Raw genomic sequence first — 72089 nt, 5'->3', positions numbered from 1 at the left:
GAAACTGTTGATATGAGATTGTTAAGGAAAGAGTAAACGATATGATGATACTGCAACGTAACTTTTTTTTATTTTTTATCGAGTATCGCGGAAAAGTTATTACTATTTACCTACATTTTTTAAAATAGCTAAAAATGGTCATAGACAATAAATCCCATCGGTTTCTTACGAAATCATTTTTTATTAAATAATTATATTGCCAATGAATTATATACTACATTGCCTGTAATAAGATCAAGATATAAGAATCATAATATCTCAAAACTTTGCCTTAGGTGAAGTTTTCGTTTCATGAATACTTGATTATTATACAGTATAATCATGATAAACGAGATACGTTAGATATATTTTCTGAAGTATTTATTATTTATTACTTAATAATTTTTACATTAAATTGCATGAATCATAATGCTATGTTTTTGATTACAAAAATATTTTACTAGAATTTGCAATTAAGAATATTTTGATAATATGCTAGGCTATGGATTAAAAAATTTAGAGAACAAGTAACTATGTCGAAATCATAGAAATAGTAAAAAAGTATCAACAGAATGTGATCTAATACTTTTGAAAGGGTTGTTATGAACTACATTACAATTACAAGAACCAAATCACAAACTGCAACGTTATAAAATGTTTCCTCCAAAGGCAAAGGTATTGCAATGAGTGTCATGGCGATCAAAAATATTCGGTAGTCAGCATTATTGTCGCTAATCTCTAAAGTGTGGCATTTTAAAGTAGAATTTTAGCCAAAGGATATGAATATTTTATTAAATATGTTAATGTGCATCCTAAAAGACAGACAGTTTTTAATTCCTTATGCCACAAATAAAGGGATTAAATGCAATATATATTATTTAAGTTATCCTTTATTTTTCTAAATTTCCACGCAATATCTTCAAGCAACGAATATGACTACAGCTAAAATTTTACTTTGATTTGATGAGAAAATTAAATAATAGGTGGAAAAGAAATCACAATAGGCATACTGATGTTATATTCGAAATATTTACGGGTTTTTTTCCAGACATTATTAATCCAGACTTATTGTGTACTCAGATTTGATAAGCAATTATAAATGAAGCATGTCGTATGCACATCGATTTTTATCGATTAAAGCATTTTAGTTACTATAAAATATCTCGGTCAATTAATCATCATTTTATTACATATTCCCATACAACTTAAAGATTTATGAGGAATCAAGCAAATTTATCCAAATACATAAATCAGTCAAAGCTTATGAACAATAACCTCAAAAACTGGAAAACCACATCTACCAATCATTTTGTTTTTAATACAAATAATGGTTGCCTAATGGGACGCTACTCTGAAGAAAACCTTACAAATTAGCATTAAAAAAAATAAAATATTTGTCAATTTTAACCTCACAAAGAGAATCAGAACAGGTGCAAGTAATTTAAATTGAATGCATTTCCACAGTATTGGAATAAACGAATGTATAAATATCTTAATGAACAGGATAAATCGGAACAATTCCTAAGCTTACAATCTTCAAATAAATCGTACAATTCACGTAATAGACGACTGATCAATTTATACTAAGGTTAGATTTTATTAAATCTTTTTTAAATCTTGATATTCAACTTTTTAAAAGTCATCATTAAGAGCAAAATCTTATTGGATAGTATGGATCAAATAAATGCAACAGCGACCAAAGACTTATACTTTAAACAAGCTCTAAAGGGAATTATATTTTCCACCCTTGGTTTATGTGGTTTAATTTTTAATATTATTGCGGTATGGACACTGATATTGCATGCAACACGAAAAAGTTCAATTCCTCATTTAATAGTACTAAAGGATTTTGAGTCTAAAATAACTTTACTCTATCTTCTAATTAATCTCTCCATATCAGATATTTTAAATTGCTTCATTTTAACGGCGAATTACATCTACCAAACGATATCTGTCTTTCATGGTCCAAAGAGTATTAGCTATTCCTCGCCTTCGGGTAATATTATATGCAAAATTCGACTGTTTTGTATAAGTTTGGCAATAACAAGTTCAGCTATAACATTAGCACTAATTAGCTTACAGCGTTTTCACGAAGTTATTCACTTATTAAATGAATCTAAAACGCGAAAAAGAAATATTTTAATAGCTATAGCTACGTGGCTAATACCTATGATAACATCTACTTTATTAGCAGTTATTTATGGCGTTACTGATCCATTCCCATATTACTGTATCATTAACACCGGCAGTAACTTCTTTATTGCTATCACTTCCATCGCATTTATGTGCTTTACAGTTGTTATTCCATTCACTGTCATCACTATCAGTTATACCGGCAATTATATTGTCCGCTATACCATGACTCGTTCAATGCAACTTAATAACATAAAAGGTAAGCATTCAAAATTAGCATGGAAAGGTAAAGATACCGTATTACCGCTAATTATTATAACTTTCTTAACTTTCGCCAGCTTTACCCCTTTAGTTATTAGCTTTATGCTTTCATCCTTAAGCAAAATATTTTATAATGAATTTGATAAAAACCCCAAAAGTGATCTTTGGAAATTTTTCCAAATTTCTAGAATATTAACTATCATTCCAGGTATTATCAATCCATTTATCTATAGAATTATTATCAAAGCTCTGCATCAATAAATCTTATATTTGTTTATTGTAATAATTAACTTCATACTATCTACTATAATCATTTGAAAATATTACTTAGAAAGGTAAACTTCCGATACTAGACAGTTACAGAAGGAATTACTTTAGCTGATCTATATTAGTTTGATACGAAATGAATTTGATTATGGGCCATTTCATTTCGATAAATATATACAACTTTTTATAGCAATAAATAAATTCAATTCTACGTAGCATATGTACTGCAGATTTGTTTCTTTAACTGTAGGGATAGTTTTAGCTCAACTATAGCATTTCCATGAAAATACATGTAATTTCTTTACGACTTTGCACAAATTATTTCTGAATATCACATAATTTGCAAATAAATCGCTTATTAGTAAGCATTTATAACCTGTCATTTGCAATTTTTTGAGCTATGATCAATTTACTTCATAGAAACATGTTTCTATCATAATAAAGTAAGTTGTGTTTTTTTAATTCTAAATAAAGTCCGTACAAATGTAATATGTTACATACACGTTTACGTTGTCGTCGGTGTCACATTATCTATCACTATCTGTAATGGTCTGCATAAAATGAAGTATCTCGGAGGGCTGCTATTGATGATGGAACGGTAAAGTACGATATTTACTCTTGTACCAAGTACTGAGAAATGGGCTGACAGTTTATAGACGGTACCCAAACATGCCGGCATCGTGATAAAGATAACGTAAAACAAATCTCTAAAACTACTATAGTCTCCGGGATTCAGTATCACTTAACTACCTCACAAGAATTTAGACGCCTATGCTTCTACGTTAAAACAACTATAAAGCTCTTCTTTTATTCAATTATCTGCCGAGCTTAACCAGGGTTAAATACCCTTCGGCAGTAGCTATCATGTATGAGTCATAACAGTTCATGAAATTTAGCTCATATAGGATAGCTAAATCAATACAGACAATATCCATGTGTAGTAAAGGACTAAAAGTAGAGTCCTTTATAACCTTCAGTATGTAACTAGTACTATTTTACTGTACAAAATACCTAGAAAGTGATAGTGTCTTTAAGTTTAACCCTGCCAAATCATCACGTCGTAAACTTTTCTTCTTCATTATTTTACAAGGTATTATATAGATTACTATAGAAGTAGCCCTAGAGCAATAGCCTAATCTAAAGAAAGGGCGTTTGATCGTCTATTCAAATTGTAAATGAATTTGATTTAGTAACAAAACCCTATCCTTAGAGAAAGGGGATTTATAACATGACGATAAAGTACTATAATGTAGTCTATAATCGTACAGTTACCGTACAATCTGACCCTAAAACATCAACTATCAATACTCAGCGCTACTAACGTCAGAAAAGTATTCGTGATAGTCATATAAAATTTTATGATTAGCGAAATAGCGATTACTATAATCTTTATAAAATTCGGATTTTGGGGGGATTCGGATTCCGGAACCGGTCGGATTTATATCCAATATAATTTTCCTGTTTTAATTTTTGGATTTTTGTTCATGAAAATATCGTAAGAGTTGATTTTTGAAATTTGGACTGTTTGTTATGAATTTGAAACTTTGCAATTTTATGACGTGACTTGAAGTCACAATAGGAAAGTTAGTTAGGAAAATAGAAAATAAGATGGAAATTGGCAGAGGTTATGTTGATTGTTAAGTAGTTGAACTGTAGTTTTTATGACTAAATTTTGATGTTTAAAGGTTGATTTTTATACTTTTATAGAGTATTAATGATAGAAATTAAGTTAGAAGTGAAGTTTGATGTATTTTCATAGTTAACTTGTTAGTTTTATAGTGTTTTGTAAGGGAATCGTAGGGTAAATTGTGTCTGAACTTTGAATGATTTTTGTTTTCTTAAATGGTGCAGAGTAGTTTTCTAAAACGGATCGTAAGGGCGATTGGTTAGCAAATGTTTAGTTTTAAATACCTCTGACGACTCTAAGAAGCCTATAAATGATAGTGAAATTAGAAAATTTAGACAGAGAGTAGAAGAAGATTTTATTTGAAGAACTTGTTGAATTTAAAAGGCCTTCGGGGTCGAATTGTCGCAAGTTAAATCGTTTTCGTTTTTGAAAGGTTGTTTGGTCGTTGACAGTTTTTAAGTCTGTGACTTATTTTATTAATACTTAAAGCTAAGTATTTGTAAGGTCGTTCGGTTTATACTTTTCTTCATTTCTGTTTTGTAATAAGTTGTTGTTTGGTTATTTCCCAAAATTTTATTTGGTGTCAAAATATTAGCGTTAAGTCGACCGGAGTGCAACGAAAGTAGAATGAAAGTTTGTTAAAGTTTTGTAGCTTGATCTCTACACTTTTCATTTCATTACACATGATTATGGACAAATACTGAATGATTCTAGCTAATTAGACTACAGTACGCCCTTACACAGAATTATTTATAGTGTCATCTATAATTAAATATCTTCAGGATATTCATCACAAGCGTTACAAGACATAACACTATAATCAATTAATATTAGTTGCCTTATGAGAAATCTTACAGCAACACAGCATAACTTACTGTAACAAAATAATAACTACCGTAGTTCTTACTGCAAGTCATTATTAGTTATCGCCATATATAAATGTTAAACACTAAATTTGATCATTTGCTCTTCACGGTGGTTCGTACCATGACATCATTGTAAGATATTCTATAGCTATAAATCGAAATACTCGTATATCTCTAATCCTATACGTCAAATTTGTTTGAATTTAGGTTAAGATATTCTTTAAATAAATCATGATCAAGAAAGCAACTGTCTAAAATTGAGTTTGCAATAATGGTAAATATAATAAAGCTATAAATAAAACTACTGACCTAAGTGATCATTCATTAAACGTAAAATACGCAACAAAGTAATTTATAGACAAAGCTTTTACTAATACAGACACCATTGCAACCTTACCTCACTTACATTATTCCAATTTACGAATTAACTATCTTGCAGTAAAACAACTTTAGTCCAACTAATTATTATACCTAGCTGTGAAAAGCATCTCGAACTGAAATAGCCCTATCATGCTTTATCTATAAATGAATATTTTTTACGTTATTTCTGACACATAATCTTGATCTAGTAATGATCACTGTCTAGTTTCATTACTGTGAGGAAGAATTTTAATTATCTTACTACAATCTATACATACAATAACAATCAATACCAAGTATACATTAGCCTATCATAAGTAATATTCGAGTTAAAACATTACGTATCTAATCTACCACTACTATTATATTTTTAACCATATTAAATACTTTCTTAAGATTTAGCTATTTTATAGGTAAGTGCCACAAAACAGCTTTGCAACAAGATAATGTAATGTACGATCAATAAGTCAATTCCTTTAACAACGTATCAAGGAACGATATCTGCACTATCACAAACACTTTTGCTCTACTAGCTGACTACACGAAGACTTAGACGCCTCGTATTTTACGTTAAACGCTTTGTTTAAGAATCCACTTTATTACACGATATACTTCATTTATATGCTCTTTCTCAATAGTTCATTAGTCATAGTTAGTACGATTTACTTAGGAAGCATTCACTGAATTAGGTATTAATTTTAGCTACTGCTCCCTTAATGCAGATAACAGCATTTATGAACGTAGACGTCTAATGACTAATACGGAATAGTCAGATTACGATATGCCCTATCACGGAACATTTCCACGATAATTTACAATCTACCGCAAGTAAGTTATAATCACAATGATTTCACCTATAAGTAGATGATTTTAGAAGTTAAATAAATAAGGATAGGCTAACAGAATTATCCTAACATAGATATTTCTACGCTTATTCAGCATATAACATTGTCACAGTAACGTATTATTATAACAACTGCAAACTGTAATTCTTTATAGTGATAGAAATTTTTTATTTCGTTGATTATAATTATTTATTATAATCATCGAAGGCCAAATAAAGGATGGAATTTATCGCTAGATATGTTACAGACTTAGAATTGTATTACCTAAGCTAAAACATGTAAGTAAAATCTTAATAATTATACACATTGAACTGTCTCAGATGATATTTTGATTCGAAGATCTGGTATCAAGATGTTTTTCGTAACACTAGCCAATTTTTAAGCTTTCGTAATTCCATACAAAACCATGCAAAATAAAACTACATTCTATATATGTGTCACGGTACGAACTACCGTGAAGAAATAGCTATCTAAATTTTGTGAATATATTATAGTGATAATATATTTCAACTAGTTACTTACAATAGGAATTACTCTAATTATAAATGTGTTACAGTAAATTTAATGCTGTGCTGTAATGTGTACTGAAATGATTCTGTGAATGGACATGTTGTAGTCCGAATATGAAAAATTATTTAGTAGATATTCTCACCTAAGTATTTTTATAAGATTAGTCATGAATGTTAGCTGCTGTAGAAGGGTATATAAGCCCGTCAGATAGTTGAATAAAGTAGTTCTCAATTGTCTAGTTGAGTTTAAAGTAGAAGCAAAGGCGTCTAAATTCTTGTGAGATAGTAAAGGGATACTGAATCCCGGAGACTATAGTAATTTAGAGATTTGTTTTACGTTATTTTTGTCACGAAGCTGGTTTGTGACAATATGGTAAGTTCTTTATCAGAAGATCATTCGAAGCTGGAAATGACCATCGGCTAGGATAAACCGGATAATTCTTCTCGATACATAAGACTGTAAAATATCTATACAAATTCCAATATTATTCACCAGTATCAAATACTTCTATCTATAGAATTATTTTACTAATAATCACTGAAGAAATCTACTGCCGAGGCGCTACAATGCCATAACGGTTATATGTAACCAATAAGTCTTCGAGCAAGAATTGCAGTTCATTGTCTGATCTATATTTCCAACAAAGTTAACAGTCTATATGCATTGAAAATTTCATTGCTAGCTGAATTAGTTTTAGAGCTGCAATTACGTCAATAAATCAAGATTTATTGATACATTTTAATCTCGCTAGAAAATAAGGTACATAATTTGAATATGAGACAGACAATTATTTAGAACTGTTAGGAAATTTAAAAATTAATATTACGATGAATTTCTGATCATCTTATTCTTACTATTAAAACGAATGGAAACTGTCCACTGATCCTGTAATAACGATAAAATCAGCCAGAAATTTAAGAATCAAAGGTTATTACTACTATAATTTATTTGTGAATCTAAACCTGAAATTTTAATTAATTAAATGCATACATTACTTAGAGACTAATTACAGTAGAGCGATATATCAATTAAAATAAAATTATTGATACAGTTAAGTAAGACTTGTTGTAGCATGTTGTAGCGAGAATCGATTACGAACCATGAACATGGTACGAAGCAGTTTATAGAAATATGATTAAGGAATCTAGAGTAATTAAAAATAGTAATTAGTCATTTTTGTGGGTTTTACGATTACACTGACAATATGATATTTGAAATTTAATTGTAATCTAAATTATCATACCATAAAAGGATAATCTGAAATAAATTAACTTCCAAATTAAGTAAATAAGGCAATTACCATAAAGCAACATTGATAATATTCATTTCTTATTAGTCATTCTCAGCCATTCAATAGCATAAATAGATACCTGCATAAAGATCGAAATTTTACAGCGTACACACATATGTAATACGAGTATACCTTATTTAGAAATTTAAGTAATTAATTAATAAATTACGAACTCATGTGATATAATAGATGGACTTTTAAATATGCGTAAGTAGAAGCTAAATGGTAACAGAAATGTTACCTTTGGCTTTTGCTGATATGCTCGTACATCAAAATACAGATTTACTTCATATATATTATCAGGAAATACTACAATTACATTATTTACTGCATATATTAGGAACAAAATGCCACAGTTCCATTCGAACTACTTCTAATTCTTATCTATTTTACTTCCATAAGCAATGCTGACTAGCAAATTATAACACAGGTACCTTGTAACAACAATATCGTTCTAAATTCATGAAATTTTTCTGGGTAAATGTAGACATTAAAGGTTTTGACATGAATTAAAAAACACATACGAGGCGTAAATTGGCTAACTATTTCCTTCCTGAGTAGCATTTTAACAATGCTTATACTTATTATACTTTATCATGAATAATGAAAGCAAATTTTAAGAGCTGTAAAAATGGCTATTGCAGGCATTTGCATTCCATAACATGAAATTTTTAATCGCACTAGATAACAATCGATCTAGGAGGTAGGTCTAGTATACAGTAAATTCCTTCCGCAATATTATGATATTTATTACAGAATTTTAATTTTTTATCCCATTTGTGTTTTAAAGCTAATTTTATTGCTGTATAAATACAAATTAAGGGTAGCGTTATGTCATAGCAGATATTTCGTGATTCAGATAATATTACTAAGACGCCAAGGATATACTGAACCATAAAATATTTTCTAAAGGCCTATTTCTACGAATATTAAAATTAGGCTTTAAATAAAATATAATGCAAGCATTACCCATAGCCACGCGATAGTCAAATTCCTAGATATATTTAATAATTTTTGATCATGATTATCACTTAAAGCCAACAATTTCCGTTGTACCCACTTTTGATGAGCCAGTTGGATGAATTTGAGCCTTAGGTTTTGGACTGCAAGGATTGAAAGTGTCCTTAAACGACTTTCGGAAATTTAGTCTAATAAAATTATACAATATAGGATCATACAAACAAGAGCATGTATAGAGTAATTTAGCAGTTACGTACATAATCCAAAAAATTCGACTTTCATGATATATATTAATGCCATCTAGGCTATATATTGGAACGATTAGTAATAATACAAAGTAAGGGAGAGATGACAGCATAAAAGCCATACTCATAAAGAATAAAATGATAATTTGGCGGCGCTTGCTTTTTTCACGAGTAGTCATAACACGAATAGCAGATTCACCAGGACGCTTATTACTATATATTCTCATAGCAATTTTGTAATATGCATAAAGCATGGACATAAATGGCAATAAAAACAACCCTATAAAACCAGCTGAATAATAAATGGTATTAAACGTAGAATTTTCTGGTAATAAAACGCATCTAGAGTAATTTGTAACTTTATCTTCGATAATAACATTGATTCCAAAAACAAATACAAGAGGAGTAGCAACAACTGCTCCATAAATCCAAATTAAACCAACCATGATCTTTGCAGTTCTAATTTGGAAGCCTTTACTCTTAGTACGTACGATTACATTATATCTTTCAGTACTAAGGCCCGACAGACTTGCACTTAAAGTAATATAGGATAGACCGCATAGGAAGTTACTAAATTTGCAAAGCGAATCAACGTATTGGGTGTTCATAGGCATCTTCAAGAGTATATAATTCGTTATAGAATCAAGAATTAACGATAATGCACAAACTAAATCAGTTACTGTTAAGTTAGCCAAAAATAACGAAGCCGGAGTATTCAGTCGCTTGCCTTTAATAAATGCTACGCCTACAATAAGATTTAAAACCATCGCAAGGAGACCAACAATCATTGTTGTATTTGCTTCAGCATAAAATATTCCAATATCGAACACAGTAATTTTAGAATTTATCATCTTCGACACAAAAACTTCAATAATTAAACTTGGATGCAAAAACAAGCAGATATGAATTACAGATTTTGGAAGAGAATTTTGGATCTTGAATTAGTGAATAACTGTTTTAAGAGATGCAAAAATTTTAGAAATATATGTACATGAGTTTCACTTGAATAACTTTTGTAGCGAAAACTTAATAAACTGGCTCTTTAATCTTGATTCAGCATCGAATTTTCTAGCTTTCGAATATCTTTCAAAATATCGGCTATTAAAATCGCATCAATCCTAATTTAAGAAATAAAGAAAGTACATTAGCTATCTAAGAATATGTTAATTATGGTATTGATCAAAGAAAGGAGCTAAGGCCCGAATTAATTTTATTGCTCTATTTTGAAAGTAATTAATCATTACCACATCAAAAATGAAAATCTATTCATACAGTTTTATTGTCATAAAGTTGTTGTTATACCTCTGTTTATTTCAAATTTGTAGTTTTAAATTTAGTTAAAACAAGTATTTTATTTTTTGCCTCTACGCAATACTTATTATTTTTAAATTATTATACTAATTATATCAAGCAAGATTAACATTTTGTATATTCGATTCACAGACCATTATAATCGAAATAATTAATGTCAGGTGTTAATGAGGTCAAAGAGATAACGAACAGATGCAAACGCTAGCACAGATTCATATGACAATTTGGTGCAGTATTTAACAAATCAAATCATTTCTAGTCAATAGTTTATTGCTTTAATTAGTATCATTTTGCATCCTCTTACCAATTTTTTTATTCAAGTTCTTAATAGATGAGATCCAACTAAATATTCTTTATAAAAAATGAAGGAAATAAACAAGTTTCAGTAAGATAGCTTGTAAACGGTAACTAAATTAATCGACATTTCCTGAATTCTAACTGAACATAAACTAAATTTAAGATGAAATTGCACTATTTCTACGGATAAAATTTTGAATAGACACCAATGAAGCTGCCAATTGTCATTGTCAACTCAATTTGTCATACCGCTTGACTTTGAAACGTCACATTCCAATAAAATCAAAACTAATAATTTTTATAGGCCGCATGTTCTCTTCGACCAAATTAAATTAAATACAGATATTTATTCTTCATCACTTGCACTTGATAGTTTAGTTCATTAATTATCAGTATTTTGCAGTTGTTATAAAATTATTGGGCATTCATTCTTAAATTTTGGACAACTAGAATTACTCATCGCTGAACGTAAAATAAAGAAGGCTTGTAGATCTTAAAATTGAATGATACAAAAAAGTGATGACGTTAAAATTTCTACCAAATATTAAGATGCCTAAGTGATAATCAAAAAAATTCAGTCTCTATTTGGCCTACTGCATATAAAAATCTAAATTAATTGCGAGCATGAATCGAAAAATAGAAATCAAATGAAACTGATTTGTATAAAAATTAATTCAATTGATTAATTTAAATAGACTTCAAATTAAATTAAATTTCAAGCCATCAGTCAGCTAAAAAATATTATAACAAATTAGTTTATTAATTGTTTTGATCAATAATGTACAGCCAGATGAAGATAATTGTAATCAAAACATTATCTGATGGCTAATAAATATAATTAAATGCAAAGTTTTTTGAATACTAACTAAAAATGAGAAATCCTTAGTTACTTCAGTTTAAATATAAACCTGATTCAGAAGGGAAAATATTCGATGAAATGCTTCCTTTTAGTAATAAATTAGCTGACGTCACCCTAAGGTGCAAATTGTTCCAGTAATAGTCACGGCTGATTTAGCCATAGCAACATTATATTCAATACTTTATAAGTACCCCGCGGCTTAGAGGGTTAGATGCTAATAGTTTCCTCTATATGAACCAGATTTTCTTACCATATGAAATGATAAATATATTTTACAGCAATAAGCTTTCCATGTATCGATAAATTTACGGTATATCAGTCATTCGACATTGTAAATACTGGTGCATCAAAGCTTTTAGTAGCTCATATGTTTATTAGTATGTTACCACTATCGTGTAATGGTACTCACCAGTAAAGAAAATGGCCTAAGTAGTTTTCGAACAAGGTCACCACTACGTAAATTACATGGTATACAGAAAATTAATTTTTAATTTGTAATTGTCCAATAACATGATATTTCAATATATGGTAATTTAATCAAAAAAAATCACTTAATTAGGAGCCAAATTATTATAAAACTTAAAATTTAAAATAAGTTACTATGCTAATCTTCTATGCCCTGTTCATTTTTCATTAGCCTTAGTTTAAAAAACTCAAAAAAAGATTATAATTTTTGGATAAACAATGCAGTACTGATTCGTTATATTAGTTAGTGAACTAAAATTTTTATTCAATTTAGTCGTTGTTGCATAGATAGGATTATCCTATCAATTTTAAGCAAAACTAAGTCATTTTTTATAATAGTCGAAGTCTTGCATTACATACTATTTCTACCAAGTAATATAATAAAATTCAGGCCTTTGTCTGCTAATTAATTCATCGATATTTATTCGATAATTCTATCAAGAGCTACACAACAATTCAAGTTTATCAATAACCGGAAAATTCGGAAGTAAGTAACGTGCAGACAGTTTAGAAATTCCTTCGGTTTTCGAATTCATCGAAGAATAAAGTTAGTCTTATATTTTCATTTAGTTATAAATAAAGAGTACAAAGGAGGTAGAAAGTAAAATAGGAATCTAATTTGTAGACAGGTAAACGGCATATAGAGATGAAATCGGGAGAATTGAGACGTCTAATCTGATTTTTTGATTAATCTCTTCTTAAATTATTCAGTAACGTTATCATCTATTTACAGGTTTCAGATTTTTTGATATATCAATACTTAAATCATATAACGCTCGAACTAGTAATGAAAAGTCGACGTAATCATAGAATACGTGAGAAAATATGTTTTAATACAAAAGAGAGAACCGAAATAAAATACCTAATCTACAGATGCAATTGAGTCATTCTTTTCTTTCTCATAACGTGAGGCATTGTATTAATATTTCAAGCTTATTTAATCTAAACTTTAAATTAAAACCCAAATTCTGATAACTGGTCTAGATGCCATTGCCTTGTACTTTTATAGAACTATCAATATCGTCAAACATAAATCCTATAATTTATTAATCGATATGTACTGAAGTATATTCGTCCTAACGTAGAATATTCTACTTAGAAATCGTATATGAAGTTGATTAAGTAACTTATTGTTGCAAAAGTTAATGAAGCTATCATTATCATGTTTGGATAGCGTAGTTTTAAAAACGTACGCAATGCTACGACAACGAAGCATTGTTTTAGACAAGAGAATTAGAAAATATTGGATAAAATAGAGAAACGTTTGTATTTGTTTACTAGTATTATAAACTCTGAGTTGGAAAAAGAAATAAATACAAAAGCTTGTTCTGGTAGGCAATATTTCTTTTGTAACTAGAGTCTTTTCATATAACAAAAGATTGATAAAACATACCAGTCTTGTCTTGGCTGTGATTTTAATTCGGTATTTATATTATCAGTAGCTCAATTCTTGTTACAACGTTTGTTTATGACATACACAGAGAATACATTCCTGTCAGCTTTTTAAATGTTTCAGCATTTTAAGTGTAGTCATACAATAAAGTCTGAATTACAATTTTCTTTATTAAATATCTATTTGTATTGATGTTAATCAAATATGCGGCCATTTTGCAGATGTAATAACGTTTTATCTTTTTCTATTTCTAATTTATTTAGTAACATGCTTTATTGATTGTAACGTTTCGCTAACTCTTCATAAACGACTAAAAATATACCAAGACTGCACTTGCAATGAGAATGCATCAGTTAGCACCGTCCACTTTAATCATAGAGTTGTAACTTAATTAATAAATACTTCTTTAAAAACCATTTATATTCAAATCAATATGCAGTCTATGATTAAAGGCACACATGAAAAACATCAAACAAGAGATATTTCAAGCATAACTATTTATCTAATGCTTATTTTATTAATAACATATGATAAACTCATTTATTTGACGAACCAATTTAATTGGTGAAGACATATTTGCCGTAAGTATAATACTTTTAATATGCTTTTTGCTGAGTAAATATCAGATTCTTGTATGCACATATAGCTGTACCTGATAAAAGATGCTATAGCGAGCGATGAACAATGAAATTCGGGTACTGAAGTCCTGAAATCTAGAATTGACTGATCTTTAAAGTAGCTAAAATGTAAAGGTAGTCATATACACATATATATATATAGAATAAACTTTTCATTCATTGTTTCATTATATGGTAATAAATATGCTGTATATTATTATCGATACAAAAATAATGAAAAATTCAAGGTGCTCCTCTTTTACTTACAAGTATAACATAGAAATCACGTTGTAGATATCATGAATTTATTATAAATTATTATAGAATAAATAAGTAAATTTTAAAAAAATAATCGTATAATGTAGCTGAGATAATAAACATTTTATATTGAATTCAATATCAAGATCTAATATTAGTAATACCTTAATTTAATTAATTATTATTTATTATTGTGATATATATCGATCATGAAATTCCAAATTTTAGAAAAATAAAGGCTTTATTGAATTTTATGCAAAGATTTACTACACACAGTTCTACTCTAGCCGAATACTACTACTAAAGACTTCTACAACGAACTAACTGAATAATCTAAAGTTGCATGCTTTTATACTTTTCGTAGCATTCCCAGCTACAATCCGCATGACAACCTTTTACCTTATTTTACACATAGTTAAATTATTCTTAGTAACACTATTCTACTGCGGACTATCATTAATCTGATATGAATACGACTACAGTATTTAAGTAGACATTATTCAAACCAGCCAAGGTGCAATGAATTAACCATATCCTAATATATGATTTACAGTTCTATTTTTACCTATAACCTTATTAGTAACTCAACACCTTACTGTATATAGTCATGTGTACTCTAGCATAGAGTCTATACCACTACAGTCTATAGTTATGACTGGCAAATATCTCTTAGGATAAGTATCTACCGTACATTATACTAAACAAGGCTAACAGTCTACAATCACAATACTAGTTACATTACAATTATCAAGAACAGGAATTTCTTTAAAAATTAGTATGACAGCTACCAATCTTTTCAACATCTTGTTTTGTGCCTATGGATTTTAAATTTTTCTATAGGATAAAGTTACCATAATTGGTTAATTTAATTACCATTCTATTTACAAAGTTAATTAACGCGATGTGATCATTATGGGGGCTTTTAATAAATTTTCTTTAGAAAGAAGCAGTGTGGATCTTAGAGTCAATTCCCTCCATCAGGATATCAGAGAATCTATTAATTAATTAAATTAATACTATTATCTTTTAACCGGTAGTATTTTATTTACAAATTTGATCACGGTTCCGAATACTTTATTTTATATTTCCGAACATTCTACCTTTTCTTTAAAGATAACATATTATAATAAGGCGTTACATCAGTTCTACGCCTACTACGAAATGGTCTAGTCTACGGTAACAAAGGAACTACTTAACACAATGTGCTAAGGATACACTAATAACTTACTTATTATGAAAATCACAAGTTTAAGTTGAAAATTTTAATAATAAAACTAAAATTAACATATCTCAAAAGCATTATCAAAATGTCATCAATGGAAATTAATGTTATATTAAAACCGGTATATTACAATTGAATGTGAATATTTTCAGGAAGATGATACAGGATTAAACTTACTATAATAGTGATACTGTGACAAGAAATGCACACTTAATAACTTAACTTATAAGCGACTTGATATAATCGTATCAACATTTTTTCAATCTATGAGTTCAGTATTTTTCTGAGCGAATAATATATTTTTATACCTGTGTTTTATTAAAAGGTACAAATTACTATCTTTTTAACAATACTAATATAGTTAATTCTTCCAGGAAAATGGACGCGTAGTAGTTTAAAAGCAATAGAAAATTATTAGTCTATTGTTACTCAGACATTTGATCTTGTTAGCAATTTAGAAACTCATAAGCAAGGGCTCTTATTTCAATAGCTGGTCTTCGAAACTTTCCAATGAATGTTACATTTGAAATTGGAGTAGCATTCCATAAAAATTTGTTAATAACTAACCCAGTTAAATTTTGTTTAGTAGCAATAGAAATTCAATTTCATGGCTGACTATGTCGATAAAACTACGTAAGTAAATCTCTAGTTAACAAATAATCAATTTAAAGTACAGTTTGTATCCCTATTATCCATCTTAGATTAAAAATTTGTTCCATAACAGTGAGACGGTTTGCATGGAATAAGATACGCTAAAAGGCCATGGCTGACGATGGTACGGTGATGTAAAGTATTCAATCTTATTCCAAGTATTGCCAGCCGAGACTAACAGCTGATAGACTGTGCCCAAATGTATTATTACAATAATACCGCTTTACTAATACAGGAATCTAAGTCGGTTTAAGACCGTAAGATCAATAGACTATGAACCAAATGTGATAGCAGTGAGGATATTGCAATTGACAAAGAGTAATTACGAATATGTACGATATTTATAGACCTTTAAAGATACATAATCAACATATCTTAATTAAGAGCTATTTTAATGAAGTGACAATGCTTTGATTTACATCTATCTCCGGGGTCCAAATTAAACATTTCCCTGAATAGATGCAACTCTGAAATCGTCCGAAATTACAAATTATAATATAATAATCATTTATCAAATTACAAACGCAATTAATACTAACTAGGGGCCTATAAAATGCTCATTATAAATAAAAAAGTTAGAACTAACAGCAGATTTCTATCGTTATCCTAACTAATGTCTCATTTTCAACTTAAATTAATATTTTAAATGCATATTTGTGGCCTACTGGTGACTAAATTTTTACATTATATCTTCTAAGTTGTTAATATCAAATTTCACAGGAACTTTTACTACTCTACATAAATAAGAGGACTATAAATTCATCTGCTTTTGATACAGGCAATTAATTTGATGAGCAGCCAGGTTAATATTGATAGATTGAATATTTTCATAAATGTAACCAGTTATTCAAACAAACATGTAAAGCATGGTCGATGCACCTAGAAAAAGATTTCGTATTGATGAATTACGTAATAGCTACATAGAGACTATTCAATTTAAGTTTAAGAAGAAGCAGATCAAATGGTTTATTTCAAGAAAAAGCACTACTTTTTTAATAGTTCAGCAGATTTAAAAAAAAAATTTAATTAAAGTGTTCAATGCCATTTTAATTCAATCCCCGCTTTTTAGTAAGTATACACTATTTTATTTAATTAATTATTAACCGTAAAATTGGCGATAGTGGAGAGATAGAAAAGTAACCAAATACAGATATTTGACATATACTTCTCGCAATCGATTAATGTTGTTATGCCATTTTACAAATAATTAATTTGTTTATTAGATCTCAGGCTATTAAAATATTTATTTACTGTCTATCTTTATGAAAATATCGTTTATCTGTTGATGTTGGAATCGATGCTACATCAAAACATGGCAATCAAAGAGAAAATACAAGCGCTATCTTTTATCCTAAAGATAGCAGACATTGTAATGAACTGTAATTAATAGTTCCCTGTAACTTTCTCCTACTTTTACTGCAATAATATTTAAAAATATGGCACTTGTAATTGATGAATTATTTTTAACATGAAGAGAAATAATGACTGCTATCGGAAACCGTAAATAGGATAATTACTAACTTACTACTTCCTACTAAATATCAAAGCTCTTTTGATTTATATTCTATTTCAAACTAGATGCTTGCGGATCATTCTTGTCCGATATAAAGTATAAAGTATACGCAATTGTTACAGTGTTAAATACTGTATTACAGTAGAAATATCTATGTTAGGATAATTCTGTTAGACTATCCTTATTTTAGTTAACTTCTAATTTGGATATACTGTGTTTTAATATAGCACTGACTTTTTATCACAGTGACACTTATACACATACTGAAATTAATAGTTATAATAGGGAATGCAAATCATCTACTTACAATTCGAATCATTGTGATTGTAATTTACTTATGGTAGACCGTAAATTATCATGGAAATGCTCCGTGATAGGACATATCGTAATCCGACTATTCTGTATTAGTCATTACATGTCTATATTCGTAAATACTGTTGTCTACATTAAGGGAGCAGTAGCTAAAATTAATATCTAATTCAGTAAATGATTCTAATGTTAATTGTATTAACTATGACTCATGAACTATTGAGGAGTAGTATATAAATGCAGTATATCGTGAAATAAAGAGAATTCTCCAACTTAGTGTTTAACGTAAAATACGAGGCGTTTGAGTTTTTGTGTAGTCTGCTAGTAGAGCAAAAGTGTTTGTGATAGTGCAGATATCGTTCCTTGATACGTGGTTCAAGGAATTGACTTATTGATCGTATATTGCGTTATCTTGTTGCAAAGCTGTTTTGTGACAGCAATAAAGTAAAATCAATAATTTGCGTAAAAGTTCCCTAGCTTACACATTATTTCGTAAACTTTTAATTAACTGTTAAGCAATAATATCAGCATCTATTAAATTAATAAGTAATCATAATTTATCGATTACGTAAACTGATCTTAAACTGAGGTAGGTTATATTTTATTTCTATTCTCTGATGAAGAGGTTAGTAGAAATATTATTTTACTTAATCAACTTATCATTTCGGTATAAATTCGTCTTCCGTACTGTTTTGAACTAATATGTCTTTAAATTTGACAGTTTTAAAATTTATTTTTATTAAAATCTATTAAGCAGACCTTGAAGACAATTAATTAACTTTACTCATACGCATTAAATATTCTGTATTAGAAATTTTCCATAATCAAGCGATAATTTAAAAAATTCACATCTTCAGCCGAACTATACTCATAAATATTTGTTTTGTTCATTAGAAATTATCGTTAATATTAATTTATATTTTTTATGTGGTCAAAAATTGATATACTTGACTAGAAATTATGAACTAAAGTTCTGTAACGTACTTTAATGGATCTTTTGCCGAGTTACAATATTTATATGAGTTATTGAACACGAGCAACGCGAATAAAAAGAACAGAATAATAAAATGAAATTTCTTGATTAGTTTTACTGTGATAGCGCAACTTTACATCTATTTGAATCTCTAGAACTAACCTACAATATTATCACTGAGCAATGCAGTAGATATGAGCTATGCGTTCTAAAGTATCAAGAAAAAATAAATTACATTTATAATAATTTTAACAGAATTTTTAAAAATGTAGTCTTGCAAATTTTTATCTGAAATATCTTAATAGAAGAACTACAGATCAAGATTTATGTACTAAACTATCTCTACATGCTTATTCAGTTCATGCTTTAGCTTTTATGGTACTTTGGCGATATGGGAGCTACTTAACGAAAGTATATTCTCTCCGCAAAATACGGCAAAATACAATAACCTTATGCTAATACAACAAAATCTTACGGTTTCGGTTGGTTAAATAATGAAAGATAAAGCAACAACAAATATTTTTGGCTATATTGTTCACTAATTTGTAAAAGATATTGCTAACTATCTTGTAATGCCTCAACTAAAATGCTACTAGTAACCTATTTAAATATCATCTGTGTAATGATCACTTTTATCTAGCCACTGGCCAAAGATCCGACTTATTTAAGAAATGAAATTCTTTTATAGCTAATCATTACAGGGAATGCTTCATATCAAATATTTTGAAATCTTTTGACATCACGCCTAACTTTAACTTAAATCAATTAAACTTATCTTCTAACATTTCAACTTATACCAATAGAAAATGTCTAAACTAAATACGTCATTTTCAACGAAATAAATAATAATATTTCAAGGGCGTGATGAAAGATATATAGCTGTGATATATACCGATCACGAAATTCCAAATTTTAGAAAAATAAAGGCTTTATTGAATTTTATGCAAAGATTTACTACACACAGTTCTACTCTAGCCGAATACTACTACTAAAGACTTCTACAACGAACTAACTGAATAATCTAAAGTTGCATGCTTTTATACTTTTCGTAGCATTCCCAGCTACAATCCGCATGACAACCTTTTACCTTATTTTACACATAGTTAAATTATTCTTAGTAACACTATTCTACTGCGGACTATCATTAATCTGATATGAATACGACTACAGTATTTAAGTAGACATTATTCAAACCAGCCAAGGTGCAATGAATTAACCATATCCTAATATATGATTTACAGTTCTATTTTTACCTATAACCTTATTAGTAACTCAACACCTTACTGTATATAGTCATGTGTACTCTAGCATAGAGTCTATACCACTACAGTCTATAGTTATGGCTGGCAAATATCTCTTAGGATAAGTATCTACCGTACATTATACTAAACATGGCTAACAGTCTACAATCACAATACTAAGTTACATTTCAAAACAGCTAAACTAGTACGGCATTAACTGGTCATCAATTTCATTGAGGATCTTCTTACATGATAGATAATGCTATTATTGGAATATTTAGAGATTGTTTCCTCCCTAATAGTGAATTTGAATCAGTTATGTATGACATTTTGCCGGACATATGTGTATACTTATACAGCAATAGCTAGAAGAAAGGGTAATATATTATACACAGATTTACACATTCAAAACAGAATAAATGAACGTTCACAAGGAATTTTAAGATAATTTCGAATTCAAGTAAATAGAAATCATAGTAACTAAAAATATCCGCACTATTCTTCGAATTTTAAATTTAACAACGGTATCCGTAACGGCTGGAAATGAAAGTAGAAATTGATCGCTAAATTGGTCTTGGTAGCATGATGAATTCTGCTAAGCGAGTCAAAGATAAATCGTGCATTATTCTACTCCACTTATTTCTTCCTCTTTCTGTGTTAGCGGTAATTCTTCAAACAGATTGTCTAGTGCATTGTCTTTATGAATTTCACTTTCACAGCAGCAACAGCAATTGCTACCCATACATGTTAAAAATGATCTCTTTAAGAGAGGATTAACCAAGCTATACATAATTGGAATGCCAGAACAAGTTGATATATATAAAAGTCGGAAGAGATGTGCTAATATCCAATCGTGAACTGAGAAATGATTATTAATTACCTGCATGGTTAAATTAGTAAAAGTAAGATAGCTAATGAGAATCATCCAGGGAGCTGTAGTTAAGATAAAGAACATCGTTAACGTAAATAAAGCAAAGATATGGCTTTGCTTTGATCTTCGTCGAGAGTCAATAATTCCTAAAGATTGTGTCCGTTCCGCAGATCTTATCCTAGTACGCATAATAATGAAAGCCTTACTGTAGCAATACAAGGTTGTAATTAATAAAACAGTATAGAGTGAAACTATTGAAACAACAAAGTAAATTCGGTCAAGCGGACTAACAAGATTACCAAATGGTAAAAGTAGACAATGCTGTAACGAGCTAGATGGATGACGGTGCATAACAAAATTGGGTAACGAAATTAATATTGCCATAATCCAAATAGCGATATTGGTTAATCGTGTAGAAAATCTTTTCGTGTTCATTTGTAGGTAATAAACAACCAGAAATGAAGTTAAGCCCTCAATTGAGGCCACTGCTAGGGTAAATAATGTAGCAGAGAAGCTCATCATAGTAATAAAGCTAATGATATTGCATAATGAATCCATAAAAGGAACGTTATCTTGTGATTTAAGTGACCATGAAATCCAAACCAATAACGGGATTGTACAGGTTAAATCAATGACTGATAAATTTAGAAATAGCCAATGAATGTCATTATGTAAATTTTTTAATCTTGGAATTAACATTAACGTTAATAAGTTGCATATTGTACCGATCGCTGCGAAAACTAAATAAGATACACTTACGATTAATGCATCATCGGTTGATAGATTAATTACGGTTAAGGAATCATTTCCAAAGCCATTTAGCGGAGCAACAGTTCTATTCATCATATCAATAATGTAAAAAATGCGAAAAAATTAAATAGGTACCATTAAAGAATGCAAACTAGACGCGATCTTCTATCAAATGGTAAAAAATTTATTGGGACTGATTTCTTTTAAGCTGGAATATAATATCACCAAGCGTTCTAGGAATAAAAATCGAAAGAAAATTTGCGTTTCGAGATAATCCAACTTAGATTGCATTCGTGAGAAATGCTTTAATAGCATGCAAAACCTTAGTTTTATAATGTAGTGTAACACTAGATTATTGTTTAATACGCGCTTATTAAGTTAATTGTTAAAAGCGCCCACGCACAGGTTAGCCAGATGTTGCCAAAGCAATTCTTTACCACGTAGAAACATCATTTTAATGCATAGGAATAATGCATTTGTTACACTTAACTGTAGGCGCTATTAATAGTACGATTTATAATAGGTTCCTTCAATTTCTGCCAACCTGTAAAGTAGTATCACCTTGATTGATGAAAAAGTAAGAAAATTTTATCATTACAATTAATACAATATGTACAAGTTTGAAAAATTTTGTAAATAAGCTAACAGCAGAGCATAATGTTCTGGTTAGCTTCACTCTCACTGATATTTGCTTAATCCACAATTTCTATTGCTAATTTATTGTTATTAATTTCGATAATAGATATACATAGGTAAGTGTCTATTTTACTTTCAACAAAATAGAGTAGTTTACCGATATATGTAGAGCCAGTTTAAAATGGTGTTCCTTAATAGTGCGTTCCAGATAACAATATATTCTTGTTCGTTGAATTATAATGCGGCAGCGCGTGTGAAAGCTTTACTGTAAAATTGTATTTCATACTAAAATCTAACCTATTGCCATCTCTAAGGAACTTATAATATTTATAACGCTATATGACAATGACTTTGTGTTTACTATCAATAAAATGAGTCAATTTTAAGCAATATGTGTCTTTAATAACACAAGTAGACAGTGTTTACGAGACAATCACACCTTCGTATATTAACAGATTTACTCACAGTAATGAAATTTCGAAAATAAGATAGAGAGGTATTGAACTTTAAATAATATTTTTTAGCTACCATAATCCGATAATAAATTTCTACAAACGAAGCCTTTCATCCAATACGGGAAAAAATTTAAGAACAAAGCTTATTATACCTTGCAAAATACTGAAGTCTGGATTTATTATATTAAGTATAGTATTGAGAATAAGGAGTCAATATGCTAGTTGAAAACAAATGCGGAGCTTACATTTATACAGAACAACAGTTCTAAATGCTATGAAAATTTTTTAAGAACAATTTATTCAGCATGACAGTAATAATTCATCAAACCAATAATAATAACATTGCTCAGTAATAATAGCTTAAAGAGATGGTTTTTAGGTTTACCTGAAGACCATCATAATTTTAGTATCTGGAAATGAAAATGTGAATCAACTTACGTGATTATCTTTAATCAAGGTTTTAGTTGCTTAAAATAGACACTAAATGAAATATTATTAGATAGTAATAGCAATAAAGCTATTCTTAATAACTATTTACTCCTCAGCTATACTAGATTTTGATGACGTTATAAGTGTTCTGCCATGTTAATAAAAGATTCCGTCATCATCATCTTAGAATGCAATGCAAAAAAGCAAATAAATGCAAATCTATTTTTCCTTTCCCTATCGATCTTGAAACTATTAATTTCTGCAAACCATTTGCGACTTTTGTAATGTGCGAAACTACAGTACTGTATGTAGACTAATACTAGAAATCGTTATTCAGTCAATCTCTATAGTAAAAATATAGTAAAATATACTACCCGTAATGCCAGATCTTCTTTTCCGTTCGATATTTTATAGCATTGATATTCTTTTCATTCTAGTACTTGCTCCCGAATACAGTGAATCTTCGATTACCTTTTCTCACAATTTAAACCCTGCGACAAGGAAACATACGGCAAAAGTCTATAATTAACTAATGAATTGATTGCTCATCTGCAAAACGTCAAGCATACACAGCAAAGTATCGTAAAGATAGAACTGTTAATATCATAGAATTATCTACAACTTTTCACCGTACAACACAACTCTAATGTTACCGTTTATATAGGAACCCTCTAATTTATAAACAACAACAGTATTATTATTTTACCTTACTAGGAGCGTTACATCGAACTGAGATGTTCCTTTGTCACAAACCAGCTTCGTGACAAGGATAACGTAAAATAAATCTCTAATTTACTATAGTCTCCGGGATTCAGTATCCCTTAACTACCTCACAAGAATTTAGAAGCCTTATATTCTACGTTAAACTCAACTAGACAATTGAGAACTGCTTTATTCAACTATCTGATGGGCTTATGTACCCTTCTACAGCAGCTAACATTCACAAGTCATCTTATAAAAATACTTAGGTGAGAACATCTACTAACTAGTTTTTCATAGTCGGACTACAATATGTCCATTCACAGAATCATTTCAGTACACATTACAACACAGCATTAAAATTTACTGTAACACACTTATAATTAGAGTAATTCCTATTGTAAGTAACTAGATGTAATATATTATCACTATATTATATTAACCAAATTTAGATAGCTATTTCTTCACGGTAGTTCGTACCGCGACATCCTTACATAGATTTTCTATCAGTAGATGTTTTTAATCTCTTATTTCTGCATAATTTTTATCTTAGCATGTATGTTGTATAGATCAATTATCATTAGCTAGAACTTGAATCATCTTACTACTGCCTACACATAATAGCAATCAATATAAAATATGTAAAAAACTACCACAAATAACATCCACGTTAAGGAATTACTTATCTTACCTAGCACTACAAATACGTATTAGCTAATACTGTACTATTAAACTATCCTAACTGTACGGTAATACTGTAACACCTTTTAAGAGAATTTAAATCGGTACAATCTACCAGCACCTTATTCTTTTATATCAACAAGAGTAATGTTACTCCAATAACCATTCCTGCGGACTGTAGCAGTATAAAAAACTAAGAGTATTGCAAATGTAAAAATTGATATGATCTTTAGCTATTCCTATAGACCATTGCATATTCGAAATTTGAGAAAAGCTTTCATTTTAGTGTATAATAACGGATTAGACCAAAAGGGCTTAATTTTTTTAATATTAGCATATGCAGATTGTAGTGTGACCGTTACATGCATGAATGTGAAACATCTTGACTGTTCATTGCTTATACACATGTTAGTTATTCTAACCTTTCAAGAATCTTCCTCGTTAAATTCTCCACACATTTCCTTAAATTTTCGTTGAAAACTTGGAATGCAAAAGGAATAGCATATCGGGTTAACCAGCGGTGGCATAACATAAAGAATATGAGCAACCTCGAATAAAATCCACAAATGGGATCGATCTACCAAAACTATTTGTAAAATTTCATCCGCATTACATTTACTAATAGCTATAACCCACAAATAAACCATAAACGGCAACATTGTAATTAAGAAAATTGCTGCTACGATAATAGATAACACAACAACTGGCTTCTGGGCCTTTTTATTGGAATTTTGATATTTCTGCTGCTCGGCACCGTTGCTAAACCTTGTAGAACTGGTTGTAGCTAGTGTTTGTAATTTAAGTTGTGAATGTTTCTTTAACTCTCTATCAATGCGAATGTAACAGAACATCATAACGAAAGCCGGTGTGAAGTAAAAGATAGCCGTTATAAATATAGTAAACGCAAGATTAAAAGTAGAAAATCCATTAGGCAAATGATGTGTAAAGAAACAGCGATTATATACTGCCGGTGTCACTTCGACTATATAATATGTAGGTATGGAACTGGCTATAGCCGTACACCATATTACTGTCAAAAGTAAAGCCATTTTTTTACGGCTTAATCTGGTACTTCCAGCACGACGCATACTGCCTATGACGATGCCACGATAACTTCCAACTGCCATGCTAGTTGCCGTTAGGATGGACACGAAGTTTGTTAGAAAAAAGAAGAGGTAGCTTATCTTACAGATTCCATTAGAACCAGTGATTAGATCTTTAATATTAGATGGAGCTTTCTTGTTTTCGTTATATGAATCCTCAGCTGCGACTATAATATAAATAGTCTTTACGCCAATTAGCGTAACAGCAATGGCTGCTAATAGATCTGCTACAGCTAGATTAGTTAGCAAAGTGTTAAAGGAGGATAAATTGGAGAGATTTTCTCGAACTCGATCAGATAACGGCTTCTTCCTTAAAGTTATGATTACTGATATATTAAAGGCTATTCCAAGAAGTCCAATCAAGATAAAAATTGCAGCAATAGGTTTCTGTCCAGCAGTAGCAATCTTTAAATCCAACTTGGGATTAGCGGATAATACTTCTGATAACATGCAATCGCTATGCGAAAGATTGCTACCATTATTAGATACCATCCTAGCCAGCTTTTAATGATATTATCTAAATATTACAGTAATTTAAAGTCAAGTTGAATCATACTAAGAAAAAATTTCTTACTTATTGCTACGATTAAAAAGAAATACTGAAGTCTTTTTACAAGCCAAAAACTAACTAGTATGAGCTTATCCATTAAATATATCTATCTAAATTACTATAAACTCTTTTTATTAACTTTAAAGATGCTTAAGTTAATCTTTTTGTAGTCAATCATTTTAGAAATACCAAATCGCTTTGTAAAGCGAATATTAACAATTTCTTCCACCTTAATATAGCTATGACAGCTGGTGAACGGTATACTAGTATTGCGACTAGCTAATCATCAATATAATCATAGACAAATTATACTAGGCTATTATATACTATATAATAGCCCGTTAAGGTATAAAATTTTAATTTCCTGGCTATAATATCTGGCTATAGCTGGAAGTTTTGTGATTTGACTAGATATTAACTGTCACAACTGCAAGTTAAACTTAAAAGAAATCTCCTTTACTTTTACGTCAGCAACGAGTAACAATAAATAACAAATTGCTTACGAGCAACTTAAAGACTCCTTCAAACTTAGCATAAGCCGAAAATTCCTCTTTTTTCTATTATATCTCCTTTTTATAATAGTATATTTGATACATCGATACTCTATAATTGTTAGGTAAGTTAATAAAGCCACGACAACAGTAAATATGTTTTAAAACATAATCTCTCGACAGTAGTTACCCCTAAAATGGTGAGCATAACCAGTAATAATCCCTAATATGGAAATTAATTGAACATAACATTAACCATCGTAACCGTTGCTTTAGGTACAAAATGTATTACTGGTGCTCCAGCTTTGGAAGCAATATATTCGCTATACATGTAACGTAACTTAGCATTGGTTGGTAGACTATTTGCAATGTTAATATAATACGTTAGGATATGCTTAGTTTATCATGTTTTTGTCTGGTAAAAATAATGTCGACGAAATTATTGTAGCAGTTATGATGTTCGATTATAGATGATCTGCTATAAAATTTTGTCACTAACAATAATCAGATAATTTTTAAAATATGTTAGAATAATGTTATGCAGACTGTAGGTACTATTGCTATAGATTATTTAAGTAAGCAACTTCAGATTCAGTTCTTCAGTCTAGAAAATCTTTCTTGTAGTTATATTCAAGTAGAGTAGAGCTGTCTATAAATTATCTTTGTACAAAGATCTAATAAAGTTCTAATTTCCTACTAAATTTGAAATTTAGTGATCGGTTGCATTCCAATATAACGTATGTGTGGTATGCGGTATAGTTTCAAATAGCAGGATATACATAAGGAAACAAGTAGATAAATAGACCTTGTTTCTTAGCAATTTTATTAAAAGTTCAAAAAGCAACAAAAAATTTTAGCTCGCAAATATTTGATTGCGTTAAATTTCATTGTTTACTTTGAAACATATGGCAGTTTATTAATTCGCTGCGACGTCAGGTTGAATATTAGTTTTTTTTGCGATCACGAGAATGACACCTCAAAACGTAGCATAGCATTATATAAACGGTAAAGTTCAACGGCGTCGTAAAATTTCTTTCATAGCAAATTAAGTAGTAAAAAAGGGTTATGTTATAGTGATTCACTACCTAGTATCAAGATACCTTTAACAGTATTGTAATACAAATCGAATTATCTATTTATACAAAGTTTTCCTCTATAATCCTAGAAATATTTCCGTGATGAAATTAAATTAATTTCCAAATTGAGTATTTCCATCACGAAAAAGATAGAAATACAGATTGGTATTAAAATTATCGATCTATTTTTTGCACCATTCTTGGTTACACATTTAAAGAATATACTAGTTCTAATCCCATATACGAAAATATCGATACCGCTTATGAACTACCTTGCAGTGATTGTTAAATATTATCTAAATATGTTTAGCATGTTATAATTACTAGACATCATCCCATCGAATACTGAAAAGACGCAAGAACATTTCTAGAATTTCATATTTTTCAGTTCGTTAATCAGAATCAACAGTAACTTTAATATTATGAATCTTTAAAGTATTTGAACGTTTATTTAATTTTGAAAATTTATGACAATATCTATTCGGGCAGCTTTTTAACTATAAAACTAAATTTTTATTTATAGAAATTAATATTATGAGTTTATGGTCTATTTAAGCCTCAAATCTTAAAATAGCGTGGGCCTACGAAGATGTATTTTTAAATTTGGGTTAAAGATGACCAACTTTTACTCTAGTAATTAACGATTACCCCATACAAACTGCAATATCTGATTAGAGATAAGCATTACACAAATACTGATCAAGCAGTAGTGAAACCGAACTGATAACTTTAAAATCATTATAAGGTAAATGACCGCTAATCGATAAACATTTGTTTCCAAATCCTAATCTTCCTCAATTAATATATTTCTTGTAAACAAAGCAATTTCAATAAGATATTAGCAATTTGCATAACTATACTAAGAATTGATATTACTTTTAGAGACTTAAATGACGTTCATCGGCAAGCAATTTACATGATTACAGCAAACCGAGTGTGGCAAAATTTATAATCATCATCTCTCTTATTGTTTAATGTAAGAGAAATCTACCGCATTAAAGGGCTCTCTATGAAAGGTATATATGACGAACCCGATATTAATATTTCGCGAAAATTAAGATAGATTTTTTAAATGCGGAAGACTTATAATATTTATCAAGGAAATGTTATAGTAAAAAAATGCTTTTTATCGAATAAAATTTAGCTTACGAATTATCTTTACTGCTATCTACGATTGCAACACCCAAGCGAAAGTTCAAATCAAAATTAGCTATAATGAAAACAATTGCCGCCTCCGCTGATAATAAATTACAATTAATTTATTTTTCCCAATCTTACCATAAATTATTTAGCAATAAACCTGTCCACAAGATCTTTACTAGGTATACATACAACTCTTTCAAAAAATTCGTGTCTGCAGGAAGATTACACAGGATCTTTAATAAGGTAAAGGAACACTCTTTGGTTACTCAAAATGTCCTGTTACTTCAAAGCTTTCCAGCTTTATAGATCAAAATACAGTAAAGAAGCTATATAAATATAATTGGCATTTGATGACCTGGTGATCATTACTTAACAAATTGTGCAATTGAAAGCTGAAAACTTATGTAAACATATGGTAGATTGCCACAATTACCTACATTACTATATGATAATACTGAGTCACATCGAGTTTCAAATCAACATTACATAGCAATTTTGGTCACGAAGTTGATATTCAAGAATAATTTTAGCGATGAAGAGATTTACAGTCGTATAAAGTCTTTGTGAAAAAGCCATCCACAGTAGTATATACTAGAATTGTATTATTATTAAATGTATCTAAGAGAGGGTGTAGAAAAGGATACAATAAATGCCTCCATGAAACATGCCTAAAAGTCGTCTTTTTATCTACCCACCTCTATTTAGCAGAGGAAAAGTATTCTGTTTCAAATTTTTGCACTATTGAACTAAGTGCAGTTTTGCTTCTTCTTACACTCAATTTCCGTAATATCTTTGAAGGATTGCTATTCAAAAGTTATAAGCTTTTGGTGCCCATAATTAAGGAAGTTTGCTTACACCTGCGAGCATTCTTGATTTTCTTACGGTAGAGATCATAACGGTCTTGCTGCTACCTTTTACTAAGGCTTAGTTAAATTATGCTTACGGCTAGTTAGTCTTAAACCTCCTTCAACATTTATAGAACATAAACAGTCTCAAGAAAGCGTATCGCTTTTATATATTTGATCAGGAGTAATAAATAACGGGAATTTTATGGGTTATGAAGAGTACTGCTAACACAAATATAGATAAGTTTAAAGCCAGGCTCAACTAAGCATACTCCATCATAAAGTAAATCTAAAGGTTATATAAACTAATCTTTATGGTATTTAAATGATAAATAATTATTACAGCTTTTTTTGGATGTAAAATTAGTCAATAAGAATGAATTGAATATACGTGCTATTATTATCAACATATTAAGCTACCGAGTAGTAGTTAAACTTATATGCCATAATTTAAGAGACCTGTTCATCGAAATCTTTAGTTATTGCAATAATATCAAAATAATAAAGCTTAAAAATTCTGTGATTAAGTTTTGCTGGTTGAGAAATAATCTGTGATTTACGATAAAATAAACACAACATAGCAAGACTACAATCACATATATATGGTAATTGAAGCTTAATAAATTTTAGTTTCAGGTAGAAACGAAAATTATTAACTTGTCCAAAGTAAAAAATCTAGCGAAAAAAATTGTTTTTGGTTAAAATAAGAGTAAAATGACTATTGTACTTTATTTACAGGTCTTTACTATAACACATAGACGATTACAAGGCGTGTAATTGAAAGCTATGATTTATCCATGCAATTCTTTAATCAAATTAATAATGTAAAATCATACACTGATAATTGAATTGCAAAATCTATTTTGCATTAAACAGTATTGACCTTGTCATTGTTAGCGTTTTCAAAGCAGTAGGTATGTCTACGTATTCTGCATGTAAGAATAATAGAGGAATTGTTTAAATCAGTCATCATAGTTTTACACTCGTCTACTTTCCTAATGTATTAAGAATAGATAGCAATAAAGAATATCGTTCCTTCAATGAATATTCTGCATGATGCTTAGCTTTTTACTTCTAGATAATATTACCTGGGCTCTTAAAACAGGCGTATAAAAAGTATTTAATCCGCCATTATTCAATAAACCTTTCATATCAAGAAACAAGTCAATCAAATTATAAAATTTCTTTCAAATATTTCACATTTGCTTTCAACTCAATTTTGCTTCCTCATCAGGATTAATCTAAGCCATATGGCAAATAATGACGAAGTACAATATTGTATTAGCATAAATGAAAGCATAATATGAGAGAATCTAAAGCCTTGTTTCTACTCATACAAGTAATCATGCTTTTCCAGCAAAATACATATGAGATATAACATACTCCACTATGCCTGATTAGGCATCTTTTTAATTCGCAAATTTTTCTTTAGACTCATGAAATGTTTCTTAATATTGCGTCATAAGTTACAATACGCTACGTTATTAATTCTATGCATTTCAATCTTTTAAATATTGGAGAATACAATTTCTGCTATGCGAAATCTAATGAGAGGCAGACTCTCAAATTTAAGTCGTGCAATCAGATATTGCTAAATTAATTCTTTAGGCAGATTAATAGAAGGTCTAAATTTTTCAACAGGCAGTATATTAACAGGTGAAGGCGATGCAATAAATCTTTATACATTACAATCGAATCCAAGAAGTAGAAATCGGAAGCGGTTGTCCATGACATTTTTCCAAGTAATTTTTTGGCTACAAGCAACTTAGCTATAAATTATTACAAGCCTTTTTTCGTTCTTAGTGAAAGTATCATTATAAATCTATCACGATTGGTATCTTTTTTAAATACGCATGAAGTAATAACAAATTTTATTTATATTCTTGTTTATAACAAATGAGAAATTATTACTATTTCAATTGAAAAGTATTAATTCATCATTTTAAATCAAAAAGTTGCACAAATTTTTATTTATTTCACCCCTATACTTCAATGTATAAAAATATATATATAAGGTACAAAAAATAATGCATATGTTCATAACATAATTTGTAATAAACCAAACAATATTAGTAACCCAAGCAACCTTGTTTTATGCCTCTCATTATCTATTAGTTATGGACATGAAATCAATTATGAATGCATTGGTAAATAAATTGAATAATTATATTTATTATATTATTCAAAAGTAATCATTAATGCCCAAATCACAGCGCTTTAAAAATTATAACTTTCGGGTAATATTCGTTCAATATCTTAATCTTGTAAAATATCACCCTGAATATTTCATTCACTTTAATTCTAAATAGCTTGAATAGCTTTTACAAGAACTAATAACAACATAACTACGACTACAGCTTTTTTATAAGGAAAATTAAAAATTTATTAATTATGGTAATTAGCTTAATAAATTCACGATTAGCGGAAATTACAGTAATGCTTTTATAAACCATATTAATTTCTATTTAGGTTATTTTGCTCTTTTTAATTTCTCCGCATAGAAAATAAGGCGGTCTAAAATGTTCAATAAGCTTGATTTAGTCGATGACTGAGATTCTCTGGTAAGCCTTCTATTCTTTAGTACTGATCGGCAAGCGTTGTGAAAATTACTATTAAAGCATGTATAGCATATAGGATTCAATATAGGAGGCAATATAAATAACAAATGAGCAATTTCATAAAATATCCAGTTCGATGAACTCTTATACATCCAGAAAATTAATATTTCATCGGCATTACATTGACTAACAGAAATGATCCACTGATAAACTATAAAAGGAATCGAAGTCGAAATAAATATAATTGTAACACTGATTACTAATATTGCTGCTCGTCTTTCCTTAATACTACGAGTACGAAAAGCAGTCGAGTTTAGATTCGCTTCACTGAAAGATTCCCTCCTTTCTGTTTGCTGTCGGAATAAAAATTTAGCTAAATAAATATAGCAGTACAGTAGCGTTACCATAGGAATAATGCATAAAAGTATTGTAATCGAAATAATGTAGCCCAAATTATAAAAGCAGCCTTCATCATGATAATTTGCGAAAAAGCAGCGAACTTTAACTCCAGGAGTTAGTTCGACAATTCTGAAAACTGGAATTGCACTGCTAATGGCTAAGGCCCATATTATAATCAGAACGAAAATTCTTCTCCTTGGCTTTGCGTTGTATGTCTGATATTCAGTAATATTTCTTGCAAGTAAAGACATATATCGTACAACGGCCATTCCAGTTATAGTTAGCGTAGATACGGAGTTAGTCATATAGAAAATAACGTAACTGAACTTGCAAATCGCGTTATTTGCAGACAGTGCTGCCTTCAAAGTATCAATAGGCTGAGAACGCGAACTCATGTCAATGAGAATAGTCTTAGCTCCAAGCAAAATAATAGCTATAGTGCATAGAGTATCTGATAATGCAAGATTCATTATTAAAGTATGAAAAGTCGTAATTTTCGTCCGAAATTTTATAGCGTAAATCACAATAGTAACAGTATTTAAAATCAGTCCCAAGATGCCTATGAAAATGTATATGCCAGCAATAGCCAATTGACCTCGACGGAAGATTTCTTCACCATCAGAAATGTTTCCCATTAATTTATGCAGAAGACATTCTACATGGCATATATCCTTGGATACATTAGCATACCGATCCATGGCAGCAAGAATTTAATAATTTCTATCTAAAATTAAATTATATCAACAAAGTCAGAAAGTAAGATTATGCTAGCTTTCTTATGACTGATTTAAATAAAGATGTAAATGAAATGATGCTACTCTATCCGTTACGGCTTTGCAGAAATATCATGAAAGTTTACTTGTTATCTTCATTTATAGATATAAATTTTACTAAGAATGGTATTTGTTAACAAATAATAATTGAAGTACCGATAAGTCACGTATTGATTTTGTTGATAGCTCGATTTGAATTAGATAATTTAATTTTAGTTAGTCATTCATATTAATACTATAAATTCGTAATTTTATCTGCAGTAGATAGATTCGTGTGTTAGGATAATTTAATTTCGTATTTGAGTAAAATTGTTTCCATGGCGTTTGTTACAAGATTAAAAGCAGCATTGTTGCCGTTATGTATCTAAAAATTACAAATAGCAACCGATGATTCTATCCGGCTAAGGGTATATTATCTTAAATACTTGTTATTGAGTTATACCTCTACCTTTCTAAAACCTCATAGATAAAGCTTTTTTAATTTCATCTTGACTTGGACAATTTATTATTTTAGAATTAAATTTCTTAAGATTAAATATGGATCGGCTAGGTTCTTTAATTAGATATGATTAAATTTACCTAGCTAACTTATTTCTAATGATAAATCATAGACGTGAATTTTTTAAGCTACCTGCCACAAGAATTTTCGACCCTAGAAATCCTTTGAAATTCATCATAATTAACTACAGTAGAATTACTCGATCAAAGTTCTGATATAATTATTTCTCTACATTATATTTTATATCGAAAAATATGTGCTTTTATTCCACTAACTTCATTAAATTAGATTATCTTTAGCCTAGAGAATCGCTTATAAGATACAGTAGCTTAGTTGAAATCTATTATTGTGTAGTAAAGGACTAAAAGTAGAGTACTCTATAGCTTTTGTATGTAACTAGTACTATTTTACTACAGAAAATACCTAGAAAGTGATAGTGTTTTTAAGTTTTACCCAGCCAAATCATCATGTCGTCATCTTTTCTTCTTCATTATTTTACAAGGTATTATATAGAGATTACTATAGAAGTAGCCCGAGAGCAATTGCCTAATCTAAAGAAAGGGTATTTGATCGTCTATTCAAATTATAAAGGAATTTGACTTAGTAGCAAAATCCTATCCATAAAGAAAGGGGATTTATAACATGACGGTAAAGTACTGTAATGTAGTCTATAATCGTACAGTTACCGTACAATCTGACGCTAAAACATTAACTGTCAATACTCGCGAATACTCAGCGATACTAAAGTCAGAAAAGTAGAACGTAAAACAAATCTTTAAATTACGATAGTCTCCGGGATTCAGTATCCCTTAACTACCTCACAAGAATTTAGACGCCTTTGATTCTACGTTAAACTTAACTAGACAATTGAGAACTGCTTTATTCAACTATCTGATGGGCTTATATACCCTTCTACAGCAGCTAACATTCACAAGTCATCTTATAAAATTACTTAGGTGAGAACATCTACTAACTAATTTTTCACAGTCGGACTACAATATGTCCATTCACAGAATCATTTCAGTACATATTACAGCACAGCATTAAATTTACTGTAACAAATTTATAATTAGAATAATTCCTACTTTAAGTAACTAGTTGTAACATTGTCACACACCACTAGTGACAAAGTAGTCTACACACGCCAATCCTTGCGGAGAACGCCACTTACTAACTTAAAGAGGCGAGATTAGCTATATCATCAAATAATTCAGTTCCAACGACCGAACACTATGGTATAATTATAGCGTCACAGATGATGTAGACGAGATAGTCAGAGATTTACTATCATTTATTACTGAAGGAATCTTGGCACCCAAGATTATAGTCTTTACAATTAAATATCAATTGAAAAAACTAGTTGACTATCTAACCGACTAACGAACTAAATAGGAATCTTCAAACATATTATCGCTATATTATATTAACCAAATTTAGATAGCTATTTCTTCACGGTAGTTCGTACCGTGACATCGTAATAGTCATATAAATTTTTTTGATAAGCGATTACTGTGATCTTTATAAGAACCGAATTTTTCGGATTCCGGAACCGGTCGGATTTAGGTCTGATATAATTTTCCTGTTTTAATTCATGTCTGATATAATTTTTCTGTTGTAATTTTGAATTTTAGTTTATGAAAAATATCGTAAGAGCTGATTTTTTAAATTTGAACTTTTTGTTATGAATTTGAAGCTTAGGAATTTTATGATGTGACTTGAAAGTCACATTAGGAAAGTTTAGTTAGAAAAATGGAAAATAAGGTGGAAATTAGCAGAGGTTGCGTTGATTGTTAAGTAGTTAGAATGTTATTTTGATGACTAAATCTTGATGTTTAAAGGTTGATTTTTAGATTTTTATAGTGTAGCGAATTAATGATAGAAATTATGTTAGAAGTGAAATTTGATGTATTTTTATAGTTAGCTTGTTAGTTTTATAGTGTTTTGTAGGGAATCGTAGGGTAAATTGTGTCTGAACTTTGAATGATTTTTGTTTTCTTACATGGTGCAAAGTAGGTTTCTAAAACGGATCTTGAGAGCGATAGGTTAGCAATTGTTTAGTTTTAAATACCTCTGACGGCTCTAAGAAGCCTATAAATGATGGTGCAACTAGAAAATTTAGAGGGAGAGTAGAAGAAGATTTTATTTGAAAAACTTGTTGAATTTAAAAGGCCTTCGGGATCGAATTATCGCAAGTTAAAACTTTCTTCTTTTTGAAAGGTTGTTTGGTCGTTGACAGTTTTTAAGTCTGTGACTTATTTTATTAATAGTTAAAGCTAAGTATTTGTAATGTTGTTCGGTTTATACTTCTCTCCATTTTTTTTAAAGTTTGTTAAAGTTTTGTAACTTGATCTCTACACTTTCCTTTCATTACAATTGCAGACAATCTGGAATTAATATTAAACTCAAAGGAAGTTGTGTCTAGTCAATAGCGAGACTATATTGCCGTTATAACACGATACTGCAATTTGTACATACTGGCACAGTAGAACTTTTTATTGGATTATAGTATTCAGGTATTTGAAAGATAACATAGAACACTAGTTATGCCCAATAAATTAATTATAGACTTCAGTAGTACGATGAACGACACACTTGTCCCAATCCTTAATCACGTAATATCTAAGAATATCAATCACTTTCTATCTGGAAGTTGGATTGCTATCTTACTGTATTACACAATGGAATACAAGATAATTACGATTATTTTCAATAAATTAATTTAAAAAACTAAGTTACAGATCTTAATAAAACAGTGAATCGAATAATGAGTATCGTCTATCGAATCCTTTGAAACCTCCTTAAAGATTTTAGATATCAGTTACATTCGCGTACGCTATAAATTGAAGTCAAAAATTATCAGCATATCAGTTTGACTATGAGCATCATGGCCACGTTAATCCGTTTCAACTATGATATTCTTCGAAATACTTATCAAGAATAACGACCTTACGTAATTCTGAAAGAAGATGAACTTTTAAATAATTGCTATGAGAGTCTCATGAACTAAAGGACTTTTCTTTGATCACGAATTTATTAATAAAAAGACCACGAACAAAAGCATAGATAGAATGAACTCCCAATCCGAAGAAACAAGCAACATCCAGATTTAACATGACTACCTTTAGGAACCGTTACTTTAATTACCTGGGTTTTGTAAATGTAATGTAACTTAGTATTGTGCTTGTAGACTGTTAGCCATGTTTAGTATAATGTACGGTAGATACTTATCCTAAGAGATACTTGGTAGCCATAACTATAGACTGTAGTGGTATAGACTCTATGCTGGAGTACATATGACCATATACAGTAAGGTGTTGAGCTACCAAGAAGGCTATAGGTAAAAATAAAACTAAAAATTATATATTAGGATATGGTTAATTCATTGTACTTTGGTTGGTGTGAATAATGTCTACGTAAATACTGTAATCGTATCCATATCAGATTAATGATGGTCTGCAGTAGAAAAGTGCTACTAAGAATAATTTTACTATCTGTAAAATAAGGTAAAAGGTTGACGTGCGGATTGTAGCTGCGAATGCTACGAAAAGTATAAAAGCATGCAACTTTAGATTATTCTGTTAGTTCGTTGTAGAAGTCTTTAATAGTAGCATTCGGCTAGAGTAGAGCTGTGTGTAGTTAATCTTTATATAAGATTCAATAAAGCCCTCATTTTTCTAAAATTTGGAATTTCGTGATCGGTATATATCACAGTAGAATTACCAGTCATTATCCATTTTAAGCGAGCTTAATAATAATTTTCTCAATTAGTAGAATAAATTATGAAGATAAGCTACTATATATCATAGCTAATATAAAGTTAAATCAATTTTTTCTCCAAAGTAAAAAAAAAAATTGGAATGGCTTCGACAACGATATAACGATTTTTAATGTTTAACGATAGCTCATCTTAGGAGAATGTATTAGCAACTAGTGGTCAAATATTATTCGGATGATTATGAATCTATGAAGATGTTTAGACGACGATCATAATTAAGAATTTCTATCTACGAAGAGGATAAAGTACACTAGATAAAAATCATTTCAAGATATACTATAGATTCGTATATGCAGTACAATACATATTCTCAATAATTTTTAATCAATCCAAAGGGCAAGGTTAAGAACTTAAACCATGTAATTGCAAAAAATTCTTACCGCTTTAATTATTCTTAGATCAAACAATACTTTTTCTCTAGCCTCTAAGCTTAGGATCAATTTAAATTCGCGTTTGCAGTGTACTTAAATTCTAGTGCAAAGATCATTGAATTTATTTATCTTTCGAATTAATAGCATTCATATAAGTATCAAATTGGCAAATAAGAAAGATAATTACGTGACTTATACTTTTCAATTATTATACTTCCGCGTTCGTTCTAAACATACTTTGAAGTTGAGAGTTACTTCATAAAAGGATACAAGAAAGGATGGTAACTGTATACTTCATTATTCACCTAATTGATCATGTCTCAATTGTTAGAATTATACAGTCAATCTATTATATGTTAGACATTCAATTAATTGATTCTTTTATAGTAGAGTTACTTAAACAACTGCATCTGACAAAAAAGAACTACGAGATGTTATAACTGCATTACGACTTAAAATAACTATCTTTCATTTACAACATAAAGTAAGCAGTATTTCATTTACCGAGATGAAATCTTTTTATTTATCACTGTTCTAAGGGGAAATTCAACATGATCAAGTAGTAAGAAAGAGCCATTTATTCCATTCAGAATCACAATGGACAACGCCTTTAAAGTTCCACAGTATCTATTTGTCACGACTATCTATATATCCTTCTAAAGACAAAGATATACCGGAAATACATATTGGTCTTCGTCTACCTAGAATCACTTATCAAGATTAATTCAAGGAAAAACTACCGACCTTTTCCTTAAGTTTATCGTCAGAAATGATATAAACCTCTTTACGCGTAAACTATGGAGAACGAACTTTCTTTATAGGGAAAATCGTTGCTATATTTTAAATTACGTTAGAGCACGCTTATAAAAAGAGGCAGTCATGCTTAAAATGAGATTTGACCTTTGAGCTCTCCTATAAGTAGGATATCTAACTAATTTACTTTTCCTCACTGGAAAGTGAATTAGTTTTACAATCTATAATCTAAGGGCAAGCCATCAACTATATAACCGTCAATACAACGCATTTACACTCAACGGTGGGCTGTAAACTCGTGGCACTATTTTATTCCTAAAACGGCTACTTATATAAGAAGAAACACTTAGCACACAAACGCAACTCATAACTGTATCTTAGAATGCTCATGTATTTTGGAAAGCTTTCACAATTACATGTTTTCATGCAACTTTCCTACAGTGAACAAATTTTGATTTAAACAATTTTCCTTCACTTCACTTCTACAGTTCAATCCTTAGGAGTCAAAGTAACACAAAGTTTAATAACATACTAATCATTTATACATTAAATAATTTGTGATTTCACACAACAACATTACTAATGAAAGCAGTATTGTCATATGCAATCCGTTTTATTTTACAATTAGTTGTTTACATGAAATTTGTTAAAAATAAAGTAGTAAATAAATAAACTGGATGATTATATGTATTCCATTATTCAAAGGTAATCAATAATGCTAAAGTTATAACGCCTTAAAATTAACTATTGCGGGGGTATACCAATTTAATCTGTTAATCTAGCAAAATATCATCCAGACATGCCATTCACTTTAATTTCAAATAACCTTTTACAAAAACAAAGAATGGCATAGCTGTGATTTCAGTTTCCTTACCAGGAAAATATAAGGGAAAATTTGAACAAAAATTGAAAATTGACAGGAGTAGGTATTATTAGTGTTTTTACTACAACGCCTGACTCAAGGAATATGTTAGCTACTCTGATTATTGATCTGATTCAGGAAGGCAATAGTTATTTATTTGAGATCTGAATTAACTAATTTAATATTTTATTTATAGCTCACAAAGTTAAAGAAAGATTCAATAATAAGTGCTATTAATATAGCATATTACTATGATTTGAAATAAAATTATAACAGTAGTCAATCTTGTCAATTACTGAAATATTACAAATTTCTTTATTGCACTAGATTGTACGTCAAGCATCCTTAGAAAATTTACACAGCAAATGAAATATTTAATTAGAGCGCAACTCAATGATGCTCTTATTAAGAAAAGAAAGCTTAGCTACTGAATAATAAATATTTAAACATAGAGGAAATACACTAAATCTTAAGAACATGGTGATACTGCATACAAATTTTCACTTTAAAAAATCATCAATATATATCAGTCGCTTGCCAAAGGTGATACGTTGGCATAAATGTGTACAATTAATACAAAATTTCACCATAATATCAAAATTTAAACCAGATAAAATCGACAAATAATGAAAAAATAAAGGATAATGATAAAATCTGTCCTTAAGTTCATAAAGTACTACAAATATAGAATTTAAAAGGTTTTAAATTAGACTTTAATGATATAAATATTAATTTATTAATATAGTACAGTACTCCGTCATCTGAAGCAGACTAAGTATGCATTAAAAATCAATTGCAACATGGAAAGGATTTCTGATTAGAAATCATCTTTCATAATTAGCGATTGGCTTCAGCACCACTAAAACTATATACCTTAAAATTTAGCAATTATTTTATCTGATTATTGTTTCTAAATACTATAAATAACCATTTGTCGACTTCTACTAGTTTCATTGTCTATCTCTAGTTTCATCATCTTCAGCGGATAAAATTACTTATTTATTATTCTAAAAATCAGACAAAATTTATTGATTTACTGTTTAGACTATTATCTCTAACGATTTGAAGTGGAGTTTGTTTGAGTTGAAGGACCAATAGCTGTGGCTTTATTGCATTGGCATCCATTCAAGATTGCTTTGCGGTAAGAACGAGAACTAAATGTGTAGCATAATGGATTTATAATTGGAGGTAAAATAAAAAGGAAGTGAGCAACTTCATGAAATGCTATCCATCCGTAAGCAGATTTTGTTAACAGATACTGCAAAATCTCATCGGCATTACAGTTGGTCCAAGAAACGTAGATTAAATATCCCATAAATGGTGTTACAGTGATCGTAAAAGCAAAAGTGATAACGACGAATAGTTTAGTGTGATTAAGATCTCGTGCTTGATTCTCCTTATTATTATTTAGTAAGTTCTTGGTGCCTGTCGCATGCTTACGAAGAAATAGAATGATGTTAAAGTAGCAAAATATCATGATAACGGCCGGTAAAACACAAAATAAACTTAAAACTATAGCCATTAGGACAATATTATACGTGCAATGCTTATAAGAGTGTGCAAACAGACAACGATTATTCACTCTAGGTGTTAGCTCGAAAGTTTCGATGAAAGGAAAGGCAAAACCAATAGAAACCACCCAAAAGCAGGCTATTAATAAGCGTATTTTACCCAGACTCACTTGCTTCGATCTTATAGAGACCATATTATTGACGACAAATGTTCGATAGCGATCTATTGCAATGATTGTTAAATTTAAAGTTGAAACAAAATTAGTCATAAAAAATATAATATAGCTAGACTTGCATATTCCATTGAGTTCTTGCCCAAATAAGCTAAGATTGACTTCTTGATTCATTCTAGTGCTACTGCTGAAATTAATTATATAGAAGGTTTTAGTACCAAGTAATATAACGGCTAGAGCTGAGCATAAATCCGCCACTGCCAGATTAATCATCAAGTGTCGAAGAATACGCGATCTTAAAATTTTCTTATTGACAAGAATATATACCACTAAGCCATTCAATAAAGTTCCAATAACGCCGATACATATATAGATACTAGAGATAACATCTTGACCAGCTACAATGGCTGTTAGATCAATTTGACTGGAGTTAAGGCTATCATTTCCATAATAAACACATTGAGCATTACAAGTAGGACTGTTCGCCATGGTCATCTAGGCAGTCATCAGGGTCGCACTATAAGCAAAAAGGTAACCATCAATGGCAATTAACAACTAGCATCATCATACTAATAACGATGCTTAGCGGCAATCATAGCAAATTAAATGGTACTTTTGTATTGCAAAAATCTTAGAAACACTCGTTTAAATTGCAATAAACGAAAAAAATTTAATTTCTGAAGTACCAATTGTAGACATACTGCGAAACAAAACATTGGCTCGAAATGATAGTTTATTAATGAGCTTGTCAACATTATACATGTAGCTTTACTCAATATTCTGCGCAGATCAAAACTAAATTCTTGTGTCCTTCCGTGCGAAGCAATTAAATATGATCGGTTTATTACTATGATATTTGTCTTTATTGGGTAATGATCACCATTCTGTGAAATAACATGAAGGAGTTTCATTGCGGAATCAGATAATAACTTTATGTCTGTCTTTATTACTTTTTCAATAATACTTGCGATGAAATCCGATCACGAATATTCCAAATTTGTAGAAAATTAAAGCTTTATTAGATCCAATACAAGGACTAGCTACACACAGCTATACTTTAGTCGAATATAGCTACAGAAAGACTTCTAGAATGAGCAATCAGATAATCTAATATATACTGCTTTTATTCTCTGTATGGCCTGCGCAGCTACAATCAGCATAGAAGCATTCTACCATATTTTACACCTATTCAGCATATTATTAGTCTCAGCATTTTACAGCGAATCATCATTGATCCAATATAGAAATGCTTACAGTATTTTCATTGGCATTATTCCTACCACTCAAAATAAAATGAACTAAGCATATCCTAATATATCATTTACAATTCTATTTCTACCTCTAACCTTATTAGTAGCTCAACACCTTACTGTATATAGTCATCTGCATACTAGCACAGGGTGTATCCTTCCAGTCTATAATTATAGACTACTAAATATATCATAAAATAAATATAGAAAAGACACTGCCATACATTTAACTAAACATGGCTAATAGTCTACAATCACAACACTAAGTTACTTTACAGTACTATTACATAATCAAGTGGATTTATGCTAAGTTTAACCTCGTTGGAAACGTTTAATATAAGTCTACCCAAGATGAAACGCCGCTGTGTAGAAATTCAACTTTCAATTAGAGCAGTAACCACTTTGCTAATTCGATACTCAAACCTGCTCGGTTCTACCCGCATAAAAGTCTCCTTCCTTATCCATCTACTAATTGCTTCATGAAGAGGATAATACTTTTAAACCATCAAAAACCACAGTCAATACATTACTCGCTCCTAGACTTTGCTCTACTACGACAATTCCAGATTCAAAACGTCATGCAAGTAGCCGTGATTGATAACAACGGACTAAGTTACTATATCAACATCAAATGGCATTGATATGTTAATAATAATTGATTGTTTTCGTAGACAATACATTAAGGCAATTAAAACACGTTATGCTTAACTCTACATTTCCGGCTGATGGAAAAAATCTAAATCCTTGATGAAGATACTGCAAACACTTCTAGCCGGTCATGGTATAAAAATTGCCTTAAAATGAATCTCGAAGTGTATAACGAGGGTAGGTACAGTTTTAATTAATAAGAACGATTTAGCAGCTGCTGTATACTCTATTAATGATACTAGTAAAATAGTCGTTTGCCATATTCAGTCTTCATAGTTCAAACTATTGCAATATTAAACTTCCAATTGAAGGATTTTAGAAGCATAACTATTTAAGACTATGCATCATTCATATTGAGAAATCCTTCCCAACTATAGCATCCAAAACTAAAATAGTTCTCAAAATAATGCCATTATCGCATTATAAAAGCTAAAGATTAAGTACTGCAGTTATGATGATAGCTATCATAATGCATTTTAAACAAAGAATAGAGTTTTATAAAACGGCTTTCCTTCATTTGATAATATCATTGCTTATAGTTTGATATCCTTTCCCTCTCATAGAATCGAAAACTAGCACGAGTATACGGTAATTCCCAAATTTCACATTACTACTACTTGATAACGCTAGGGGATATAATTGCAGCGGTTTTCAATATGACCATCATAACGGATATTATTGAAGAATTGATTAGAAAATAAAAATGACTATATGAGTATTTCACTTTAACATAACAACTCCATATCAATCATACTTATTACAAGATATGGTAGGAAATATCTTTGGACAAAGAAAATGTTAGTAACTGTATTAAATTTTTGGGCGTAGCAAGTTTTTAATATTGTAACAAATACGATTTAAAAAGTCTTCAGTATGAGCACTAGATTTTAGGCATAGATTTCGTAGTCGCTGTAAAAGATGTATAGATAGCCTTTATAGTTACTGATGGACCATTATGAAGAAATTGCATCCAGCATAGATTGTTACTACTAGTAGCTCGACTCAATATGGGATACACTTTGAAATTCTTTATTCTCTCATTCTTTCTTGGCTATTAATTACTCACCCATGCCGTTTGAGAAATAGGTTTTATTGCTCAATTGTTTATATTTGAAGAAGAAACGAAATCACTGCATATAATGTAATCTAAAGCGAAAAGTGTACAGTGAAGCATTTAAGGCTAAAGAAATCGATTTTTCTAATAGGAATGAACACTGAAGAGATAATAAAACAGTAAAGCGCTAGTTTCAACGGTCGTAATAGCCGGGTAAAAATAAAATTACAAAACAGGAACCAGATTAGATAGCTTTGGATATCAAAAAGGTTTTAAAGTTTAGCACAAGCATTCAAGTTATCATCTTTATCCTCCATTAGTCTAGTACACATAAATCCAATATCAAACAAGTAGCAAAAATTGTTTGATGATGCAAATGAACTTAAACAAGATTGATAAAAACTTTCTTTAACTTCAAATTTAAACTGGAACTTTGGGCTAGTGGGCAATAACTAGCCACTAGAGCAATATCTTTGCACTTATAACACTTAAATCGTTGATTTAAACTAGTTCTTTCAGTATAACTGAGAACACTCTTACTAAACAATCAGTTATGTTCGTATTTATATGACATATATTATACCGTCGCGGAACTCAATTCATGGAATAGATAAATCTGCCAAGTCTATATTTGCTAAGGTAAACAATCATCGATAGAGGGTGTAGGAACACTTGATGATTGCATCTTACTCAAACACTAAAGCTATCATTTAAAATTAAATCCAGTTTAGGCACTAATTAATCAACTTTTTTGCACACTTGATCGTCACTCGAATTTTGATTATCGTTATTTGAATAAAGAGTAAAGAATTCAAATACTACCATAAAATTCGTACTTTATCGAATAAAAATTTCAATAGCACGATTAAACAAAAATTTTTCCAGCACTATGTACAGAATTTCGAGTGATTAAGGTAACATATAATAAATCTTTACATAGAATGAAATTAGGCTATCAAAACTTACTGTACGTCCAAAATGTTTAATTTTGATGGAGTTTTAACATCTGCAAGTTTTCTGATGGAATGCTAAATCAGCCAATATGAAGCTGTCAATGCCAACTAGTTATTATATTAATCCAAATGATAATCGGTCTGTTATCAACAGTAAATCAATATACTTTCGACTAAGGAAAATAAACAATCATCTAACGATCGATGATCAATAAATCCTTTATAAATGAACAATTGCACACTTAATTAGTCTATATAATACTACCGTCGCGGAATGATTATGCTTATGTTGCTAAGCAAATTGACAATTACAGTCTACTATTAGTTGCAATGATATATGAAAAAGCTTCGATAGGCCTACATGAACTCGATGTTTACTAAATTGCATACTAGTGGATTAGGAACAATAGATGACTGTTAAAATGTTTCTGATCTTATAAGAATACGTAAGTTATCCTTAATTTCCATACAAACTGTTGCCGAACAGAATTAGCTGCCCAATTGGGATAATGTATCATGTTTTCAAAAAGTAAGTTGGAATGGGAGATGAATTGCAATATTTCTATAAATCTTTAGGCCGATCCAGTGGTGTTACTAGGAAGAAATTCAATTACTTGCTAAGGGTAGACGATAATTTATTGCAAGATATATTATTACCTTAAATTCAGATTTGCAGACATGAAACCGTAATATTTTTATGTATCTTTAGGTTGATCCGCAAATAGAAAGAAATTGAATTACTCGCTCTGGACTAACGATGATTTATGACAAGGCGGACTATCACCTAATAATTTTCCACTGTTAAAACTATAATAAGAAGTTTACTAAAGTTATAGCTAACACATAAGGTCTTATCTATAACTAAGGATCGTTTAGAAAAGGGCAGATAGGTATCGTAAATCGTCTTATCTATCATGCAAACTAAATTTTCATTGTAACGGGATAACCCAAAAGATCAAGATCAGAGTAAAACATGGAATAGATAGATATTTGAGATAGTGAAACGTTTGTAATCAAATATATTTTGGGCGAAGATGATTAAAAGGCTAGCTTCATCTGAGTCTTATACTCAAGTAAATCACTATATCTGTCAATAAATTCTAAGCTCGAATTCTGTATTTCTACACGAAGGTAACTACAGCTGCTAATATGATAATAATGCATTACCGTACAATTTTATAATTAAGGTGAAACTACGTGAAGTAGATTTGAAATGTAACGGACGATAAGAGTAATGACGATTCAAAATTTAAAGATCATAATTACTTTAGTCCATTAGTCCATTAGTATATTTGTATATTTGTGTATTAATGTTGCTAGACTCCACTATTTTATAATTTAGAGAAATGGCATAAAATCAATTTTAATTAAGTAGGATGAAAAATAGAGGTATGATACGTAATTTAAAAGCTTATTAGTAAAGTTCATAACTTTTGCATCCGAAGTTCTAGACGTAAATAACAAGTTAGAGATACGTCGTTCTTTTCGCATTTTCTCAAAGAGTTGACAATTAACAAATTAAAATGGCTTTATGAATATATTCTACAAATTTTAGATTCTTGTAATTATCTCAACCTAATACTTGCAATGAAGAAGAAATGTATTAAAATGTGACAGTTTTTAATTACCAAAATATCAAAGCAAAAATCGCAAAGGATTTCAAGGAAAGAATGCAATACGAGTTTTATTGTATAGATTAATTAGAAAAATAAAATAAATACTAGGTCGTATGCTATAGAACAGCACAACCTTCACATTTTGGTTTCTTATCAGAAAATACGTATCATCGATTTAAAGTCCGATAATAATACAGGCTACAAGAAGTTTTACCTCTGCTTGACTTCCAGGGGCTCCGGTCGAGCCTTAACCATATCAAATTACTAACTATAAGATGCAGTTGCATATTTGTATCCATTACTGCTGTTCAAAAGTTATCATCTTACTGATAGAGGTATTATGCTTAATCGCAAGGATTTATAATAAAAGTGCTGTATTTTCTACTTTAATACATAAAATTTTCGTAAGATCAACTTCCATACCTGTAATTAACAAGCACAGAAATAATTGGGGACAAAACGATTTAGCATTTAGAAGTATAATTTAATATAAACGCGTTAATTAAGTAAAATTAACATTTACTTTACCCTATATACTAATTTTTGCTATTCTTCTTTAATTTCATCCATGCTTATAGTAAAGATAGTTTATGAGAATTTAAGTGTAAAACTAAAATGAGGTACTCAGTGTTCTTGATTCACGTCTAAATGATGGTAATGATAAATTAATGGCCATACGTGTCTTTTTTAATTTATCCTTGCATGAGAAATTTATTGCTCTTCGAAATTGAGTACTACTAAATGAATAGCAAAGAGGATTAATGATCGGCGGCAGAATAAATAGATAGTGCGCTATTTCGTGAGCTGTAATCCAAAAGTAAGATTTGGAATTGATCCAATAGACTATTACTTCGTCTGCGTTACAGTAATTTATCGAAACAAAAATTAAATAAGCCATAAAAGGTGTCATACTAAGGATAAAGAAAATGGCAATCAAAATTGATATTAAGCCGGCTTGTTTATCAGCGGTAAAATTTTGGCCATTTCTACGTCTATTTACTTCAGTATCGGGCCGGCGATGGCTAAATAGATATCGAGCAATCTTGAAATAACAAAATACCATAACAAAGGAAGGTGCTACACAAAGTACACTTGTAGTAGATATAGTAAGTATAATATTATAGATACAGCTAACCATGGAAGTATCAATAGAGAAAAAACATCGATTGTTCACTCTATCTGTAATTTCAAAGCTTATAAAGTATGGTATGGATCCTGCAATTGCAGTGGCCCAAATGCCTGCCAACAACACATATAGTTTCCATGGTTTTAAATCATTTTGGTAAAGCCCTCGAAATTTGCGAACTATAATTACAAGATAACGTTCTACTGCCATAACGGTTATCGTTAAACCAGACAAGAAATTCGTGATGAAAAAAATAACATAACTTGCTCTGCACATATTTGTTAAACTAGCCAGTATTTTTTCATCCAAGCTGTCAGATAGGCTTTTAAGGTTTGATATAGCGTCTATAATTATTAATGTTTTAGCACCAACTAATATAACGCCAATCGATGATAAAAAATCAGCTAGGGCAAGATTCCTTAGCAACATTCGAAATACATTGGATTTTGTCAGTTGGAATTTCAACAAAGTAAAGAGGACAATAATATTTAACAGACATCCAAGTATGCCAATGCCAATATAGGTGTATGCAATAACATCTTGGCCTTTGACAATTTGATTTTTGTTAAAATTTTTCGAATTTAAATAGGGACCATAAAATGAGCAATTCCTGTTACACACATCCGCCATGGTTCAATTTGAAATTGCTAAATTAAGAATCTAGACTAAGATAGTAAAAATGAAAAGGAACTTTTAATGCTATTGTACTAGCAATGTACCCAAGATATTAAAACGAATTTCGTATATGTCCTCATCTATAAAGTTCATATATCACATATTCTTTCAAGTCAATGATAATTATGAATCAATTCATCAATTCTAATATTACTTTACGAGATTAAGGAAAATATCAAGAATTGTATTACTTAAAAATCATACGCCCTACTTTGCTGTACTACGATAAGCCATGCAGTAGACATGCATTGTCAATCATTCCATCCTTTACTAATTTAAAAATTTCATCCAATTTTACTAAAGTGTAAACTGCAGCAGGTACGCATAGACACTGGAAAGTAAATACACTTTGTAAATCGAGCTTCAGAAAATAAGATTATGTACATAATTTGTTTGTAAAATTATAATATGAATGCAAAATTAGCGCAACTGATAGGTAAATGGTGGCTGTAAGATTTTGTTAATCCTTTCCTGAGGTTAAACAGATTAGGTTACATTCGTATCATGAAATGATAATCTATTTAACATGCAATTGATACTATCTACAGTACCGCCTTTCTTTATCGTGGTATTTATTAGTCATAATAGGTTATACTGTATTCTAGTAAGCACGAAATAATTAGCGTAATAAAAAGATTCCATCACATGATTTAATATTTGTCGCTGCTCAGAATAACAGAACCTCCATCATGAATGGATGATGTCATAACTTTGATCATCAACGGTCTGTGTAACAATATGTAGCGGGTTACTGTTATTAAGGCATAAATTACTTAAGTAAATCCCTCGTTAGAAGATGAAATGCATCGTAATAGTAATGGTGCAAATAAAATAGTATACAGCTTAATATGCGAGCTTATAATTGGATTAAGTGGAGATAGAGTGAATGAATCGAGATTAAGCACAAAATAGGAAGAGGACTACATTCTTGTAATTCTAGAACAGGAAGTCGATTATCGGTGTGCTAGCAAGCAGAAAGTTAAAAGACACTTGTTTTAGTTTGAAAATTCAAATTTTGTAGAGTTTCCCTTAAATTTCGGATTACTATCACGCTTAACATTGTAAGACAACAGCTTTTTAGCATCCTCTATCAAGAATTCGATATCGAAAATCTCTCAGAGTGAGATAACGAGTACATAGAATCTTTTCAATTTAACGATCCTAACGATCCGCAGATCATCAACATTACTCAGCACGGCATATTGTATTTGTGATCATGGCGTATTTTAATGCTTTCACTACTTTGGCATATCAAAGTGAGATATACGGCCGTGGTTGAGGCCTTCGAATGCTTAGAGCAAGAATCAAAAGAAACTAAAACAATCAATCTACTCAATTAGTAGAAAGTATGCACATTATCAAATGATAACGGCACTAGCCAATTGCTCTAATTCAGAATTTTTGGTGTATGCGATCGTTTCTTTAAGTCTTTGATATTTTAAATTCTGACGAATCTCCAATAACAGCAGCAAAAATTAAAATTAAGATTGTAAAGATTACGCGGTGATTGCAATTAGACTCATCCAGGCATCAAGAAAGCGTAAATAACGTTGTTACCAGACGGATATCAAAACCACACGTTCTGCTTCATATTTTACCCATGTTTTCTCAAATCATGTAATTATTTAATCATCGATTAAGCATCGGCCAATAATCGTTTAAAAGTCATTTTTATTCACTATATTATCAGACTTTTTATTCATGTGATAAAGGTGGTAAACTTCTCTTAGTAATACGAATTCTAATACATGCAGTAATGTTAAAAGCAACTAAAATAAGTCGGACTTTAGAAAACGACACACAGTATATGTAGAACCGAATTAGATCATTCCAACGGATGATGAAGAGAAATATAATAAAACTTATGAAAATTTGATTGTTTGGATTTAAAAGCATCGCTAGTTGAAAGCCTTTTATAACTTGTCGTTCATACTTTCAAACTGACTAAAGATAAAGTCAAATGATACGTTAAGTGATTAATTTACTTCCAATTACCAATTAAAACCGAGTAATTTATCGAAGTATAGGTAAATTATCCAGCTAGAGTAAATGTTAGGAAAGATCTAGTGGTTTATTACGACCGTAACCAAGAATCCTTACATTATTATATAAAGTGATCCAATTTTCCTAAACTTATGATAATACGAAATTTTACAATCACCTTTTTATGTATAACTTCTAAACATAATTCTTGAATTAGTTTATTCAAGACGGACAAATTTGAGCAAATTTAATTTCAGCTAACATCAGTCATGATATTAACGGAAATCACTACCTAAACTGGTAAAGTAAAAGCATTGAGGAAGCCTCAATTATTTGCAAACAAAAAAGGCTTTTAGTTGTAGCCCCGCTATTTCCTAGCTGGTATAGTCTAGTAAAGAAGCAATAACAACTTAATTTCAACAAAATTTGCTTGATAATATATAATTAAATAGCATCCAGAGAAGGAAATGATGTCTTTCAGGGGAATAAAGGCCTATTTGTAATCTTGAAATCTATTAATAATGCTGCCTATGTCTTTGCCTATTTTTTAGGATATTATTTAACTTAGACTATAACCATGATCGTTATCCCAACCGTATAATGATTGCGACAAAATTATATCCATTTATTACCAATTTAACACTCAAATTAAGCTCACCTTTTTCCCAAGATGGAGTTTTGTTGTAATTCTTTGAATTTAATTTTTGTCTCTAATAGACATTAACCTTGGTAGGCTTGCTGATAACTGACTAATGTAATGACTACGTTGAAGTAATGGTTCTTTTAAGCTCAATAGATAAATGGTTTGATTTCTCTAAAATTGAACAATAAGGCTAGATTATTGTTTTGTTTTAATAAGGTACAACTAATAAACTCATCAAGCGTATTTATTATTAAGAAATTTGTCATAACCTTCAAAAATAGGCCTCACAATAAGAATAATTGATTATCTTGGAATGAATTGATCATATTAGCGTAACTAGAATACGATACATAAGAGAATGGCTAGACCGTGAATAGTTTAGGATCAATGCATATTTTACAGACCTATTCACTCTGCTGGAGCGTATTTAACTTCTGCTTTATACCTAATTGCCCATTCAATTCTCTATTCAGTGATTACGGAAAATAAATTGAAATAGAATTAGGCTAAATATAACAACCAATGGTCATCAGTAGTTTTTTAAAGGGTACACTGGATCGAGAGTTCTTCATGTTATAGTTTATTAAGATTACAGTTACGATTGATTTTATTGTAATAAATCTTACTTCCGGTTTCAAATCCAATTAATCTGATTTACTCTAGGTCCTTAAGAATTATCTTTACTACAAGTTGCTTTAGATTTTTACGATCAACGTGAAATTGTTCAATCCATCAATAGAAACAACGTCATGACGATAAAATGGAAATTCCCAAGACTATTTCATTTTTTCGATTCCGTTGGATTTAGATTACATCAGAAAGATTAAAACTATCCACTTTGCAAGAGCAAATCAAACTTAGCTATAAGTTCTGTTCTTTTTATGACTGTCCCCTAAGAAGATATTTCACTTTCAAGAGTAAAATGATGTAAGAAACATTCTTGTCATGGACGAGTTTTTGATGTCTAAGGTTTGCAACCTATTGACCTCAAATTTAGTCTATTCAGCTATCATCTATCGTTACCTTAATAAGCATTAAAACTATTCTCCCTCGCACTATTTTTTACTTATGTTAAGTAGAGTTAAGAACAGTACGGGAAAGGTTAAGTAGGATTTTACTTAAATTGATGGAAACGGGGATTTGATAACATGTTAGTCAATAATCCTTTTTAGGAATGTATAAAAGACCAACTCCTTTGGATGGGAGGTAGGTCGATAGCCTTGAGCTGCCAATGTGCGTAGTTGCCTTATCTTAAATTCTACTATTTCAATATGCAGCTAGAGGATTTTAATTAATAAACATTTTTAAACGCTACGTTAAGGGCTTACTGAGTTATGTAACTGGATACTGTAGGGTTGAAATTAGTACTTATTACAACACTATTTCTGTAATTGTTTTAAATCAATGTAGTCCTGTAATTTTACCAAGTTTTTTTTTTCAATCTTTCTATTGACTTCCATTTACCTTATTATCGTGGATTACTCATTAGCTCGAGGTCTTTGGAAAGAATTTTTTAAAGTCAAATTGAGTTGAAATATAATCGTAGCAGGTCTTTGCTTTATCACGCCAAAGTTTATAAACGTTTAATTTCTAGCTGTTTAAACCAATAAATAGAATCATTCTTGGCAGGAATAATTATCAAACCTTATTCCATACCTGCTGTAAGGGTGTTCATAAATCCAAATAATATAAATTAAAAAATTGATATACATTTGAAAGGGTATTGACCTTAGAATTATTGTACAAGTTAGTTAGCAATGGCTCTGCAACATGCTTTTTTGTAAATAATTGATAAACACAAACACTTCGAAGTACAATACCTCGTATTTATTCAAACGTAGATTTGGTTCAAGTAATTATAGCGAATTAATAACAATCGATAATTTAAATTGGTGAGATATACGCAATTAAAATTTTATCTTTCATAACATAATTGAATGATTAAAATAATTCGAATCATAACGAATCATACGTACGTATAACTTAAACCGGAAATGTAAATTTAACTATTTTATTGTACGGGATAAATATTTCAAGCAAGATCTTCAGCTTGTACCAATGAATCAAATATTAATGTTAGTGAATTACTCGGACATCAAATATATTTATGTCAGATTATATACCGGTATCCCTATTATAAATCATCACGATAGTCCGTAATTATTGAAAACTCTGCTAATTTTACATTTAATGTAGATTTAAATCAAACCCAGTTAAGCATTAAATTAATAACCACATATCATTTAAATGAAAACACAATTTAGGATATTTGCCACTGTCATAAACCAGCTTCGTGACAAAGATAACGTAAAACAAATCTCTAAATTACTATAGTCTTTGGGATTCAGTATCCCTTAACTATCTCACAAGAATTTAGACGCCTTTGATTCTACGTTAAACTTAACTAGACAATTGAGAACTAATTTATTCAACTATCTGATGGGCTTATATACCCTTCTACAGCAGCTAACAATCGTGAGTCATCTTATACAAATACTTAGGTGAGAACATCTACTAACTAATTTTCCACAGTCGGAGTACAATATGGACGTCCATTCACAGAATTACTTCAGTGCACATTACAGCACAGTATTTAATTAACTCTAACACATTTATAATTAGAGTAATTCCTATTGTAAGTAACTAGTTGTAATATATTATCACTATATTATATTGACCAAATTTAGATAGCTACTTCTTCACGGTAGTTCGTACCGTGACAACCACATGGTCAAATACAAAATTGCCCTTACTGTTAAAGCGACAAATCAATACACGTGTTCCAGCTGTGAATAGAGTAAGTTCTTATTTCAATTCAAAGTAGAATAGCGATAGCTCCAGTCAAGCGACATATATTTTTAGAATATTTTAAAAGTTTTGAAAGAGAAATTAAAACTGTCTTTTAGGTAAATGCTTAGATGAAATATTTGAACTATACTGTTGACCAAAATTCAAATCCGTCAATTCGTAATCTTTAGTATACGCTATGTCAATTTGCGCTATAGATAAATTGATCAGCCAAGTTCTCTAGATTTGGTATAATGAAATTCCTGAAACTAAATACACCAAACCAAAGGAAATTCTAAATCATATGAAAGCATTTATACAGTATTAGCTCAACTGAATTATAAAGGTGCGCGCCAAAAATAAAGACTTTAAGGAGAACCCAAAAGTGTCAAGGAAGCCGAATATGCACAACCTAAATTTATCCAGCTATTTAAATTTCTTCCAAATGCTTTAACGAGACTTACAGTAGAAATAATTGACAAGATTATAATTCGGTCTGTGACCGACGTGATCCAAGATGACTTCGTACAGAGCTCAATAAACTGATTTTGGTGGAAGATTGCGAATTTTCTAATGTCATTTTCTTGCATAAAGACATTAGAGCAAGTCGAAAGCTACGGTTACAAAAAGAATAGCATATAGGATTAAGCAAAGGTGGTAAAACGAAAAACATATGAGCAGCCTCGATGCCAATCCATAGATTTGATTTCATGACATTCAATACGTGCAATATTTCATCGCCATTGCAATGACTAATGGAGATAAATAGCAAATAAGCAATAAATGGAGTCATGGTTAATAAAAATAAGAATGCGACAATGATGGATAAGAATGCAGCCTGTTTTTCACGCAATTTTTGAGCAGCAGGCGAATTTGGAGCAGAACGCTTAATTATTGCAGAGTCCTGATGAGAAAATGATGCCCGACGTTCTTTCCCATACTTAAGCAGAAACCTAGCGAGGTGAATATAACAGTAGAGCATGATAACAGCTGGTATTAAGCCAAATATACAGGTGGTTAGTATAGTTACAATTAAATTGTAATGGCAATATCCACAGGGATGATGATGTGCAAAGAAACATCGATTATACACTCTAGGTGTAACCTCGACCATCCAAGCAAAAGGAATGGAACCGACGGTGGATACTATCCAAATAGAAGCTAGCAGACCACGGATCTTCCAAGTTTCTGATCTTTCATCACTAACTTTACACATTTGATTAACAATTAATGCACGATAACGCTCAATTCCCATGCAGGTCAGTGTTAATGTCGATACAAAATTTGTTATGAAGAAAAAGATATAACTGACTTGACAAACAGCATTAGTGCCCTTCGATAATTCCAAAGAATAATTGAACAAGGCGCTAAGGTATGGTACATTGATTAAGTTAATGTTTTTGGTACTCAATATTATGGCAATTGTTTTAATTCCAAGCAGAGAAACTGCAGCCGCAGAAAATAAATCAGCAATTGCTAGATTCATCATTAAAGAACGGAAAATCTTCGATTTAGATACCTGCTTCTTTTTCAAAGTCACAAGAACTAAAGCATTGAAAATAATTCCGATTATCCCAATGCCAATATAAATACCAGAAACTAAATCTTGTCCTTCGACGGTTTTATTTAAACTGATAATAGGGTTTTTCTCTATGATGTCAAAATAGATGCACTCATTAGGGCAATTTCTATCGCTACATTTTAGATTACCACCATTTCGCTGAGACGCCATATTTGAATCTAAACAGTGAAGAAAAAATATATGAATACTTATGAACATAAAAACAGAATAGCCTAGCATTATTGATATTAAATAATGCAGTCAGTTGAAAAGATTTTTTAAGTTAAAATCGAACTAGCTTTTGTAATAAATAACCAAATTTACATTATACAAAATTAGCTTTGTAAAAATCAAATGATATTAGAGTGATTTAAGAGTTATTTAAATGAGCTACATCTACATCAAATTCTTGCTCACAAAACCATGACAGGAAATTGCAAAATTGGCCTTAGTAATTACGATTTTACATCTTACAGTATCAACTACCGATAAAAAGTAATAAATACTATAGCATTTAATGTAACCAGCGAGTAAGAATTTAAAGGTTATATCTCCAGCTAAGAGGAAAGTATCGATTAAGAAGGCCCTATAACCCTACAGTTTTTGACTCACTTTATTATTTAATTAATGCGTATTAAGGATTGCTAAGAAGCAGACTCAGAAAATCGTTGATAGAGAAATTAAGAATAAGATTAAAACTAAATAGTTACTTCAAATCTCGACGAATATTAATGTATCATCATATTGATTGTAACTATTAGAATTATACAACTTTGCATACTAATGAATCGTATGGCCCTTGATTGATCTTTCAGCAGAACACCTTTCTTCGGATCGAGTCAAGTAAGTGTGAGTGCTTTCCGTAATAAATTTAAAAATATTGACTGCAATAAGATGACAAATCGATTGTTTGTGAATATACCATAAAATTGTGTGACAGATTAAGCCGTAGTTACAGTTTTACCCTAAATCTGTAAAGGAGATTTTCCCTCCAGTAGACCTACAAAATAGCTGCCTGTTTCATCTCAATATAAAGTCAATAATGCGGTATTTAAGCGTCTTAGCTAATTTCATCTTCCCATGAAAGAGGTGTAGACCTCTTCTGTAATTGATGTGCTGTGATATAAGACTATCTCGCATTATAATTATCAAAGTCTAAATTTAATGCATAATATTTAGTGGCATGAAATTGATGCTGTTGCAACTTTATGGAAACCATGTCCATAGAAGACAATCATGTCCCATCTCTATTCTGAAATTCAGATAATTATCTATATACTTATTGCTTTTTGTGACTTAATTAAGTGATCTTTTATCCATAAATTATAAGTATTCGAAATTCTAATAAAAGGAGGTGAACTTGATTTTAATACTTTATATTTATGTTAAAGTAAAAGACTCAGCAGGTGAATTGGATAACACCAATTTAAAAATGAAATCTAATCTAAAACAATACATACTGATTGATACGATCGTAAGCTGATATTTCAGTAGGACCGTCATGCCTTCTTCTTTACTTAATTAATATTAATAGATTCAATACTTGCATAAATTTAATAGAATTTCTAACGTAAAACAGAATTTTATATCCCGGCAACAAAATAGAAAGCAATGAGCTGATTTAGCAAGCAAACATGAAGTATCCTAAGGCTTATCTATGTTAGAGTTTAAATTGGAGGTAGTTTAAGTTGGATATCATTTTAACATAAATTGCTTTCATAATTACTAGCCATGATAACAATTCCGTTCTAATTCAGTTATAACTAATAGTTTGATATTTTTCACGAAAAAGGTCTAATTCAAACAATTACTGGTCGATGTCTTACCTCGAATAGTCGATAATCAGTTTTACTATAGTTGCGATAATAATCGTCGCATACGCGTTTATAAATCAATTAATTTATCAATTGTAATCTAAATTTATGACAATTTTGCGGCCTTACTAGCACCTATAAAACAGAACGCCAATTGTTCTCTATTACTATAAGCCTTAGGGCTTAAAAGCACTTAGTAAAAATATTACGTTATAAGTAAAGAGAATAAAATCATTCTGTTTCGATCCATAAATAATAAAGACGAATGCTGGGATGCATTACACCACTCATTCCAATCTCTTTCCATACTTTAATGATAAAAATGAAACTATGAGACTTTTATTGCAGACTAGATTATCAATTGAATTTAAATATACATTTCAATACGGTAAAGCCTTAAATCAGTAATTAAATAATTAATTCCTTTGACGTCTAGACGAAATCCACATAAAATTTAATGTAGATGAGTAATGCGGAAGTGCTCAATAAGAAGATAAGAAGATAAAGTCGTAGTCAATAATGCCAAGAGAATAAAATCAAAACTAGATGTCGCCACTATCTACGGGAAGAAACAATTGCGGTGATAAAATTTTATTTGCCATATACTACTTTAGAAGCATTACATTCTCTACTGGTAATCGTCATCAAAATAACCTAATAGATACGTCAATGTTACAAAATCAGAAAAATTTTTTGGCGTAGTTTTAGTCTTTATTACTTTGTATGTCAATCTCTAGTTATTACAATATAGTAGAACGATTCTTAAAGATGCTTTACCTCAAACTGGGAAGTTTTAATTAAACTCAAGTCTAATGTCTTCTCTTTAAGCCGCAAAGTTTGTCAAAGTAATTCAGTGCACAGGATCTAATCTCGATGGCTACCATGAAAGTAATCCGTAACGATAATAAATGGCCAATGCATCTAACTTACCTATATGAACTAGAGCTCTATTCTACGTAATAAATAATTGGTAAAGATTGGACAATAACTGTAACAATTTACTTGTCATATTCAAAGAATGACAATCGATCAATCTGTTATGAAATCAATGTGACCATTGTCTATCAGCAACAACGAATTGTCTTCAAGAAGAAATTGATAGACTACAGGTTACGACACTGTTGACTACACAAATAAGAACAGCGACATCGTAACTTAAACAATACTATCGCACGGTTCTTAATCTTTTACTCTGAAACTTTGAACAAGAATCTAGCAAATAAATCCTAGGTTGTCTATCAGGACTATGGAAAGTAATATGCTATAAAGTCACAACAATTATCTTGTAAACATCGGCTAGTGACAACACAATCTATAGATGATGTAGACATCGGTAAGCTATTGATCGCCAGGCCTACTTTTCACGCTTCTATTGATCTCAGATTGGATCTTAGCAGGTGTTGAAAGCTAATACGGAAGGTCTTTCAAGCATGACAGGTTGAATTATTCGTGTTCAGTTTTATTTTCTGTACATCAAATTTTAGTCGTCATGCTTTCATTCAAATCAGTGTGGGGCTATATACATTAGTCAGGTATATAATTACGTTAGAATAGTTGCTAATGTAGCAATTTTAGCTAAAAATTATTAATTTTGCATTAAGTTCAGTGTTTAAGTTGCGATAATTTGTTATGAAATCCTTGCAATATAGGTCAGTATATGTATCTTGAATCAGTAGCTTTCCATAGAATTAAAACGAAATGTCTTTTATGACGACGTTCAACTGGTATGATTTACTTGAATCGAATAACATTATTATTCTAATCTATTATGCAACGTACCAAATGTAGAATTATGCAAGACGATAATCGTATTTAATGGATTAAAGTTCGAATATATAAAAAAAAGTAAAAGTATCATTGGCAATCCAGCTACCAGCACCAATTTAAGGTTTAAAATTTAAAATTGATACTATCCTCAGTATTCTGTATAGCGCCGTGTTAATATAAGTAATAGCAAATGACACCAAAAGGAAAAATCGACGATAGAGTGAATTTAATTCCTTTTAGGATACTCATGAAAAAGGCTAGTAATCAAAGACAACTGTCAGATGAACTCCAATCATTTTCTTAAATAAATAGAATAGAATGGTTGCTATCCTGCTTGTTAAGATACTAAACGGATAAGTAAATAAAGACTGAGATTGGAGGATAATTTAAAATAGGGCACTATCGTTATCAATGAAGCATTAAACTTTCACATGTATATGTATAATTTATATACCATCTGTTTAAAATTATAGATTATATTCCTGGATTAAACTAGATTATTGCAATACAAATAATAACACCATCTCAACGTCTTAATTTCGTACAATTACGGTAGTTAATCCAACCTAATTAAGGCTAACATAATTATATCCTCTATATTAATCCGCTTCTTTGATGGGCAAAGGCATGATCTCAGACTAAATGATAGCCAGATCATTACAGTCATCCCGAACCTAGCTAGTAATCATATTAGCTTACCGAGGCTATAATAGTTTTCAGACTTTTAGAACCAGGAAGTAATTTCCATAATCTAAAGAAACGTAAGAATGAGAGCAAAGTATAAAAGGAAACAAAAGTTACGGAGAATAAAGAAAACTATTTTACTCCTGCTGGATAGTAAAAATTTAAACAAGAGTCTAAATCTTTTTTTTTGAAGCGTTTCTTTGTTTAATGCTGCCTTGATAAATTTCGACCTTCAAATTAATCCGTACAGATGTTAATCCTAACAGCTAATGCTGGGCTTCGCATTGGTTGAAATGAACATGACGGCACCCTACAACGATATAAATAAATAAGTTTTAAATTGATCAACCTCTAAGTCTTATTTGAAATGCCGGGGTCCATCCTTTCAGCATTTAAGGGCGACAGTTCTTATTATTGCCATAGAAACTGGGTTACGCCTTGAACATAGAGCTATTGTATTTATATTTTAATTTAGTTAGTAATGACGATAAAATTGAAATTAAAGAGTATAACTCACTCATTTAAAACTGTAAGTGCCGCTATATAATTGCATTCCATTTACATCTTTAACAGTGGTTCATGGTTTTAGGATCTTCTTAGTATTTTGTAAGGAACAAAATCCATGATATTCATTTGCGTTGTAATAGATCTTCAAGTTATATAGCAACTATGGTGTTTCCGGACAAGATATATATTAAATCTATAAACATAAACAAATGATTTTAGTCACAAATTAAATCTATACCTCTTCTTCAGACAGAAAATTTGAATAAATTAAAGCAATAAAATGAATAGCATTCTGCGTAGAGTTATCACGCTCCCTCTTCTTAATTAAGGTATCCAGGATATAATTCTGTTCATTCAACCGGAGAAAGAATCTTTAAGTATTATCATATCATTACTAGATACACTTAGAGTAAATATGTACACTTGAAGCAAATGTGTACATACTATATTAGACATTTAATATTTGCTATACTATTAATACAGCTCACTGCCTAATATAACTCAACCCGTAGAATAATATAAATAAGACTTGCCTCTGATTTTATTAAAATCCTCTCAAATGTAATGCGCATCATTTTAATTCATAGCTTGAACTTAATATAACTAACACGAAATGACTGAGAGATCTTACGGTGAAGTGGTGTTTATTACGTGAATTAAACTTGAAATTTATTTATTGAAGGGAAATTCCGATTAATAGCAAATGTTATAATGTTATACCATACTTGAATAGGTCGGTAATATTAATTAAAAATGCTAAAAAGAAGACTACATGAAAATGCACGATAAAATACTAGGTTATAGCATCTGCCAAGAAAGCTATAAAATTTTATCCATCTCACTGACAAACAAATATTTATAGTAATCCGCCTCTACGAATAATTAAGGTACTCGGGGAATTCGACATAAACAAGATGGCAGAAAATTATTTATGGACATAAAATTGACAGCAAATTAGAATAGCCAATATCCATCATACAACTATTAAAATAATATTTTTCAACAGTTTGTTTATTTTATTTAGACGAGCATTTTGCATTCATCTTTTACCAATACATAATTGTTACATGTCATAAAAATGTATTTCCATCACGTGTAAATTCGATGAATGTATATTCGTGAGCTAATAAATTCAAATTGTACTTTTATTTACATTTAATTTATTACTAAACCTTTACTTAGATTTTTCGTACAAGTTAGCAACATTAATACAGGATAACACTATTGCTGGGGAAAAAATCAAAACATGCTTTCGATATAAGCGAATAAGATTTTCAGATTCAATTTTCTAAGCAAAACAAAGCCATTTGTAATGACAGTATCATTAGGCCAGTACTTTTCAAGAGACGAAAGGCTGCCTTAGGCAAGACTGAAAAATTAAACCAATTTCAAATAAGTAATTGTTCCAGAAAGGCAAATTTACATGTTATATAAGTTAATTATACTTCCTAAGAAACACCACTAAACTTTCTACATAAACTTATTACTGATACAATCTAGTACTGTACGGATAAAGATCCCTATAATTAAGATATTAATAGTAGACAAATACAGATGTCAAAACGAACACCTGAAGTCATTAAAGCAAGCCCTATTCAATAAGCTCTATTTTCGAAATTATTGGTTCAGTAATTATAATCTCTCAAGAGTGGAGTTCATCAAATACAAAGAAGAATTTCAATAACTCACGAATGCATGTCAACTTACCGTCTATAGCAGAAATAGTTTGTTATAGGTGTTCTATAACAGACAAAAATATTTTTTAAAGAATTAAATGTGCAGTAGCGTTCCGTCATAATGAATAAATTGTTGTAATGGCCCGAAACTAAATTCTACGTGCTACAATCGCAAAAACGTTAACTGTAACCTATCGATATAAAAGACAAAGTAAGCATTGGAATCAATGTCTAAACTTTAATAAGAGACGATTGCTATAATGTTCTTTCTCTTAACAAGATATCTACCGATCTTTCTTAAATCTTTTTATATGCAATAGTAGCCTGAATTAACAACATTTTACCACCCAGGGCTCTAATTTCGAAATTTTAGTAAAGTAAGCACGGTTAAAAGCGGCCCTACGTTAACTATAATGGAAAATATTAAAGTATGCATTGCTTGTATATTATAATTGTGACAAAATAGTAATAGTACCTCTCAATCGTTCTATGGCCACATCAATCTCTAGATACTTATTCACGTAGGACTTCCTAACTGCAGTATACAGCATGGATCAAAACCACAATACTGGCAAATAAAAATTTCCTAATATTAAAACTATCATATTGCGACTGCCACTTTACTCTAAAAGCCTGGAAATCATCAAAAAAATCATTTTTCATACTTTATTTTGAAATAACTGAACTTACAGAATTTTTCAATTTAAGATCTTGAAATACGCAAGCTAATCAGCCGAAATGGCTATAACTTAAGGCAGTTCTTGTAACACCTAATAGCAACGTTTGTATTTATATGTAATCGATTTTGGGTAAAATATCTTTTTACTTAACCAAAGAAGAGCGATTCGATTATATTCAAATCCATCTTTATACTTGCAGTTCGACATTGGTGCCAGAAAAAATTAAGGAAATACCTACATTATAACGCGATCTGAACGATTTTACTAAGCAACTAATTTAAAAGAAAATAAACACCAACTCTGAATCTCGCAGATATTTCACTCACTTTCACATAGAACTAATAGTAAAATTTTGCAATCCTGTAACTAAAATAAATAATTGAACTCATTTTATTATTTAATAAGAGATAGATACACAGCAACTTCTTTTCGCGTAAGTCGTAGCTCGTCTAGAACTTTAATGTTAGAAACAATTAAGAGAGATTGCGATAGTAAATCCATACTTAGAAGTTATTTATTAATTATTTAAAAATTACTGTAAAATTGTACAATTTTGCCGTTAAATAAAATAATAATTACTACTATTTCATTATTTAATGAGAAAATTATAAACTGCAACTTAATCATTAATACATACGTTGGTAGGTTGTAGTTTGTTACGAACTTTTTATGCTAGCTATAATAACGAAAAACTAAGAATGCACGCTATATTGAGAAGTTATTGATCCCTTTTGTTCAGAAAGATATTTAATCGGATGAGCGGTAATACCGCTATCGATACTGAATTTAATGACCAGAAGAGGAAAATTTATAACTTAACTTTTATTAACTAACGTTAGCGTACATTTATCAATTTAATAAAGGAAATAGTATAATAATAAAATATTAAATCGGTTACTACAGTGTTATAGCCGGTGTATGCTATCATTTTCGCCCAATTTACGACATTGATTGAGGTATAAATTTTGCACGTACAATAGAACTAATCAATAAAAATAAGGTCATCTCAATTCTACAATACTATCGTTATACTCTACGAAATTGACCTCTATAAATCGTTACCAATACGAAAATGCAAGACATTGATCTTAATTTTACTAACATACTTAAAATTACTCTATCATCTAAGCAAAGTCAAAAATTTTGGTTTATAACATAAACATTTCAGTGAGCTCGAAATTCAGCTATAATAATTTAATCTACATTAATATTAGTAGCTAAAAAAATCTATGTCAAATCTATCATTTCAGAAGGAAAATAAAGTTGTATAACTACAGAAGTGTTCGGTATAAAGCCAAGCAATCTTTACGTAGCAAATATCATTTAGTCAAGCATAAACTTTTTAAAATTTTATAGTAAAAGGCAGTACGTAAGAACACCATATAAGCTTCCAAAAGTTAAATTATTCCTGGGTTCAATTTACATCAGCTTCATTTCTGTGCACCTTATAAAGGCACATACATTGCTCGGCTGTTTCGCGTCGTAAACTTTTGCGAAATCTAAGGTGTAATAACGATATAACCACACATCGACTCTTGTAAATAATTATGCATATTTCAACGATAAATCGCCGACTTAGGCTAATTTTAGGTAAAGGATCTAGTAGATAATGACTACTATAAGCTGAATTCATTAAAATGGCAACAAACGGCGTACTTAGTAACAAGAATGCTGCAGTTATCATGAGAGAAAACCAGATAACAGATTTTCCCCTCTCATAATTGCGCCAATTTCTCTTCATATTGGTTTCTTGCCACTTTCGCAATTGATTGTACATGGATATACATATCAGTAAATAGCATCCAACAATAATAACGGATGGAAGGAGATAGAAGATACAAAATAAAACTGTAAAGAAGATTCTGTTAAAATGTGCCATCATGATATCCTGAGTTACGGTGCAGCTGTATATAGATGGGCCATGAACTTCAATAAAATAAATTACTGGATAAGCTACACAAGCAGAAGTGATCCACATAGCGGTAATGCCTATAGCAACCTTTGAAGAACGAACAGGCCGATCACGACGACGATTTCGAATATGACTGAGATAGCGATCAACAGCAATTGCTGTAAATATGATAACCGAAGCTGCAAATGTAGTAACCATAATAAAATAAGCAATTGTACAAACGGGTTGTTTATGCATTTCAGTCATTGATGATGAATGCAGAATTAGAGAATAAACAGATGAAGTAAAAATTACAGCCGAGCATGCTAAATCGGATAATCCCTGATTCGCTAAGAGAATGTCATAAGCTTTATTAAATGATCTACTTTTAAATATTAGAAATATTAGGATTAAATTTAGGCAGAACCCTAAGTAGCCAACGCTTAAATCCCAAATTACCACAAAATAGAAATCTTCAATATACAACGCTTGGCTAAAATTACTGAGATTATCCATGGCTGCGTCGGAGCTGAAGTTTCAAACTCGAAACTACCGAGACGAAAAGGAAAAAAACATATTTAATAGCAAGTTCAAGATTATAACGTAAATCCAAGTCAATAGTTTTGATTAGTATTATTAAAGAAATTGCATTTTTCTCAGGAAAGTAAAATTACTACAGCCACAAAAATTTTAAAATCAAGATACAATACTACATGTTATGGCATCGACAAAACGTATTGCAAAATTACAATGACATTATTATAGAAATAGCTTTCTATCTGGATCACAAAGCTACTAAAGCTACTAAAATTGCTCGTATCAAGATACGGTACTGTATTCTACTGCATCAATATCATTGCGATATTATATTTTACATTTATATTTCATATTTTACATTTTAAATTTCTTTGAATTAAATTTTTACACGAGCGTTGCTTAAGAACTATGTGCTGCATCTAAGTTTGTTGACATAACATACTGCGAGATTACAATTAGTATTACTATATAAATTACTTTCGGTCAGGATCGAAAAATTGTTACGGCCATTAAATTGCTAGCAGCAAGATACAGTGATGCTGTTAATTAAGTGGCATCATAATGTTTAGAGATATTATATTTTACATTTATATGCCACTTTTTAAAAATAATGTAGTTTATTTTATGTATTTATGAAAGCTTTGTCAATAACTGCATAATGTATCTTGCTGTATCGATATAATTCGGTGCAGGATTATAATTTACACTAGCATTGCTTAAGACTATGATCGTAACTAATGAGAAACAGCACGGCATGAACTTTAATATTAATTGGAATATTGAATTTTAAAGAATTAAAACTAGCTGCTATAAGTATTATTGAGCCATATTAACTACTATCAATCTATTTTTCTATATTCCTAATATTGAATTATATGGTACTCAAGCAGTTTCTGCTTTCAGATGGAAATTTGGCTAGGTTAAGGTTTATAAAGTTACGTAAAATTTATACATAATTATAATGCACTAGAATCCGGCAGTATCACTAAAAGTGCTAATTGGACAATGGTAATGATTAAGTCTGAAAATCAAACACGGAAATTATGATTTGATCATAGTATATGCTGCCATATAAAATGTTTACTTTCTCATTTGGAACCAAGAATAGTAGCACTGCCTAAACTTAAATCGAATTTACGATAAACTTTTAATAAAACAGCTTCGCAACAGGACAATATCATTTACTATTTCTATATCGGACGCTTGAGCCACATATAAAATCCCAATTATTTCCTATGCTTGCAACTAGTGGACAATACAAAAACTTTGACGCCTCGTATTTTTAGCTAACGACTAATTTAAGAGATTACTACGCTATGTGATAATATGTACTTATTTACTGAACTCTTCTATAAAGGTCACTGCTTGTGTTTTAACTAACATCAACATTCTTCGAATAAAATCAAACTAAACATAAAATTATCTGCGGATATAAATATTCAAGAGCTGATATGAATAGTCATATTTTTAAATGGCGTTACAAAAGATTTCCATAGTAATAAACAAAGTTCTATAAGGTAGTTACGGTACAATCACTGTAGATAGAACTATAAATGAGATAACTTTAGCTACCATAAGTAATTATCAAATTCAATTTTAATCCAAGCCAATAACTTAAGATAATCTTGATATTTAATACTTCTACATTAGAAGTTGTCTAGATAAAATGAAGTTGTCTTAATATAGGCTAATTTATTTTCTACATTGATGCAATACTACAACAACATCACATCTAGAATAAGTTAGAATTTATAGATGAAATCGAACGTATCAAAATATTATCTTAACGTAGGCAAATCTATGTTTGGCAAGTATGCAATGCTGCGACATTATCACATCTAAAATATATCTGCAAGTTTCAGATTAAAGCGAAGCTATCAAAGCTATCTTAACATAGGCAAATATAATTTCTACAGTACTGCAATGTTGCAACAACATCATATCTAGAATATATAAAGAGTTATAGATAAAACAAGCTTCTACCAAATGTCTAAAGCAGATCAAGAAGTAAAATCAAACTATGCAAATAGTGTCTCTAAACAGAAAACAAACCAAATTTTAATTGAATACTATGAACTAACTTGTGCCAAATATATTTAATATAAATTAAATTATTAAGATTAAAGCTAGACTAAAATTGATGTCCTTCCGTATTATATACGATTTTTTCGAAAGATTGACTGCATTTTAGGTAAATTTTATGAAACTACTGTACTTTACGGCCATTTTTACACTGCTACTAAACACCGGTGATACAACTTGATCTTTATACAAAATTTTTAAAATCGTGTTCAAATGTTGGTAATACGGATAAACTGACACTCTTTTACTAATCGTTTACAAATACCTTAAGTACTTGTGATAACCAGTTGATGTCGACAATATTCTAATAGCAGTCGACACATACTTTTACATCTTATTCTTGATTAACAACCTACCAGTTTTTCTAACTTGAGCAAAGCAAATTAAAAACCGAAGTAAATCCAATCATTTAATGTGATGAGTAACGGTAGTTCAATAATATATTATTACATAAGTAAGGACCCGGAAGGTCACACAATAATTAAGATTTGCCGGTTTCGGTCGATGCATGTTAATTTTTACGTATACATGATGTTATTCTTATGCAATTACCATAGATCATCAAGATTATTTACAATTTCAATCAAGATTATTAGTGGTTTACTATTCAACCTGAGGGCTTTTAGCTATCATGGTGAATAAATAATTAATATTTTTCGATAAATAGAAAATAAATTTCAACGAATGGAAATCAAAAACCCTTAATTAGTTTCCATGTTATGAGCAAGTAAGAGTTAGGTCGTAAAATAACAATGCTGCAATAAGAAATACGAAAGTAGCAATAGTATTAAATACATCTCTTGAAAGAATTAACTTTTAATTGTTGCAGTCATCGTGATAACGAATATTTATTCCTGATCATTTTGTTAGAAAAACTGTCTATGGGAAATAAAAGGCGTTAACAAACTTTGTTCTAATTTAATAAGTATCGATACATGGCCATGAATACTATTACTATCCATAAATCACAGATAGATCAGGAAACTGATTAATACTGTCATGTTACCCTTAACCTTTGAGTAGTTTCCTCTACAAGCCTGATACTTATTTAATTGCTAGTAGTATTACTGATAATCCATAATACTATTCGGCAGCGAGTAAAATAATTTGTTCCTTAGCAATAGTTTGATATTTACTTAAGTCTTTTGTTGGAAAGTATCTTAATATTTGTTTCTCCGGGAGCTACAGGTAATAATAGTATGAACATATAATAAAATGTGCACTCTTATCCTATTCATAGATTTTAACGTTGAACAATGTGAGTAAATAATATTTACTACACTGTAATACTACTAATAGAAGCTAAAATTTTATAATTTATAGGATAGATGGATATTTTTGATATCGAATGCAGCTAGTAAATTCAAATAAAATTGATTTATGACGTTCTTTCAATTAGGTTTGTGGGAAACGTGTTAGCCTATTATACAATAATTTTGGTACGCTATAGCTAAGAAAAATGGCTAAATATCATCAACTTGGAAAGCGCTAATTTGACTTAAAAGCACGCTGTATAATATTCAATCGTAATATTACAGAATATGACATCAACATCGATTTAGTAGTGCAAACGTTACTAATGAGAAAGAGGCCATAAAGGTTCTTTTCTTAAGATGAACTATTCTGAAGTTGTTGACATTATTCTGTCTTTACGATTGTAGTTAGTTATTGTACAAATAAAGAGCTACTATTGCCCTCTTCAGTTCGAGAATACGTGCATAATTATGGTAAAAAACTTCAGAATCTGTTCACATTACGGATGATGTACATAGTTTACCAATAGGGTAGGTAGTAGGTTGATGGTGAAGAGACAACATAAGCATTTCAATCTTATCATCCCTGAAGAAAATTCCAGCACTTAATATAAATAAGTGATATAATCGGTGTGAAATAGCAACTGCCGTGATCAATTTCGATTGAGAATTAGTTTCCAAAAATTCATCCTAAAGGTTCATCTTCATTTTCTACCAGCTCACTCCATTTGATCCATCCGGCTTATTGGCTACTAAATAATGAAATAGATAAACACTAAAAGTGCATTTAAAAAGCTCAATTTACCGCGGACTTAAAAATCTTTAGCCTGTCACTACCAATCCTTACTTTAGCAATCTTTCCTAAAATGTTTTACTATAGTTATCCAAAAAAAACAATTTTTTACGTTGTATCACTTATTCCTAAGATTGCATAAACTACAAGTTAAACAGTACCTTGACCATTATTTTACTTTTCAACTTTAGAGAAAGGACCAAGTACCGTAGATATCTGTTATAAGACAAAATCATACTTACATGATATTTTTTGTCTTCCATGGAAGTCGAAAAAGATTAATCATACCAAAATTAAGCAGTTAACACTTAATACATAAGACACAATTAGTAATACACTGCAATTTCAAAGTGTAAAGTCCTATAAAACACTTTATTATATTGAAAGAAAAGTAGAAATTTGTCTAGATCGCCTTATTTTACCTCAAAAGCTAGGCAGCTCTTAATAACGATTCAAAAATTAAAAGAACATAAAATCTAGCCAAAAAACTGATTTACTCTTGAAAATGAGTCCTTAAATAATGAATTGCCATTAATTTTGTAGCATCTTTTCTTAAATATCTCAATATTTTACTTAACGACTCAAATTACTACAGAATAGTCTAAGTCAGGTAGCTACAGTATAATAATTACTACATGACCAGCTCCTTCGATAGGAGTCCTAGAAACTACACGACTGTATGCCATTTAACGCGGTGATAAAATACGCTTACAATGCTTTGGAGGTTTCTTCATTTGAAACGGCTAAATTAAATCAAACACATACATATTTTTAGTTAAAGTTTACTTTACTCATATCTATCTGGCTATAATTCATTTTCTAAGATTTATAGTCGCCCTTCCAGTATTTCAAATTCCTTCTTCACCCAATTATAAATCGATTATTTAATAAATTTAATGCGATATAATAAAACACATAAGAAACGCAGATAAATTCAAATTCAAGTGTCCGTTAATCACACCATAGTTTACCATAGTCTATTTAAAGAAAAGATATTTAAAGTGATCATTTGAAATCATTATTTAGATTTATTCGCGTATTACAGACTGGGCATATGAAATATATTTAGCTTTGATTTATCAAAAGTAACTTATTATAGAACATTTTCAAATTGCCTATTTATCTGAATTTAATTTGCTGATATCATTAAGCGGAAACCCACTAATAGCTAATATGCTTCAACCTGGTGTAACATCCAGAAATACATAATTCTATTAACTGTGATGTAAACTTACTACAAATTGACTGAATTCTCAATCAATTTTGGGTTCACCTTTGTCTAAAGGGCTGTTAGTGGTTACTATTCCTCTTGACGATAGTAGATAGTTGACATTTTGAGTCGTACCGTAAGTCGATATCGAGTAGGACAAATCTCACCATAGGATCATAAACTTAGTTTCTGTAGGAGTTTTAACTTTTCCTGTTACAAATTTTGATCAGTAACAATAAGAATAGCAATGATATGACCTGCATATTAGGTAGACTAATAAACTCTAGACACACCTTAATGGCGTCAATAAATAAAAAGATAAACTAATTGATAAAGATTAATCTAATCTAAGATACGGATATTATCACAAACCTTACTGGCTAGCAGCTATATCACTTTACAAGTAGGGTTTATAACTTTCATTTTTCAACGAAGCATAAGTTTGATGGAATTACGGTAGGGTATTAATTTATAACTTATTCAGTACGATACCATTCTGGTACTTTTTAAACTATTATATGCAAACGCCGTGAAAATCAATCTTTGTACAAACTCTACAGTTGTAGAGAAGTGCGATAAAGCACCTCAAAATCAGAAATGATCAAATTTAGGCAAGTTATTGTGTTCACTTGATTACATTAACTGCTACTTCTAACAAAATCAAGATTAAGAAACTGTAGAATCAAATTACTGGCATAAGCTCTGGTGTCCAATTATCTTAATAAGACATTCCCAAACAATGCTACATTATTTAATGTGACTATCTAATCAACTGCACTCTCAATACATTCTTAAGATTTCGTTTAATCGACATCTTTCATACAGTCTCAATCTTACAATTATGTAAAGCATATCGTTAGCGACTTCCTAAAATCTACTGTGTGAAGCTATTTTGGGAGCGGCAATATAAGAACGCACTACAACTATAAGGCCGATATATTTAAGCCAATTTCGTTTAAAACATAAAACACTATAGAAAGGCAATTGTATAGTCATAATAAGGCGTAAATTAAATAGACAGTCTAATTTACAAAGAGCTTCGT

General features: G+C 30.2%; 5 protein-coding genes across 5 annotated transcripts; all 5 read right to left on the bottom strand.

The window, feature by feature from the left end:
- Window positions 1-9166: 9166 nt before the first annotated feature.
- On the bottom strand, window positions 9167-10195 carry TRIADDRAFT_62239 (uncharacterized protein; the record flags this gene model as incomplete). Its single annotated transcript, XM_002118150.1, has 1 exon — window positions 9167-10195. The coding sequence occupies one exon, from the start codon at window positions 10193-10195 to the stop codon at window positions 9167-9169; it is 1029 nt and encodes a 342-aa protein (XP_002118186.1).
- Window positions 10196-25399: 15204 nt separating this feature from the next.
- On the bottom strand, window positions 25400-26569 carry TRIADDRAFT_62238 (uncharacterized protein; the record flags this gene model as incomplete). Its single annotated transcript, XM_002118149.1, has 1 exon — window positions 25400-26569. The coding sequence occupies one exon, from the start codon at window positions 26567-26569 to the stop codon at window positions 25400-25402; it is 1170 nt and encodes a 389-aa protein (XP_002118185.1).
- A 14657-nt stretch (window positions 26570-41226) lies between these two features.
- Window positions 41227-42345, bottom strand: TRIADDRAFT_62237 (uncharacterized protein; the record flags this gene model as incomplete). The annotated part of the gene is made up of 1 exon (XM_002118148.1): window positions 41227-42345. One exon carries the CDS (start codon window positions 42343-42345, stop codon window positions 41227-41229), a length of 1119 nt encoding a protein of 372 aa, XP_002118184.1.
- A 12730-nt stretch (window positions 42346-55075) lies between these two features.
- On the bottom strand, window positions 55076-56323 carry TRIADDRAFT_62236 (uncharacterized protein; the record flags this gene model as incomplete). The annotated part of the gene is made up of 1 exon (XM_002118147.1): window positions 55076-56323. The coding sequence occupies one exon, from the start codon at window positions 56321-56323 to the stop codon at window positions 55076-55078; it is 1248 nt and encodes a 415-aa protein (XP_002118183.1).
- An 8371-nt stretch (window positions 56324-64694) lies between these two features.
- Window positions 64695-65687, bottom strand: TRIADDRAFT_62235 (uncharacterized protein; the record flags this gene model as incomplete). Its single annotated transcript, XM_002118146.1, has 1 exon — window positions 64695-65687. One exon carries the CDS (start codon window positions 65685-65687, stop codon window positions 64695-64697), a length of 993 nt encoding a protein of 330 aa, XP_002118182.1.
- Window positions 65688-72089: the final 6402 nt, after the last annotated feature.

The sequence above is a fragment of the Trichoplax adhaerens genome, genomic scaffold (assembly GCF_000150275.1).
Source record: "Trichoplax adhaerens TRIADscaffold_38 genomic scaffold, whole genome shotgun sequence".
NCBI lineage: Eukaryota > Metazoa > Placozoa > Uniplacotomia > Trichoplacea > Trichoplacidae > Trichoplax > Trichoplax adhaerens.
The sequence above is the reverse complement of the archived record's forward strand: the minus strand, read 5'-3'. Positions and strand labels throughout refer to the sequence as shown.